This window comes from Pinus tabuliformis, chromosome 7, assembly GCF_031772625.1.
Source record: "Pinus tabuliformis cultivar Carrire ecotype Pingquan chromosome 7, CPIR1, whole genome shotgun sequence".
NCBI lineage: Eukaryota > Viridiplantae > Streptophyta > Pinopsida > Pinales > Pinaceae > Pinus > Pinus tabuliformis.
The window spans coordinates 1,132,674,374-1,132,746,462 of NC_142293.1; the positions used below are offsets into that span (position 1 = coordinate 1,132,674,374).

The 72,089-nt window shown below is 38.4% G+C and overlaps 1 protein-coding gene and 2 pseudogenes across 2 annotated transcripts; all 3 read right to left on the bottom strand.

Annotated features, from left to right (window-relative positions):
* Positions 1-23,045: 23,045 nt before the first annotated feature.
* LOC149251500 (protein REDUCED CHLOROPLAST COVERAGE 1-like) lies at positions 23,046-24,824 on the bottom strand. The gene is made up of 5 exons (XM_089453905.1): positions 24,776-24,824; positions 24,382-24,443; positions 24,099-24,191; positions 23,756-23,828; positions 23,046-23,471 (listed from the first exon to the last, which is right to left on the bottom strand). The coding sequence occupies exons 1-5, from the start codon at positions 24,822-24,824 to the stop codon at positions 23,059-23,061; spliced, it is 690 nt and encodes a 229-aa protein (XP_089310031.1). The 3' UTR covers positions 23,046-23,058.
* A 424-nt stretch (positions 24,825-25,248) lies between these two features.
* On the bottom strand, positions 25,249-28,090 carry LOC149251501 (putative pectin methyltransferase QUA3; annotated as a pseudogene).
* Positions 28,091-28,481: 391 nt separating this feature from the next.
* Positions 28,482-30,906, bottom strand: LOC149251502 (putative pectin methyltransferase QUA3; annotated as a pseudogene). The gene is made up of 5 exons (XR_016265444.1): positions 30,475-30,906; positions 29,801-30,004; positions 29,427-29,637; positions 28,974-29,235; positions 28,482-28,863 (listed from the first exon to the last, which is right to left on the bottom strand). The product of XR_016265444.1 is annotated as a putative pectin methyltransferase QUA3 (transcript).
* Between the last annotated feature and the right edge of the window lie 41,183 nt (positions 30,907-72,089).

Genomic DNA, 72,089 nt, shown 5'->3' on the forward strand with positions numbered 1-72,089 from the left:
GTTCAGCGTGATTTCTTCTCAAATGGGTTTTTTTTGCGACTTCTGAAACGTCACAGAAAAAAAGTTATAGCGAAAATTCCACGATGACCTGTTTGGAGCAGCAAAACCCTAGAATCCAAAGCTCTAATACCAAATGTTATGAAACCAGCTCAAGAAAAGATAGAAAAGATAGATCAACACCTTAGAATTCAGCCTCTTTGGGGGGGAAACCTCCTTTACATTACATAAATGAACAATTCTTCGATGATACAAATGACAAAACCTCCTTTCTATATATAGGAGTCTAAGGAGTCACAATATAATCCAGCCGACCTAACAATAATAATATAAAGCCACAAAAATAACAATAGAGGGATTCTATGGGGCACAGAAATAACAATATGGGGGTAATAGGGGCACAACAATATAAATAAGGGGTATAACTACAATAGTAATGGGGTAATCACTAGTATTATAGGGACCCAACAGAGATCCATCTTAGGTAACGGGTAGTGGTCTTTCATAGAAACCTTATTTACATTCCTTAAATCAACGCACAATCTGATTTCTCCAGGTTTCTTCCTAGTGGGCACTAAATTAGACACCCATTCTGAAGACCTGATAGGAGCAATTATCCCAGCCTCATACATTCTTTTGATTTCTTTTTCAATTAAAGGGAGTAGTATATGGTTGACCCTTCTGAGCTTTTGCTTGAATGGCTTTTGATTTTCCTTGAGGGGTATGGTATGTTGAATTACCGAGGTGTCATAAGATTTCAGATCTTCATAGCTCCAAGCAAAGACATCCTGGAATTCTTTGATGAGTTCAACATATTTAAGCTTTTGATCAGGGGGCAAAGTTTTGGATAATTTTATCATTTTAGGATTTTCTTCAGTTCCTATGTTACAGTCCTCAATGTTTGCGTTTAGAGGCTGCATCTTGGGTTTCTTTGGGATATCATTAGAATCAAAGAAATCTTCCAAAGGAGTTAATCCTGTGGGCAAATAATTGTGTTTTAAACTTATAACTTCAACTTCTCCTTCAATAATCTCATCGATGTCTACTTCTTTAAGCTCTTGCAACTATTCCTTGGTAAATTTCGTTGGGTGAAGTATTTGAGTTGCAGTTTCTGCTGAAATGTTTGTTTCAATTTTATCTATTTGCTCAACCTCTTTAACAGTGTCCATGTCTATATTAGTGCTAAAAAATTCTTCTTCTAGGGTCAAGAAATTGTTAATCTGAATATCATTGTCAAACACTTGCCAATTCTTTACATTGTCAGGTATGGCTGGCCTGTGTTTAATCTCAGCTGTAAACTGATGATTGGGCTCAAATGGCAATTTACAAGTGCTAGCAAATGTTGCCAAACTATGAGCATGCAAATTATGTTTTCTTGGAATTTTGGCAAGCTGTGTTTCCAGAAACGTATTGAGGATCTCAACCACTGCCGCTTTGTAAGATCTTAATCTGGGATCATTTGTGAGGAAGTTCCCTTTTATCTATTGAATGACCAAATCAGAGTCTCCCAAAACTGATACCCTGGTTGCCCCTAAACTTTTGATCAATTTAAGTCCTAGCAAGAGGGCTTCATATTTGGCCATATTATTGGTGCATTTAAAGTTTAATCTGTAAGCATGTACTTTAGCATGATCATTTTCTAGATTATGCACCCAAATCCATGCTCTTGTCCCTAATTTATTTACTGATCCGTCAAATTCTAAGTACCACAGGATGTCATGCTCATAGTTAGAATCAGAAGCCTCAGAAAATTGTTTACTAGGGAGATCTGTTTTTTTTATTTCTTCTTGCTTCTCTTGAGTGTCTGTTATATCAATTTTCTCATAAATTTCTTGAATTTGAACACTAGATTTTTGATTTTTGATTTCTTGTTCAAGTGCTAAGACCTTGACATCAGTTGGAGGTTTGCTTTCAGCATTGTATAGAATGAAGGAATCCATGTCAGAGTGTATGGAGTAGACGGGAAAATTCAGGGGTTTCTCCTGACTACTTACCACGTATTTCATTAAAGTTTCTCGGTACAATCTCTTTGGCTGACCAAATACTGAAACAGTAGCATAGGACATGTCCAATTGTAAAGATCCTTGGAGCTTTGCACCCCAAGATCTAGATAACAACATGCCGTATTTTGGTGGAATATCAGCTACCACTATGTCCATTAAAATTGTCTTGGCGGGATATTGAACTAATGATACACATAAGTCTTTGATCAGTCCTAGACATCTGACCTCACTTGAGTCAAAAGAGAACAAGTCTTTGTATGGCCTGGTAATATCTAGCTCCAACTTCTCCATTACCAATTTAGGCATTAAGTTATGAGAAGCACCGGAATCAAACATGGCATTATGAAGTATTTTATCATGAATGTTCAGACTCACGTAGAAAGGAGGGACCCCTCCATCTACTGATTTTCCGTTTACCTCGGGGCCAAAAATTAATTCAGGTTGGTCATCAAAGAGATTTATTGAATCTTTGTTTTCTAGAATTTGAAGTGATCTGTTAATTTGATCTCTGTAGACATCATGTTTAGCCAATTCTATCAATGGAATAGCTATCTTTAATTTGCCTATTTTAGTCTCAAGATTGAAAGGTTTTTCAGTTTGAATCTTTGTATTTTGGACTGTGAGATTGTCTTTTTCTGTTGTATTTTCAGTGCTTTTTCTTTTTTAGGCGTGGTGTTATGGGTTGAAGTTGCTTCTAAGTCTATTTATGGAGGTTCTTCCACCTTTCCTTTGGGAGGAGTGGAAGTTGAAGGCTGTTTGTTAGGTTGTTTATTGTCTGATGCATCTTCAACTGTTGGATTATTTGGGTTAGGACCTGTTCTAGGAAGGGTTTGTTCAGAGGGGTTCTTGATCTTAGGTTTGTTAGGTTGCTTGGTTTCTTTCTGTTTATTGGTTTCAGGGACATCTATCCTTCTGCTCCTCAGATTGTATTGCTTGTGAACTTCATAAATGGTTGTATCACATCCCTCCCTAAAATCAAATGATTCACCTGGTTGAGTTTGGAATTGTTTAAGAGTGTAAGCTTCTTGGTCTTATTGGGTCAGGAAAACTTGTTGTTCATTATTGAAGCCCATTAAATTAATTTGAGTGTCCTTTGTTGGTTGATCAGAAGTTGAGGCTTCAGAATAATTTTCTTGGAAAGGGGGCCTAATGTTTTGGTCCGGCCCAGTCTTTCCAGTATTAGGGTTTTGGTTTTTTCTAAAATTTGGATTTCTCCCAGTATTACTTGGTTGACCATCCCAAGGGGATTTTCTTTCAATTGTTTCTACTCTATCACCAAGTCTATCCATTCCTTTAATAATAGCATCTAATTTTTGTTCAAAGGCAGAAGGTTCTTCTTTGATAGGTATCCTCCTTTCAGGTCTTGCTCGAGCTCATTTAGAAATCAAGTTGCCCTCAACGCTGACAGCTATACTCTGCATCTCTTCTAAGTTTCGGGGAGCTCTTTCCCTAAACTGGTATGCCATATCAGAGTCAAATGATCAGGGAATTTGATTAAGGACAGATCTAGAGGAGGTCTGATATTTTGAGGAATAGCATTGTATACATTATTAAATTTGGTGCAGTAATCTTGAATAGTTTCTTGTGGGCCTCTTTTTAAGTTTTCATATTCTGATAAAATGTGGAGAGGATCTTTCTTCTTTTCTCATCTATTCAAGAAGGTCTGATAAAGAGCTTCTGGGTCATTGATAGTGTTTGCAGGGAGGGCTCTAAACCATGTTCTAACATCTCCAGTTAAGCTTTGAACAAATACTTTCATTCTGACATCATCATCATCAATCTCATAGTTTTCAAAATAATCAGTCATTTTCTTAGTATGTTGTTGAGCTGTGTAAGTGCCAGTACCGTCAAAATAGGTGATTTTGCTTTGATAATCTTGAGGCATAGACCCTGGATTTGCAGGTAATTGTAGGGGAACATATCGGTTTGCCATGTTTGAAGATATAAATGTGACAACTGTTGGTTGGTTGGTTATCCATGAAATAAAAAGGAAAGAAAGGTAATTAATCATGGCACGTTCACTGAAGAAAAAAAAATCCTTTTGTGGCTAATCATTCATTGAGGAAAATTAAAAATCTAAACATAAAAGAAGAAAATAAGGTAATAGTTACTTGGTCCCGGGCATCTATCATTGTACCCACAATGATCGGTCATACAATTTTATTCATAATGGGAGGGAACATTCACCTATTTATGTAACAGATGGTATGGTAGACCAAAAATTGGGGGAATTTTCAATTACTCTACTTTTTCAAGGACATGCAAGAGACGATAAGAAATCTTGTTGTTAATTGGGAGAGACTTGTCATTCATTGGGGAGGATGGATTCAATGGGAAATAATAATCTAGGTTCAAAGGTATGAGTTTTGGCGAGAAATATACATATGTCTTCTCATAAAGCGTGTAGAGTAAATAATCAAATTCGTGGTCGTTCATATGAACAAGCACTATGATATTGGAACTTGTGCCTTATGGGGCCTATTATCTGATATCACAATTAATTCATTCTGCAGTGGTGAATGCAAATCACAATATGGGTTTGAAAAAAGCCAATTTACTCATTGGTATAGTCGAAGTGAATAAGGGTGTTGTTTTTAAAAGGATTCTATATATATATATATATATATATATATATATATATATATATATATATATGAAGAGTTTTTTTCATGATTTTGTGTAAATTAGTGATGATTTTATAAACTATAATTTAAAAAAAAATGCAAATTTAGTGTCCCATTGAAAATCGGTCAAGTTGTCTTAGGCTAAGATGTAAAAAAGCTATGATTTTAACTTTTGAAAAAATAATTTGCTCTTCGTAGAATTATTATTTGATTTAAGTGTTAAATTTTAAGGTTTTTTTAGTCATGACATTTGGTTTATAATGTCATGGTTGAAAAATGTTGAAATTTTAAGGTTTTTGTACTCATGATATTTAGTTTCAATTTCAGGGTTGAAAAATGTCAAAAAATTAAGGTTTTTCGGAGTCATGCTATTTGATATTTAACTCCATTGTTGAAAAATTTTGGAATTTTAAGGTTTTCCATGATTATGATTTTGCTTTTTAATGCCATGGCTAAAAATGTTGTAATTTTAACCCTAAAAAAAGGGTGATGCAACATCACCGCTTTTAAATTTTCAAGGTGTTTTTTCGTCTTTTTTGCACAAAATAAGGTTTTTTGGGTCTAGAGATACCATTTTGAGGTTACAATTCTCATTAAGTTGGTAACATTATTTGCATGGGAGAGGGTGTTCTTTGCTAATTTACCTCACATAGCAACCATTACGTCCTCATCTGCCCACACATGTCGATGCCCCAACTTACAACGGGTGACCAATCTGGATTTTTATACTGAGTATCGATAGAATCAATGAGCCCGCAAATCTTGTTGGGCAGCCGAAGGCCTTGGATGCTTCATTGGTGTCTGTAACACCCTCCGGGGTAAATGGGCATATAAAAATAATAATAGGAACATAAATACAATAAACATATCAGACATCAAAATCTATTTATATACAACGATACATTTTAACATGAAAATCAAGGGAATGAATTTTTTTCATTAATAAAAGCAATGAACCAACCGATGTTGGGACTACCATGTTCCACCCGACCATAGATTGGCTGAGCCAAGTCTCTCTTCAACCAATCATCCCTGTGCTATATTCCAAGCATGAATGTGGGATCTGAGAGAACACATTAATCAAAACTAGTCCAGGGCTTCCAGAGGCCACCCACCTCAACCCATCAAACAATGATTCCACCTCACGGTTAGACATCATCAAAAAACTATCATCAGATTGGTCTCCATCCAAGCGTTCCAGGGCTTCCAAAGCGTTTGTCCAACCAAGGCTTCTAGAACTAGTAACTCAACTCATAACTTAAACATGGCTTCTAGATTGTTTGTCCAACCAAGCCTTTCAGGACTAATAACTCAACCCACCAAGGGCTTCAAGAGAATTTGTCCAACCAGGGCTTTCAGGACTAGTAACTTAACCCAAGCTGTTACAGGGCTTCCAGAGCATTTGTTCAACCAAGGTTCCAGGACTAATAACTCAACCCAAGCTAAAGAAACATGAGAAACAACCAAAATAACACAATGAAATTAAACCCACAATCACCATGGCTATCCAGGAAATGGAAAGGCTAGGAAATCCACTGTCAATCCTGGCCATCCTCCATGCCAATGATAGATCATAACCAATAAACCACATGCATGTGCTATGCATGCCAAAACTAGTGAAGAAATCATACATGCAACTCAGTACTTGCAAGAAATCCGATGTAGTTGCTAATGTCGATGCCTTCTTGTGCTTTCCTACTCTTCCTTTTCCTTCTTTCTCCAAGAATCCAAGTGTGCCACACCCTCCAAGAGTGCTCCAAGAAAACTCTAAGTATCCAAAAGTATGAGAGAGAGAGAGAGAATAATGAGAAAGCTCCCAAAATTGAACTGACAAAAGATTCACACTGAAAGGAAGAAGCTCCCCAACTGATCCTCAGAAGCATTTTTATTAATGAGGCCTCTATTTTCTTCATTTTCCATTATTTTTATTCATTTTCCTCCTCACATGCAACCTGTGACCTTTCACCTCCTTTTTCTCCCAATTTCCATTATTTTCATAAATAAATGTGCCAAAGTACCTTTTTGCCTCTTTAATGCCTTATCCATTGCGTTTGCCAATTTCCTTAGCCATAAACAACCAAATGAACACCCACTAGGATGTCCTGCCCACCATTCAGCTTGGAATACTTTTCTCATCATCCGTGGTATTTATATATTTTTACATGGAATTTTCACCAGGGTTGTGACAGAACCCTTCCCCTTGGGGTAACATCGTCCTTGGTGTTCAATGACACCTATAACCAACATGACTGCTGGAAAAAAAACATACTACCCATGGAGCTTTATAACACAGCTCGTTGCAGTGTTTACAATGAATGGCCTGCTCAAAAGCAAAACAACATGACAACATCACCAGATAAAAACCATACCGCATATTGCAGCTTTATAACACAACTCATTACGGTATTTACAATGATATACACATATACACATTTGCTTAACCAGCAAATAAAGGATGCGATGCCCGTATCAATCAACAAGGGAATCTAGAGGCTCACACCTCCACCCTCAAAGTAATACCAGGATTCAGCTCCTTTCCAGGAATGCCGGAATCCACTGCAAAGTCAAATATGCATCCAATGTCCAGCGCTATAATCCTGCGCCACTTGTCCTCTCAAGGAACAATTACCGACTCATTGTTCCAGGGTGCACTCCCAATGTCCATTTGATTCCATATGGCAATGTCAATGACCAAAACAAATCCATCTGTGACCTTCCCTTCTCTGCTACACAATCCCTTGGGAATTCGATCACTCCTTCTGTGCAGTCACTCACCTTCCAAGTTCCACTGGCACCCCCATCCTGGGTAGTCCATCCCATGGTAAGGCTTCCTCGCATCGGAATATACAACAACTAAGGCATATCCCTGCCTTAAAACCATCATACCATTCATAGCATGCTAATGGAAATCAATGGACACTATTGGGTACCAGTGTCGCACAATGGTCCTCCTCCTGAATACTTTACGAGCATGTTGTTGCATGTTCCAATTTCTTTTGTTGTTGTTTCCAATTACTACAGTTGATTTCAGTAACCCAACTAGGCATGTTCATGCTTCCTGTACCAAGAACATAACTTCCATTAGATTCAAAATAAATTGAAATAACTTCAAATCATACCTCATTGGTAGTTCGTTAATAAGGTACACTTGGAATCATGTTCGTTTCCTGTCACAAGAAGTCAAACTAGCATATTTTGACCAAATCAACATGTATAAAAATATCACATTAGGTTAGCTCAAAACACAACCATCATAGATCAAAATCATAAATCACATGTAACCATCATAAACCAGAATCATAGATCATAAACCAGAATCATAGATCATAAATCAGAATCATAGATCATAAACCGGAATCATAATTCACATGTAATCATCATATATAAAAATCATAAGTCACATGCATAATAAAATTTAATACAATATTGATACCTATCCTTCATCGATCCTTACTTTTGCCTTTATTCTTTTGTATAGACATTGGATCGGTTGCCACACACATAAAACACCCAGTGCCTTCTCCTCTACCAGGTGCACATACGCATAGTGTGAATCACACATACAACCACACCTGACACACAACACCATGAAATACATGCACCTACACCTGATGTACAATGCATACACCTACAGCTAGTGTACAACACAGTGCATCCATCTATACCCGATGTGCAATACCACCCAATACATGTACCTACACAGAGTACAACACAACGAGTACACACGCCGCAATACCACAACTACATGATGCACATACATAATACCACATGCCCTCAACACAACATGTATGACATGCACACAATACCACACGTGCACCAGTACCATATGTACAACATGTACACAGTACCATCGGTACACCGCACCACCTGCACAATGTGTGCACAACATCACATGTACACAGCGCCACCTGCACAACATGTACACAATGCCACATGTACACCACACCAATTGTACAATGTGTACACAATACCACATGTACACAGTACCACACACACGACATTTACACAACACCACATGCAAGACATGTACACAGCACCACCTGCACACATCGCCACTTGTACAAGATGTACACAACACCACATGCACACAACACCACTCGTACAATCATGCACACCACACCATATGTGCATAGCACCACATGTAAAACATGCACACAACACCACTTGTACATAGCATTGCATTCCAAACATGTACATAGCACTACATATCCAACACGCACCAACCACCATATGCGCACACGTTGCATATACATCATGAAGACAGTACAATATGTATACAACACCCCATAGGCAATATTCACACAACCATATTTGTACGATCATGTACATAACATTGCATAAATAACATGTACACATGCTATGTATACACAACACCACAAGTGCACACATCATAGATGCAACATGTACAACATATACAACATATGCATAACAGTAGTACCACACATCTAGAACCACACTGACTCTACCAAGCAACCCTGCTTCCGGTGTCTTATCCATGCTTGTCTTAGCATGTCGCGGACCACGCTGCTTTCATTTTGCTGGTGTATCCTTTGGTATAACATGTCCACAACATAGTCATAATATAATCACATAATATCAACTCATAACCACATGATACTGACCTCATATATTTGTCATGACTACTCTTCCCACTTGATTCCTCATGAACCAGGAACGTCTTCATGCCATTCAGTTGCATAAGCAATTATTCCTTCACAAGAATGATCCCTGACAATCCCTATCAGACAGTGACATAGATACATACATACATAGATATATAATTGTTAGCATAAAACAATCATCACCTTATCAGACAATGACATACATACATTCATGTATACATATATAAACATCAGCATAATCATGATCATAACATAATTACCAGATAACAAGGTCATGGTTAAGAGACCTTCCTTTATTCCTGCAACACATGCGCAACATTGAGAACAATAGTTCCCAACATCACCAAGGCATATGACACCTCAAATCCATTTACTTTACCTTTTTTTGTTACCTTTCTCATGACTATACTACTACTGTCCATTTACCACAATGGACCCAGCCAGTCCAACTGACTGTCATAGCCTTACCTTCCACTGTGCTTAATCATGCACCAAGCTTCATCTTAATCTTACATTACCTTTCGGGTACCACACAAATCTCCCCAAGCTCCATCAACTTTCCTCTTTCCCAACCAATTCCCAAGATTCAAAACAATAAAAGAGAAGACAAGAAAAAACCAAGAAGAAGACCACAAAAGCCTATATCGTTATGACACTACAACAAAGTGGCAAGGCCTTGCACCAGACATTGTAAAAATGCAAATCAAGCTCAAAATACCAAAAGCACAAGACTGACACCATGACTCAATTCCCATAGTTCCCAAGGAAATCTCAACCTGAGGCATCTTCAAGATTTCATGGAAATTTGTCTTGTCATGCAGCTCCCCACATCATGCTGCCATAAACACATAATTGTCAATGTATAATTAATCATAATAATACACCAATTACCTCATCTTATTTTTCCAAGCACGCTGCTTGCAACTGAACACATCCTCACCATCTCTCAAGGGACTCCAATCCTTTAACAGATGCACCTGTAGCTAAAGACTAACTATATACCTATCAAGTGCATGTTCATGAATATAGCACATATCCACATAATGTCAGACAAAATCAAAGTTAAGAAGACTTCCTGTGTGCAAAGCACTCATTCGTTCGAAATTAGGGCTTCCAAACATAGCTAAAGGAATTCTTTCCCAATTCCTTTCTTTTACCTTTTTACCTTGTTGGAATCGAGGCTTCGTATATGTTATCACACCACCCAACTATTAGTTATATAGGCACATCAACTATTACCTTGTCATGATAATACCAAGCATGTTACCCTGCAACTGCTCACACATGTCAACCACATGTTCCAAATATCAAGACAATCATATCTATTAATTTGAAATCAACCATTACCAAGACTAACAATCATGTCATAATCCATATTCAACTCATAGTCATCAGTCATAATACTACAACTATCACCTACTATACTCAAGTACATATCAACTGTCTCAACACATATATTTTAGTACAATCATTTGAACACATACTCATATTATGCAATTCATCAAACATTCATACCATGTTAAATAAATCAACTAGATGACATAATCAACAGTCAAGCACCAAATATATGACATAAGCAATTAATACCTTAATGTATCTCAGGGGAGGTGATATTGTCTACACAATCAATCTAGTTAGCACGATATAACTTTACAACACATCATCTCAAGCACTCATAAGATCATGATATCCATAACAATATCTAACTAACATGTTCACATCATAAACTCATACACATATGCAAAGTCAATCTAGATTAGTATGACACCATCTCACAAATATGTCGGTTCATACCTGAATATCGCAACCATAACCATCTGCATAGGTCAAACCAGGTTAACACAATACATATAACATCAAGATATTCAAGGCAATGAACATAACCATCACGCATATGACCAATCCAAATTATAACATCAATATCTCAATGAAATGACCCTAATCATCAAGTTAATAGCATATAACAACAATAAGCTATATATCATACTCATCAACAACATACAACATAATCATCAAGTTATCTAATATAAAACAATAATAGCAATGCATACAACTACAGGTTACTATCATTCTTGACTATCTGACACATGTGCATATAACCACACTAATCATCTAACATCTATCATGAATGTAACCATAACATCAAGTACATGTTCATAAACCTAATGTATATAACCCTAATGTATATAATAATCCTTAACTTACATACATGCATGCCAAACATACACTACCTGTATGACGATCTGCTCTTATCCCAAAGTCTAATGCTGCAACCTCATTATGATGATCTGCATCCCTTGCTCTATCTCAACTAGCTCATTAGCATCATAACAACCAATAGCATCATGATGACCTAAATTGCATACAATGACTTCACAAGGCATGTTTGACCTACTATACATGCATAACAACTGCATATACACACATAACAAATGAGTACAAAACCATATACACATCATTCTAGCTAGAGTCCAGTCATCAATGCATGACCATATCAAGTACACAAACCATGACCTCATGCATGACAACAACCATTACTCCATTGTACACATTGCCACATGCAACCAACAGTATGCATAAGCAATGCCAAATCAACTACACCTACGGATAAACGCATGTAGTCGAACATAAGCAATCAATTCTTGTAATCAACCTACAAGATTGATACATGTAATCAAAGTATTAAAAAATGTAACCCAAAATACAAGGATGTGGGTAGGTATCATGAAATCAAAATGTAAGCAACATATAATTCATAGACAGTCAGTCACATGTTCCAAAAATCAAGATATCATGTCTATTAATTTGAAATCAGCATTCACCAATACTAACAACCTATAAGCATACCGCCTTACTATCCATGGTCCACACTAAGGCATAAGGAGGAAGCTGCTATAATGGCCCGATCTCCAATGTCCAATTATGGAAATGGGATCTCCATAGCTCTACTAAATTTAACCACGCTTGAAAAGAAATGGTTAAATTTATTTTTATTTCTGATACATTTGTATGAGACTAAGTAAAAAACATTGCACTTATTCCACTTAACATAATAACTAAAAACATGCAACTTTTCCATTTCCTTACGTGCAACTTTTCAAATTCCTTGCATGCAACCTTTCAAATTCTCTACATGCAACTCTTCAAATTCTTTGCATGCAAATAGGCATAGATTAGCTACATCCATATTATCATACTAAAATATTTTCCCATCCAAAAAATAACATTTTCTTCAAACAATTACCATACTTTTACATTTTTCTTCAAACAACTACTATACTATTACATTTTCATGTAAGCATTTCTTCAAACATTTTTCATGTAAACTAATATAGCAAACTATTTGCATACAAGTAAGCATATATCAACTACAACAATACTATTACACATCACTACTATCTCCAACCACAAACAACATACTCATTGGGGCATTTTATCAAACAGTTTGTATGCAATTAATCATTGAACCATTTAAGCATTTCATCAAACACTTTGCATGCAAACTAATATAGCGAATGATTCAATGCATATATCCTAAACTGTAGTAGTACAAGTTATGGAAACTAAACCATATGATCAGTGTTATTTTCCCTCACTATGGTTCAAGTTTCAACTTCTGATATTTCATAGATGAAAAGTTATAACACAAATACCAACACAATCATATTTGGTGCACAATTCTAGGAGTATCTAGAAATCTAGACTTCCACTGGTCATATATCCTAAAATATAGTGAATAAATGTCTGAAATTTTTATCACAATATCAGTGGGATTTCTCCTCACTGTGGAAACAATTTCCACTCCTGAGAGTGCCCAAGAAAAAAGTTATAACAAAATTTCAGCGTGACCTGTTTGAGGCCTCATTTTAGGAGCATTCAGAAGGCTCGAATCCCTCTACTCATATCTCCTAAAATATTGCGACCCAATATCTGAAATTTCTACCACATAATCAGTGGTATGTCCCCTCAATGTGGACAATTTTTCAGCTTCTAAAAGCCTACATAAGATGAGTTATTGTAGAAATTCCAACATGACATGTTTAAAGGTGCATTCAGGAAGGTCATATTCCTTAGATCATAATTCCTAAAGTATTGTGAACCAATATCTGAAATTTTTACCACATTATCAGTGAGATTTACCTTCAATATGGAAACATTTTCAACTTCTAATATGCCACAGAAGAAAATTTATAACATATATGAAGTAAACGTCTAAAATTTAACCTTTGTTCTTCATTTCACCTATGATATAGCCCATCTAATCCAAGTGTTTGAACCATGCTCTACCACTCTATAACACCTTCCAGGGTAGATGGGCATATAAACAAAATAATAGGAATAGAAATACAATAAACATATCATACATCAAAATCTATTTATATACATCGGTACATTTTCACATGAAAATCAAGGGAATCAATTTTTTTCATTAATAAATGTAATGAACCAACCGGTGATGGGACTACCACGTTCCACCTGACCATAGATTGGCTAAGTCAAGTCTCTCTTCAGCCAATCACCCTCATGCCATATTCCAAGCATGAATGTGGGATCTCAGAGAACACATCAATCAAAATGCATACAGGGCTTCCAGAGGCCACCCACCTCAACCCCTTAAATAGTGATTCCACCTCACGGTCAGACATCACCAAAAAACCATCATCAGATTGGTCTCCATCCAATCCTTCCAAGCCTTCTAGAGCATTTGTCCAACCAAGGCTTCTAGAACTAGTAACTCAACCCACAGCTTATACAGGGTTTTCAGAGCATTTGTCCAACCAAGGCTTCCAAGACTAGTAACTCAACCCTCCAAGGGCTTCCAGGACTAGTAACTCAACCCAAGTTGTTACAGGGCTTCTAGAGTGTTTGTTCAACCAGGGCTTCTAGGACTAATAACTCAACCCAAGCTAAGGAAACATGAGAACCAACCAAAATAACACAATGAAAGTAAACTCAAAATCACCATGGCTATCCAAGAAATGGAAAGGCTAGGAACTCCATTGTCAATCTCGGCCATCCTCCATGCCAGTGATGGATCATAACCAAGAAACCACATGCATGTGTCATGCATGCTAGAACTAGTGAAGAAATCATACATGCAACTCGGTATCTGCAAGAAATATGATGTAGTTGTTGTTATCGATGCCCTCTTGTGCTTTCCTTCTCTTCCTTTGCCTTCTTGCTCCAAGAATCCAAGTATGCCACACCCTCCAAGAGTGCTCCAAGAAAACTCTAAGTATCCAAGAGTATGAGAGAGAGAGAGAGAATAATGAGAGAGCTCCCAAAACTAAACTAACAAAAGATTCACACTGAAAGGAAGAAGCTCCCCAACTGATCCTCAAAAGCCTTTTTATTAATGAGGCCTCTGTTTTCTTCATTTTCCATTATTTTCCTTCATTTTCCTCCTCACATGCAACTCGTGACCTTTCACCTCTTTTTTCTCCTAATTTCCATTATTTTCATAAATAAATGTGCCAAAATACCTTTTTGCCTCTTTAATGCCTTATCCATTGCCTTTGCCAATTTCCTTAGCCATAAACAACCAAATGAACACCCACTAGGATGTCCTACCCACCATTCAGCTTGGAATACGTGTCCCATCATCCGTGGTATTTATATACTTTTACATGGAATTTTCACCAGGGCTGTTATAGTCTCAACACAAACAAAAACCAATTAAAAAATATGGTTGATCTATTGTGCCAAATTCTACATATGATAATTCAAATGTAGATCGCTTCCACGAATAATGCAACACTCTACGAAATTACTACCCACATACAATGTGCTATTTTTGTATCCCCATGGAAGCATTTCTAGAGTTAAACACACTCTAGTGTATCGACAACAATGAGAGGATGTTAGTGTATGCTTTTAAAGCAGAGGGGGCGTTGAACCTACATCTGTTTGAATGATTGGAGGTTAAGCTAAATCCACTGGAATGTAAACAAAGAATTTATCAGTTCAATCCTGGTTATGAAACCCTTAAAAAAGATAAAGAAAATAATCACTTCTCACCCACAACTAGATATGTGACTTGCAAGCTATCAAATTTCTACTCCAAAGCTCATTTTACAAGCACCATATTCAAAATGGAGGAATCTCTGCTCGACATGAGATTATTATGATGATATGTGAACCAGAAAAGGCTTTGCCGTACCGGTTGTGCAACTTCGTCAATGATAGGTTACCGTCTTTTCTTCCTTAGCCTCTATGAACCAACAAATCCCTAAAAAAAAGATATATAAAATGAATATCCTCTAACCCAGATCATATTAGAATTGATCATCAATAGATCTCTAGAAAAGACAAGAAGGAGCTCGCAGTCAAGCTCTGATACCATGTAGTATTATAAAAATACCTATGGATCAAGCTACAAATCCTAACAATCCTTCTATAAAGAGATCACACCAAATGAAGGATGAAGAGAAATCACTTCATTTCTTCAGAAAGTATGTTGTACTTTAACCTAATTTATAGGAGTAATGGAAGATTTTAGCGATAATTAGAAGATAAGACTGACAACACAACAAACAAGTGTACTATGCAACGTTGTTTCTTAGTACCTGCCTCTTATACAAAAAGTAATTGATAGTAAAACTTATTATATCTAGGATAAAAATAATACTACTACCATGTAAAAAATTGTCTATATTTATAGCAATTTTTTAACATATTTTTCTAGATAGATTACTATGTTGAGTAGCAAAGTTACTTTTATACTTGCTATGGTAAATAGAATGAGAAGAAAATCAACTTTTATATTGATTCGATGCATAAAACTATTGTTATAGAGGCAGATGAAGTTGTTTATAAATAAAATGTTAAAATATCTAAGTATAATAAATTAAATTGTAGTAAAACATTTTAACATTAATTTTGTAACTATGAATATTATTTAAAATATCATAATTAATATTTTTTCAAGATTTCAAATATAATTTTTATACTTAAAAATACATAAAAATGAAAGTTGACTATTCAAACTTATGAATATTTTATTATGAAATTAAAATTTAGTTTTTAAATACATATTTACTAGATCTTAAAATAGTCCTCTTAACCAAGCATCTCTGAGAAAACAATAATGTTTTGTGTCATTGTGTATTACATTAATAATTTTAGTTGGATAAGATAACCAAACAACTCATATAAACAATAAGAAATGAGAAGCAACTTCCATAACCAAAACCCTTCCCCCAATGAAAATTCTATTTAAAATTCTCACAACAATAATCCAATAGGAATATATACTAGCATTTGCACCATGTTGCAAAGAAAACGCCGTAAGGCATAAAGTGCGGAAATCCATTATCCATGTAGTGTGTGCATTATTCAACAAGGTAGATCTCTCTAAATTTGTTGCAAACATTTATGTTGTTGCATTGCTAATTTATTTAGAATCTACTACTACCTCCTCTTCTTGGAATATTAAATTTCTTATCACCCCATGATGACAATCCCTCTAATTATTGGCATCACAATTTTTTCCACTTTAGTGGCTTTACCTTCAACCTAAAGAAACATGAATTTGAGTCACTCGATTAAAAAGAAATTGCTAAATTGTTATTTATCAGGTTTTGAGTAAAAACAATTAATAACTCATATTTACAATACTTTAAATATTTACAACCTTTTAAGTCTTGTATTTATAACTCATATTTATAACCCTTTAAAATGAAACAAACTATCTATATTTTTATTAATAATAAAAAGAATCTTCTTTATAAAACTGACACTCACATGCTACTCCTATATACTTATCTTATATTTAATATTCAATGTCCATCAATTGAATGACAAGATGAAAGCTCAACTTAATTGCACATTTCTGAACTCCTTTGTGGGAATTCATGTCCCATTAATTTAATGGAAAATTGAAGTTTCAAATACAGTACACGTTTTATATCAAATTCGGAGAGTTCATGAACAAAATTTCAAGGTTTTAATGGATCTAGGTCATTTGTATTTTCTCTCATGTTCTGGGTCGTTTGTATTTTCTCTGATGTTGACTATACTAGCAATTGTCCCAAAAGGTACAAACCTTAATGTCCTTTTAATGATCAAGCCTTATGTGAAAACTAGTGTACATTGATTTGTTACATTTGTCTTGGTCTATAATAGAGGTGTAACAAATATGCATTGAAATCCTAGAATTTTAAGCATATAACTCATTAAAACGTGACTTAAAAGTTTAATTGGTAATTATTTATTTAGTAATTTGTACATTGTTAATTGCAATTTCTCTTGAAAACCAATGTTTATATCAAAATTTTAAAAATTAACACTCACTTCTCCCGTAGTCTGGTGTTTCTTTATTTGATCGTGGTACTCAAGATTGCCTTTCTCCAAAGTATCAAATGTGAAGATGATATCTTATGTGTTTCCGCTTTCTCAGTAGGTTCATGTGATTATTATTATTTTTGGTGTTAGTGTTTATGTTTTTTTTATGCCCATCCATTATTTATTATCTAAACATTGATGTTTGAAAATCCGTAAGTGGCTAGTGTGGAAATTGCAAGGCATGTTGAGAATTTGGTTATCTAGTAAGCTTAGAGTCATTCTTGAGTCATTATCTTTACCATCTCAGGAAGAAGAAGAAGAAGAAAAGCCTATTGAATTGAAAAAGAACCCTAAAAATTATTAGGATCCATGGGTCATTTTTTTGCATCATGTAGCAAGATAAAATGGTTAATTGATTATGCCACATGAAGAATTAGCCTTTGCCAATATTTAGGCTTATAACTAGGTGATTTTTTCTACTAATATTCTTATACCAATTTACCATGATAATTCTCTTTTAAATTAAAACGTTGTTTGCAGGCTATCGCGGGAGCCGAGCGTTTTCTCCCTGAAAATATACCTTCAAGGTTCCTTCGGTGGATAGCAGAGCTACTATACTTGACATTGGCAGTATCCAGTAGTTTTTCTAGCCCAAAATCTGCTATGTATGGCTCCATGTCAAAGCCCAGAAGGATGTTGCTTGGCTTAATATTTGCATGAACAAACTTCCTTTCATGTAAATAAGCCAGGCCTCTGGCTACTCCCTTTGCAATTTTAATCCTGGCCAACCATGGCAGATAAAAGGGAGAGTTTGATGACCATCCTGCAAGATTAGAGAGATATAGTGTTAGTCAAAGGATCTGAAAAGGATAGGCCACTAAGAACCTTAGAAGCTGAACAAGATGATCAAGATTAGCATGCAACAAGAGGAGAATAACAATTCAAACCCTACATGATAATGGACTCCCTTTTGCAATGATTACAGAGAACTGGATTTGGTTATCCAGAATGTTGAAATTGAAAAGGAATCAATACTCTTTGATAAGCAAGGAAAGCATTATACTCGAACTCAAGGAACTCAGTGGGCAAAATTATCAATAACTAGTTATAACAAAATACAGAGAACCCAGTGAAAAAAATGACAAATATCCAATTTAAATGAACCACAGAGAACGTGGTGATAAAAAGGATAAATATCCATCTTAAAGATAAAAGAGAAATGAAATAAACTACAACATATCCTTGAAAGAAAACAAAAGGGTTGATATATATTCTAAAGAAGAGAAAACAAGGATAGACTCTGCAGAATCCAGTAATATGGTATAATGGACCTGTTCAATATATAACAACAGAAACATTCCATAGAAACTGATATAAATACTGCAGCCAATTGTTCTCCAGCTAAGTAAGAAGATGTTATGTAGAATAAGATACAAATACAAGCACAGGGTCACTTGTCTTATTTCATGGTCTTCCTAAGAAGGCGTATGAAGGAAGTTGTGTAGCATTCTCACAGTTTTGATAAATTATCATTTGTTGTTGAGATGAACATGTATATATAAATATTCTAACCTGAAAAAGGAGCAATTTCTTCTTTGTATATGCAAACTATAGCTGAACCAATAAATCTAATTTTCAATATTGATTTGCATCAATTTCTTTTGGTCCAACCAGCAATTAAAATCCATCCCCTGCCACTGCAACAATAATACACCATATATCACCTTCCCATTAAAACTGAGAATGAGCTGCAAGTAAACTGTGAGAATGCGGATGCCTCATAAGCATGGAGTTAAGTTTGATCCCTGAGTTTTGCTACAATCCTCAACTGTAGAAATATTGAAATTTTTAAGAAGACTCTGGAGATTTCATAAGCAGCTGAGTTGACAGCAGAGTTTTTCTGAGTCCCAATCATAGAGGTGTCTATATCAGTTATGTCAATGTCTAAGTAGAGCTGTTGAATACGGAATGTGGGTGTAAGTCCTCATCTCTGTCCAACTTATGTCAAAGCAAGGATGCTACATAGGAAGAAATAATTGGTTAATCGGTTGTGGATGATGGCATTTTTTCTAGAAAATGCAATACCTCCTTCATTGATGGTCTCTTTTGAGGGGAAGCAGAAGCACAATTCGAGGCAATGCGAATCTACATTTTTGACAAAGAAAAATCAATAGAAGTCAAAAACAATTATGGATCCAGAATTGAATCTCAACACAGAGGTGTGCCTTACTGTCTAGCATGTATGAGTGGATATCACAATGAGACTTTTCAGAACATTAGATACCTCAGTGTCAGACAAGGGATGAACAAAGAGGAATCCCAGATAAAATGGAGACTTCCGACTTATTTTAAGTTTGATACATTATAGGTGCTAAATGCTTTTTCTAACCCTAGCGTCACTTCTGATCCTAAAAGAATTCCACAATGTTCTGATTTTTATTGAGAGCTGAGAAAGTGTTAAAACATTAGTACAAACTCATAACGTTAAAGAGGAGTATACTCTGAATATAAGATTTATCCCACGTGTCTATCTAGTCCTGTCAGCGAATCTAAAATAACTGATCTTACCATTAGTTTAGGAGCCTATAATACAATTGGATGGATATGAACTCAATTACATCTCAGAAAACATGGGAAGACAATCATATGGGTGGAAATGATAAACTTACATAAAGTTGAAAAAAGCGAATGCCTGGTCCAGTTGAAGCAACCTCTTCAACACTTGATGTAGCCCATGAAGAAAGAGTCTACAACAAATATGTCCAAGCCTCAATTTTTATCAACACAACAAACTATCTCAACATCCAAAATCATTATAATTTCTTAAATCCTTAATAGCTATAAGGAAATTAAAACATTCAGAAGATCGATCCCACAAAGAGAAGACCGATGCCCAAACCATTATAGTTCCAGCAGCTCTTGCAGTAGCATACTCTCCTGTAAAAGATGATGGATTCACTTTCAGAAAATATATGCATCAAAATAGGATGTTAACTGTAATACAATAATCTAATGCATACCTTCGGGATGAGCCATCTTTTGCATGGCAGTTGGAGCAATCATAATAGGCATTGATATCTTGAATCCCAACATAGTGGTACTCAGATCCACCTTTGTTACATCAACCAATATACAGGGACGGAACCTGATACATACAACATCAACCAAAATCTTTGTAATAATGTCAATTCCCCTGATGCTTGTAATGAAAGAGGTGCCATAATGTTCAAAAGTTTGGCCCAAGATAGGGTGACTAAAATTGAAAATTATAGTTATTCAATGTTTATCTAATCTGATTGTAGTCATAAAGTTGGTGAAAAAATAGATACGGGAGCTGAAGGTACATCTTTTTCAAATGACTATGTATTAGCTGAAGATACAGTAGCTAAACAGGGGAGATTGTGGAATCCATAAGAAACTCATAATATGCAAGCAATTGAAGGGCTATCTTTGTAAAAAAAATAAAAAAACAACCATGCAGAAACAAATTGAACCATTTCACATCCTGCTCACAAACTCAAACTAAACAATTTTTAGACCCGTGCCTTCTGTTAGTGGATATCACAATGAGACTTTTCAGAACATTAGATACCTCAGTGTCAGACAAGGGGTGAACAAAGAGGAATCCCAGATAAAATGGAGACTTATGACTTATTTTAAGTTTGATACAGTATAGGTGCTAAATGCTTTTTCTAACCCTAGCGTCGCTTCTGATCCTAAAATAATTCCACAATGTTCTGATTTTTATTGAGAGCTGAGAAAGTGTTAAAACATGGGTACAAAATCATAACGTTAAAGAGGAGTATACTCTGAATATAAGATTTATCCCACGTGTCTACCTAGTCCTGTCAGCAAATCTAAAATAGAATGAATTTTCACTACCTATTTCTAATGTCAGACTCCCTCTGCCCAAGTCGAGGTGTGTCCACAGTCAGTGCAATTGCCTTAAAACCAGCCCTCTTCGCTCTTCTAACAAGTTGTGCAACAACATTCCTATTCTTGTAAACCTGCCAGCAATGACATCTAAATTTTAACACCACTCATACATCCACATTTAGTAAACCCAATGCAATATAACTGATCTTACCATTGGTTTAGGAGCCTATAATACAGTTGGATGGATATGAACTCAATTACATCTCAGAAAACATGGGAAGACAATCATATGGTTACAAATGATAAACTTACATAAAGTTGAAAAAAAGCGAATGCCTGGTCCAGTTGAAGCAACCTCTTCAACACTTGATGTAGCCCATGAAGAAAGCATCTACAACAAATATGTCCAAGCCTCAATTTTTATCAACACAACAAACTATTTCAAAATCCAAAATCATTATAATTTCTTAAATCCTTAATAGCTAGAAGGAAATTAAAACATTCAGAAGATCGATCCCACAAAGAGAAGACCGATGCCCAAACATTAAACACTGATGTCAATTTCTTAAACACGAGAGAAAGCATCTTGTAAGCAATTAAATAATATAAGGTGCAATAGAAGTATAGTTTGGACCTTAAAGATACTCACATTTGCAAAAGCCCTGCTCAACTTCTGTAGCAAGTTAACAAGTGCATGACTTTGAACAAGCTGCTTTCCAACACTATAAAAACCTTTGGTGGATGTTGTTACAATCACCAACTTTCCATTGCAAAGCTTCACCTCAGGGGAAATGGCATGAGAAATATAAGAAATCTACAGAAGAAACAATTCAGTTCCTAGCCATTTTGGAGGTGAAGCTCAAAATTAGTGCAGGATTGGATAAGAATTACTCACGTCTATAGAAATTTGCAAAATCCCTACTCAACTGCTGTAGCAAGTTGACAAGTGCATGACTTTGAACAAGCTGCTTTCCAACGCTATAAAAACCTTTGGTGGATGTTGTTACAGTCACCAACTTTCCATTGCAAAGCTTCACCTGTATATTAGGGGAAATGGCATGACAAATATAAGAAATCTACAGAAGAAACAATTCAGTTCCTATCCATTATGGAGGTGAAGCTCAAAATTAGTGCAGGATTGGATAAGAAGTGCTCATGTCTATAGAAAAAAATATCCAGGACGTTTGTCTTCAACAGATTGCCTTGTGGACTTCCTTATGACTGTACATCCCAATGTCATTAGTCACTAAAATACTATTCGTAATTCACTTTTTTTCCCTTCAAAGTTCTAACTCATAAGCTCCAAAGAAAATCAACAAATTAAATTTGGCAATGTGCACATTGTTTGCCATGCTTCACAGTTCAAAATTTTCTGGAATCTTTGCATTACAATCAAATAAAGAACCATAGTTTGATGGCTTGAAGAGTACATGGAAAATCTTTCAACATCATATCCATATTTGTATGGGATATATGCATTCTCGTAATATTTCTATTATACACAAGATTGAAAACTACTACTTTCAAATTATAAAAAATTGCAGGGAACGGTATACTAACATTGGATAGGAGGCAAGAGATGTGAGAACGAGAAGAATTCATAGAACTGGCCAAGTTTAGAGGGAGGACACATTCCTATCATATCCCCTTTATCTATGGCCTCTTTGGCAGCAGCCATAGCTGCAATGGCCTCAGATTTCCCCTCTTTCGAGGATTTCTTTCTTCCTTCACCCTTAGAAGAATGTTGGTTTGAGTTCTCCTCTCCATCATTTTCTTTTTCACTAGCCTCAACCTTACCTTCAACTTTTTGAAAGGTCTCTGGTTTATTGTCTTTTCCATCCTTGTTTGCTTCTTTTCTTTCTTTATTGCTAGGTAAGATTTCTTTAGAGCAACATCATTGTTTTGTTCAGCCACATTCTCTGTCATTGAGTGAGCTGATTCTTTTCCACCTCCCTGCCCAGACCGAGGTTCCCCTTGCTTTCCTGAAGAACCAAAGCATGTTGTACAGGCAACAATGTCCAGTAATCTTCTAATGTGTGCAACTGCATGCTCTTCAGTGTAGTCCTCTGCAAAGGAAAAATAAATGAAAATCATATATAGAGTATTATGCAAACTTTGAGTATAAACAATGCATATTCTTCTTTGCATATATATTTGAAGCACGTATGCAAGTAGAAATTCAATTTAGATCACTTCAAGAAACAAGAGAACAATTTTCTAATATTATGATTTAACATTATTTTTGACCCCTTTTCAAGATAAAAACATTTATATTTTAAAGAAAGGCAAGAAAAAATTTCTAGCTATCTCCCCTGACTTGTTCAGATGGGGGAGCAGAGTTATTGGTTACCTTCTACAATAGTAACGGCACAGGGCTTCAAGGTTGAAACATCTGATGAATCCCTCAACCTGTTGCCACGAACCTGGTATAATTCAAGTTTTTACCAAGTCATGGATACTTCAAGAAAACTAAGATGGCCAATGTTGCCATGGTCACACTTAAGCTTTACAAACTAATAATAGAACCAGTTTCACTGTACATGGCTATTTCTATCTTGACACGAACACCTGTATTGTTAATGCAAGTAGGGTCATAGCACATGATATCTTAAACAGAACCAGTCAATTGCAATCCACCATCCTGTCAAACAATCCCATTATTTAATGAGCTTCTGAACTATTGATTTTCTTACCTCATGGGATAAAGAATAGTTGGTCACATGGCATGTTTCCACATTCACAGCTAATAATCGGCATAAATCAAGAATACGGTCTGTGGAAATTCCCTGTTTCCATAAAACAAACATATATTAAAATCTACTGTCGAACCAAACATAACTATCCATAGGTCTGGATGCTGCAAGATTGGATTATATTCATCATAATTCTTAAAGTTGGATCGAACATCTATGACAAGACTTATGTTACCACCTACCGTCATAAGCACTGGATAATATTTTTTATGAGATAGCGTACCTTTAAAATAACCTGAGAATCATCTAGAGTGTTCACTGTTACGTCTAGCACAGTAGGAAGGACTGCAAGCAACAAACGATACCATATACTCATTGGTTGCCACCATAACAATTTCTTATTTTTAAAAGCAAACGGAGACCTCATATTTGTATTGATATAAAAGTACTAAGATCAGATGAACTTGTGAATAGCCAAGAAGCTGCCCACAGCTGGTCTTTGCCTTTTCAACCAATTAATCACATCGAGATCAGAGAGAACAACCACCGAAACGCAGTGACAGGGCATCGGAGAGTAACCACAACACGGCCCATGCGATGCCACAGCCAAAATAATTGGAAAATAGGAAATCAAAGCAAACATATACTCTGAGACAAACTAAAATGGAAATACATACCCTGATGTCGAGCAACCATTCTGTAATAGATCGCAATTCCTGTAGCCATCCCGCGACAGACCAAAGTCCAGAAGTGGACCTGTGACAGTCCAAGGCATCTAGTGGTGATAATCCAAGCCCTTTTAAGGCTGAGCGAGACCTCCTGGAATCATCTCATGGGTCCTGTAGCAGACTGGGTATGTTCTGAGGGTCAGAATATCATTTGCTACCTTATGATTGATATGAAGGGTTTCCTAAAGTCGATTTCCACAGATCCAGGGTCCTGGAATATAGTATCGCCGAGTGAGGGCAAGTGCAAGGTCTCCACACGGAGAAGCACCTGGAAGTAGCGTAGCGTCGATCCGTTGGGTCGCATAGTATACCGGTCTAATCAATTGGATGGGTAAGATTATTTTCATCGTCTAACACTTAAATCAAAGGCTCAGAAATGTACACGTAACCCAAGAGGAAAGTTGATTTCAAAGGGAAATGCCTTACGACGTAATTAGCAATTTCTCTTTGCGATTGGACTCTGGCTCAGTGTCATAAACTTCTGTACTCCAGCGTATTACACTTGCAATCTTTGCAACCCTATCAATGACCTTAGAAGTATCCCGAACAACAATAGTTCCTTCAGGCCGGAGAATTATATCCATTTCAATCATCAAATCAATAAGACTACATCTGTAAGCATAAAATCCAAAACTAATGAGTAAGTAACACATGAACTTTAACATGGAACTAAAAATGATGATTTAAGAATGCCTATCACAAAGGAGGAGATATATCATTCTTTAGACCAAGGTTCATGAATATAAACAATATAAAGTGATAGGTTCAGGAATCTCAAGAAAACCCAAAAGACAAATGGAGGATCAGAAAGGCACCTGTTTCCACCTCTACTCAGATCTCGTATTAGAGATTCAATGCCAATTGCATGAATAAAATCATATGTTTGAGGGTAAGAAGAGAAGGCCTCACACCTGCCAAATCACATTTCTAGTCATAGAATATTCAATGATATTTCCATAATCACCATCCTATTAAACTTGTGCCCAGAGTCCACTGATCTCTCTAGAAAATAGTTAAATATCATGTAAATCTGAAGATTCCCTAGTTCCCGGAGCACCTTGATAACCAGAGAGAGTTCACCATAATGCAAGTACATACTATTCAAATTGTATAGACGTGTTCTTGCTTGCACTCTCCCATCAAAAGATGAAACAAACCAAGGAAATCCATGGGCAGCAAATATTCCCATCTTATGGTACTTGAGATGTTGTTCCAAGAGCCAACCAAACTTAACTAGAACCTTGATTTGAAATTGAACTCAACGTCCAAGGAAGGCAATTGGAAAATCAGAAATCAAAGATGCAGTGTTGTAGGAATTTTAAGTACGTGAATTCTGCAGATCATAGCAATATAGTTCAAACACTTAACAAAACTCTCAAGGAATATAAACTTACCAGTCATGATAAACTCCAATAAGGCCTCTGTCATAAATCACAGCAAGAGTATTTGTTGTATAAGTAGGAACAACGTTCATGATCCAGACAGGATCTGCAATAAGTGTTGCTGCAAAGCCACCAAAACCTGCATTCATATCCATAACATCGCGTACACTTGAAGATCCTAACTTCAGATTTAACACATTCTTATAGTATGTCACTCTCCTTTGCCATCTTCATGTATCAGCTTTAAATATATCCAGAAAATTCTTTATGTCTACAACATGCTGAGGAGGTTCGTTAAACCGGCTTGGCCACTTTGGAAGCTCGATTAAACTGTTCTATTTCTCTTTCAATGGTGGAAACTGGCTAATACACTCTTTAAATGGTACATACTTGTAAGCGGATTGAAAGAGAATGTTAGCCAGGAGATCAAAGCTCCAAGTTGGTGATATACATTTTTACATCAAAAAACACAATTTCAACCGCTAGATGGAATAAATTACCATGCCAAGTTGGGATCATCATGTTCGTCACATAAATTAGGTCCAGTTACACTCTTCAACGCGAAGCACAAGTTGTTGGAAGGTTTCTTCCAAATTGCAGTGTTGCCATCAATAATAACCAACTCGTAACATAATGTGTGCGCTAAATTCTGCAGGTCAGCCCATTCTTTCTCTTGTTTAGGCCACTGCACGGGAGGTCCAGAGATGACAAAGTAGCCTCCTGATCGCAACAAACGGTCCATCTCGATCATGTAAGATCCATCTGTTTGACAGAGTATTCCTTCAGTAAATACGCCTTTTGTAATTTTTGCACCATAGTGTGCAAGTACAGTGCTTTTAACTTTCTATTTTCTTTGAGGTGAAAAATTAGATATCATCAATGGTGTAAATGCAAAATGAAATATCACTCAACAACAATATCTTCTCACTAGGTTAGAGATGGAGAAAGATTACTGTAAGCAGTGAAGGGTACCAAACATTGGGAACAATGAATCAGGTCAAATACATGAGCAGGGAAGGGCAGTCTGTGGGTTCCAAGCATTGCTAGAAACGCAGGTATGCCCCTTTCCATTGCAAACTGTATCTGTGACTTGTGTGAATCCCGGGGAGCAAAAGACATGGTTAATATATCTTCCTTAAGCAGGTATCCTCCAAAGTTGGTAACCTGCATTTAGGGAGTCAATATTCAATATTAATCAATCAATCAATCAATTGCGATATTCCCTTTGGTAACGGGTCGTGGCTCTACTAGTACATTTACAGATTAGATTGCAAATGTTCTTCAAAAACAATACATTAAGGAGAAGAGAAAGGGAGAAAGTTCAAACCCCACAGCCAACATCCAAAGCTGTCCTGATGGTTACACCACTTATAGGTAAATATTGTTTCAGCTTCTGAATGTATTGTATTGCTCCATTGGGAAACATGGTACCACCACCTGGAAATATGAAGTAAGGTCCTTCTGCCTTCATCCAGCCCTGATGCCCTTTCCGATCTGCAATCTTGTTATGGGGCATATTGCTATGCCATATCTACCATGCAGGTTTAATCAAACATCGAGATTTAATAACATATTTTAAATTAATCTATTCTGCAGTACCCAAGATTGAGTCAAGTCTTTGATGCATGATTTTTGGCAGACAGCAAAATGACATCGGGAGATTCCTCGAGCCAATTCGAAACTAATAGTAATATTACAGAAAGAAAATTGGTTGTCTTCCGTTCAATAAGCACATAGAGATTTATCAATAGATTAACAGTCTTTCCCCTGCCTACCCAAGAAAGTAGTTATATCTAATTATGGAACCCAAATGCCACTGAATGTCTATAGAATCTAGAACCAAGAACAAGCTATTTCAAATTACCAATCTGGCATCCAGCATTTTGCAATTTCTAAAATGTAATTCCTAAAATCATAATGCTCTTTCTCACAACTTTAAAATTCAACTGGAAACCAACATTACCATAATGCAAGTACATACTATTCAAATTGTATAGATGTGTTCTTGCTTGCACTCTCCCATCAAAAGATGAAAAAAACCAAGGAAATCCATGGGCAGCAAATATTCCCATCTTATGGTACTTGAGATGTTGTTCCAAGAGCCAACCGAACTTATCTAGAACCTTGATTTGAAATTCAACTCAACATCCAAGGAAGGCAATTGGAAAATCAGAAATCAAAGATGCAGTGTTGTAGGAATTTTAAGTACGTGAATTCTGCAGATCATAGCAATATAGTTCAAACACTTAACAAAACTCTCAAGGAATATAAACTTACCAGTCATGATAAACACCAATAAGGCCTCTGTCATAAATCACAGCAAGAGTATTTGTTGTATAAGTAGGAACAACGTTCATGATCCAGACAGGATCTGCAATAAGTGCTGCTGCAAAGCCACCAAAACCTGCATTCATATCCATAACATTGCGTACACTTGAAGATCCTAACTTCAGATTCAGCACATTCTTATAGTATGTCACTCTCCTTTGCCATCTCCGTGTATCAGCTTTAAATATATCCAGAAAATTCTTTATGTCTACAACATGCTGAGGAGGTTCGTTCAACTGGCTTGGCCACTTTGGAAGCTCGATTAAACTATTCTCTTTCTCTTTCAATGGTGGAAACTGGCTAATACACTCTTTCAACGGTACATACCTGTAAGCGGATTGAAAGAGAATGTTAGCTAGGAGATCAAAGCTCCAAGTTGGTGATATACATTTTTACATCAAAAAACACAATTTCAACTGCTAGATGGAATAAATTACCATGCCAAGTTGGGATCATCATGTTCGTCACATAAATTAGGTCCAGTTACACTCTTCAACGCAAAGCATGAGTTGTTGGAAGGTTTCTTCCAAATTGCAGCGTTGCCATCAATAATAACCAACTCATAACATAATGTGTGCGCTAAATTTTGTAGGTCAACCCATTCTTTCTCTTGTTTAGGCCACTGCACGAGAGGTCCAGAGATGACAAAGTAGCCTCCTAATCGCAACAAATGGTCCATATCGATCATGTAAGATCCATCTGTTTGACAGAGTATTCCTTCAGTAAATACGCCTTTTGTAATTTTTGCACCATAGTGTGCAAGTACAGTGCTTTTAACTTTTTGTTTTCTTTGAGGTGAAAAATTAGATATCATCAATGGTGTAAATTCAAAACGAAATATCACTCAACAGCAATATCTTCTCACTAGGTTAGAGATGGAGAAAGATTACTGTAAGCAGTGAAGGGTACCAAACATCGGGAACAATGAATCAGGTCAAATACATGAGCAGGGAAGGGCAGTCTGTGGGTTCCAAGCATTGCTAGAAACGCAGGTATGCCCCTTTCCAATGCAAACTATATCTGTGACTTGTGTGAATCCCGGGGAGCAAAAGACATGGTTAATATATCTTCCTTAAGCAGGTATCCTCCAAAGCTAGCAACCTGCATTTAGGGAGTCAAGATTCAATATTAATCAATCAATCAATCAATTGTGATATTCCCTTTGGTAATGGGTCGTGGCTCTACTAGTACATTTACAAATTAGATTGCAAAGGTGCTTCAAAAACAATACATTAAGGAGAAGAGAAAGGGAGAAAGTTCAAACCCCACAGCCAACATCCAAAGCTGTCCTGATGGTTACACCACTTATAGGTAAATATTGTTTCAGCTTCTGAATGTATTGTATTGCTCCATCGGGAAACATGGTGCCACCACCTAGAAATATGAAGTAAGGTCCTTCTGCCTTCATCCAGCCCTGATGCCCTTTTCGATCTGCAATCTTGTTATGGGGCATATTGCTATGCCATATCTACCATGCAGGTTTAATCAAACAGCGAGATTTAATAACAGATTTTAAATTAAGCTATTCTGCAGTACCCAAGATTGAGTCAAGTCTTTGATGCATGATTTTTGGCAGATAGCAAAATGACATCGGGAGATTCCTCGAGCCAATTTGAAACTAATAGTAATATTACAGAAAGAAAATTGGTTGTCTTCCGTTCAATAAGCACATAGAGATTTATCAATAGATTAACAGTCTTTCCCCTGCCTACCCAAGAAAGTAGTTATATCTAATTATGGAACCCAAATGCCACTGAATGTCTATAGAATCTAGAACCAAGAACAAGTTATTTCAAATTACCAATCTGGCATCCAGCATTTTGCAATTTCTAAAATGTAATTCCTAAAATCATAATGCTCTTTCTCACAACTTTAAAATTCAACTGGAAACCAACATTAAAGAAAACAGATGTTTGCCATTAGAAAAGTGAGAAAGACCTTGTGGAGACTTTCAGGCCATGGCAGAGGAATTTTGTAGTCGAGAGGTGGTGGAATGAGGCAGAGGAGATTTTGATCTTGAGGAGGGCAGTGCCTCTCTCTGTAAACATTTCTTTCTCTGGTGAAATGGCTACTCCGTCGTGGATCTTCGCAAGGACAGTAATCGACGGATTCCAAGGGGCAGGCCTCCACTGCTGCCTCCCCTGATTCAACCACTCTGAGAAAGCGTTCTCTGTGCTGGGGATCTCCATCTTTGTCCCTTCCCCTGCTCAGCACCAATGCTTGTCTCCCCGATGCAGCTAACGAATCTCCCAGTGGAGTAAATACGCAGAGGAAAAATACGAAGACCGCCAAGAACAGCAAGCCTGAAACCAAATGTAGAGCGAGGGCAAGTGCAAGGTCTCCACACAGAGAAGCACTTGGAAGTAGCATAGCGTCGAGCGAGGGCAAGCGTCGATCCGCTGGGTCGCATCGTATACCGGTCTAATCAATTGGATGGGTAAGATTATTTTCATCATCTAACACTTAAATCAAAGGCTCATAAATGTACACGTAACCCAAGAGGAAAGTTGATTTCAAAGGGAAACGCCTTACAGCGTAATAAAGAAAAAGAGGAAATATAGGTGGCAAGTTTGTTTGGGAGAGAAGTCTTGTTATAAATGAAAAGAATAATCTAGCCACATGAAAATTGCGATTAGAAATTCTAAACCAACATAGAGTGGATTAGGATTGTTTAATAAAAATAACAATTACTATTTAACAAAAAAAATTATAATAAACTATAAAAATAAATTAAATAACTAGATAGATACTAATAGTCCAATTTACACAAGAACTTTAAAAGAATTTACCCCTCCCCGACACTAATAAAGTAATGAACTCCTAGTCTTTCCTCACAAGGTTAGCCCAAGCAATGTGTAACCATTATAAAGAACAAACAAGCTAAATATAATTTTAATATTCTTATAAATATTTTAAATTTAAAGAATTTGGTAATATTATTAATTTTAACTATTATCATTTTTTTTAAATTAACATATTAAATTTATTTTAAATATAAAATAAATCATATTTTTATTTTAGATTTAATAATATAATGATATTATTAATCTTTATCCCCACTGAGGGTGGTATGAAGGGCAGCGAGGGGCTTAGATTTCCATGCCCACCACTTTCAGTGTATTAACAAGGTATTAATGGAGGGCGTATGGACTTTGCGCCTTGCATGCAACACTCTAGTCGACATGGTGTTTATGAGGTGATGGAGATGGACATTGAAGGCATTTGTGAAGTTAGGGATGGTGGAGTTGGAACTTGGGGTTATTCAATATTTTTGGTTCAGTATTGAAGTAGTAGTCATCAGTGGTAATTCTTTGGAGAGGGGGGTAAATCCCCGGTTTCTGAGGCTGAGGGATGGGGGTGGTATGAAGGGAAATGAGGGGATTAGGTATTCATTCCCACCACCCTCAGTGTATTAACAAGGCATTAATGGAGGGCATATGCACTTGGTGCTTTACATGCAAGAGCATGCAACCCTCCAATCGACGTGGTGTTTATGAGGTGATGGAAATGGAAATTGAAGGCATTTGTGAAGTTAGGGATGGTGGAGTTGGAACTTGGGGTTATTCAGTATTTTTGGTTCAGTAGTGGAGTAATAGTCGTCGATGGTGATTCTTTGGAGAGGGGGGTAAATCCCCGACTTTTGAGGCTGAGGGATTCCATAGACCTTGTTGTGAGCAAGTTCTTATTCCAGGAGGAAGTCCTAGTGTCACGTGCTTCCAAATCATGGTCACCAAGTAGGATATTCTTGGCTCAATTGCGTCCAGGTGGAGAGTCAGTGACTTTCTATGGAGTTTTATTGTTAGCATTTGGAAATGGTATGCCCTATGTAATTCTTTTGGTCCTCTTGTTTTTAGAACAATATGGTTTATGTGGTTCTTTTGAGGATATATGAATTTGGGATCTAGTGCCTCAGCTAGTGAATGTGTCTTCTATTCTGAGGGTTGGGGTCTCTATAAGTTTTGTAGCCATGTTTGGGGTGTGTTTTTCGAGTTTGTGTCCTTTTGGAAAAGTTGGAACAAGTATTTTGAGTCCAGGAGGGGTTTGTGAACCTTGGGAAAGAAGGTTTGTCATGTGTTGGGGGTGGGCTATGGTTATTGCACTCAGGGATATTGAGTATAGTAGGGATCGGGTCCTAGGGTTACATTTTGTTATGCTCTTGACCTACGAAAAGATGCCAGAATACCAAATATGCGAAGAAATACAACCCGTAACATAGAACAAAATGAGAAATAACAGCATGTATTTTATTATTCAGAGATGAAAGCAATGTTCACTTGCCTCTTCAAGGGAGCAACCTCTAATAGAGCAGGGCTCGATTACAAAATAAGACACGATGCTCCTCAATGGGGAGTCTCTATCCTTTATATAGGATTCATACATGCAATACCATGGGTCAGTACCATGGTTCTATTAATACCATCTATCTAATACCATGGCCCATTTGCAACTAATTGTGGTCCCTTTATTTAAATGTGGGTCAACCACTTACAATTATTAATATGGGCTTTATTGACTCTTTAACTAACTATAACTATGACTCGACCCTATTACATAAATAATGGGGTTGGGGTTGGACCCTAACATGCCCTCCCCCATAAAAACAGCCTTGTCCTCAAGGCTGACGCTGCGGAAACTGCTGAAGAATAGTGGTTGGTTCCCAGGTTGCATCTTCTAGAGAGGTGTCTTTCCACTTGATAAGGACTTCCTTGATCATGCAGCCACACAAGTGTCATTCTCACGCATCAAGAGCCTGTTCAGGTTGGAGCCAGATTGAACCTTCTTCATCCAATTCTGGTAGACTGGTTTGAATTCTACAATTGTTCCCTACCACTTTCTTGAGGCATGAGGCATGGAAGACGGGATGGATTTTTGCCGTGGGTGGCAAGGCTAGCTTGTAGGCTACTTCTCCAATGCGCTGAAGTATTTGATACGGTCCGTAGAATTTTGGAGATAGTTTCTAACGACCCTTGTCTTTGAGTGATGATTTCTTGTATGGTTGTAGCCTCGAGAATACCTGATCCCCTTCTTGAAATGTATGTTCTGAACAATGTTGGTCTACCTGTTGCTTCAAGTGATTCTGAGCTTGATGGAGATTATCTTTGAGGTGGGCGAGCATGGTTGCACGATTCTGTAGGATTTGATGCACTGCTTGTACCTTAGAGCATCCAGGGATATAAGAAGTAGGTGAAGGGGGGAGTTGACCATAAACTGCTTCATATGGAGTCATCTTGGTGACAGCATGATAGGTAGTATTATACCACCATTCGACTAGAGGTAGCCACTATACCCATAGATGTTGCTTTTCTGAAGTGAAACACCTAAGGTAGGTCTCGAGACATTTGTTGACTACTTCAGTTTTTCCATCAATTTGGGGATGATAAGAAGTACTAAATTGGAGTTGGGTGCCTTGTAGCTTGAAAATTTCCTGGCAAAAGTTACTGGTGAAGATCGGGTCACGATTAGACACAATGGAAGTGGGCATGCCATGCAATTTGAAGATCTGGTCCATGAAAGATTGAGCCACCAAAGTGGGTGTAAAAGGGTGGGGTAGAGAACAAAAATGAGCATACTTAGAAAGTATGTCCACAACCACCATGATGACTGACTTGTTGCCTGACTTCGGAAGACCAGTAATGAAATCCATAGAAACATCCGTCCAGATTGAGGCAGGTATGGGCAATGGTTGTAAAGTGCTTGGGGACTTGACTGTTTCTCCTTTGTGGCACTGACACACATCACATTCAGCTACAAAAGTAAGAATGTCCTTTTTCATGCCTGTCCAAAAGAAGGAACAATGAGTGAAAGCATAAGTCTTTTGAAATCCTAAATGGCTGCAGTCGGAGATGAGTACAACTCTGCCAAAATGCGCCTTTTGAGGGTGGATGTCAGTGATATCACTAGTTTGTCCTTGTAGCGAAGAATCTCATCCTTCCAAGAGTAGCCCGCTGTGGAATTTGGATCTGCTTGCAATTTATGAATGAGTTAGGAGAGCGAAGGATGTGAAAACCATTCCTTGCGAGCTTCTTCAATCCACTCTGGAATGGGAAGAGAGATTGCTAGCAGGGTGTTGTCCTCCTCAAATTGGTGTGATAAAGCATCCACTACAACATTTTTGTGCCCTTTCTTGTAAATTATCTCATAATCATATCCCAACATTTTGGCGATCCATTTATTTTGTTGTGACGAGGATAGGTGTTGCTCCAAAAAATATTTAAGGCTTTGATGGTCTGTGCGGATTTGGAAACACCACCCTAATAAGTATGGTCGCCAGGTATCCATTGCATGTAAGATGGCCATCATCTCCTTCTCATAGGTTTATTGTCCCATATGTTTCCCACTTAGTTGTTAGCTAGTGAAGGCCAAGGGTCAACCTTCCTGCATTAAGATAGCCCCAATACTCGTACCTGAAGCATCACATTCAATCACAAAAGATTTGGTGAAGTCGGGTAGTGCCAATACGGGGGTGAAACACATGGCATGTTTGAGAGCTATAAACCCCTATTGTGCTTCATCATTCCAGAGGAATGAATTTTTCTTAAGAAGGTGAGTGAGGGGTCTAGCAATGTGACCATAATTGCAAACAAGTTTGCGATAGTAGCCGGTGAGACCCAAGAATCCTCTCAAACTCTTCAAGGTCTTTGGTTGGGGCCAATCTTGCATTACCTGGATCCTTTTTGGATCCACCCTAACACCTTCATGCCCCACAATGTGGCCCAAATACTCGACTTCTTTCATGCCAAAAGAGCACTTGGAAAATTTGAAAAATAATTTATGCTTCCCGAGCAGTTGCAAGAGCAGGTCTACATGCTGAAGATGTTTTTCCCAGGTGAGGTTGTAGATGAGAATGTCATCAAAGAAAAAAAGGACAAATTTTCTAATATATGGTTTAAGCAGGTGATTCATGAGGCTCTGAAAAGTGGATGGGGCATTATAGAGACCAAATGGCATGACTAGGAATTCATAATGGCCTTCATGAGTTCGGAAAGCAGTCTTCAGAATGTATACTTCTTTGATGTGAATTTGGTGATAGCCCGAGCGAAGGTCTAGCTTAGTAAAGAATTGAGCCCCATTTAGTTCATCTAGCAAATCATCAACAACCAGGATGGGGAATTTATCTTTGACTGTCAGCTTGTTGAGGGCCCTGAAGTCTGGACACATACGCCATTCCCCATCTTTCTTGAGCACCATGACCACAAGCGATGAATAAGGACTAATGCTAGGACGAATGACACCAGCTTCCATGAGTTCCTTGATGATTTTTTCAATTTCATTCTTTTGGGCCAAAGGGTATCTATATGGGCGCACATTTGGTGGTTGTGCCCCTAGGACCAAAGTAATGCTATGATCATGTTCCCCTCTCGATGGTGGAAGCTCATGAGGTTTGTCAAAGACCTGCAGATGGTTGTTTAAGACCTATTGCATCTCAGGATGAATATGAAGAGTAGGGGGCTCAAAGGCCTGAATGGCATTAAATTGGGTGATAACTCCATGGTGGCCCTTTTTTAACAACTTTTCCATCTGATGCGAGCTGATGATAGAAGGAGTACCTGCTTGGAGTCCGCGAAGGGTATGTGTGTGGTCATTCTGCTTAAAGCTCATATATAACTCCTGGAAATCCATTGTGATTGGGCTGAGTGTGTGGAGCCATTCAGCACCCAAGATAATGTCACACCCACCCATGTTGATGGAAAACATGTGGGTCTTTAGGTGGTAATCTCCCATCTGAAGTTTGATATTTTCACAGTGGCCGTCACATTTCATTGTCCCCCCATCAACAATTTGTACCTGGAAATTAGAGACTGCTCTGACAAAACAATGCACAGCTTCTGCGACTCTCTAATGGATAAAGTTATGCGTGCTGCCACTATCAATCAAGACTACTACAGGGTGATGTTTAATAAAACCTCTGATTTTGAGAGTTTGGGGAGAAGAAATGCATGCCAAAGCATGGAGAGAGATAATTGGTTCTTCTGGTGTAGTTGGGAGCTCATTGTCCTGCTAGTTGTCCTCATCTTCCTCCTCTGGTCCCTCAAAGGATGGGGCTTCCTCAGATGAACTGTGATCAGTAGCATCAATTTGAAAGAATTTGGGTTCCTTGCATTTATGCCTCGGGGAGTATTTGTCATCATAGTAGTAACACAATCCTTGCTTTCTTTTTTCTGCCATTTCTACTGGTGACACCTTTTGAACCTTAAGTGTTTGGGTAGTGCCCGGAGCCTGGGTGGGGCATCCCTTGGCTATGAAATTTGGACGAGGAAATTGGGCCGCTAAAGTGCGTTCCACTTCGCGAGCCTTTGTGCAAGCTTCTAGTCATGTGGGTGGGTGGTGCATCCAAACGTGAGCTTGGATGGCATCTTTGATACCACTAATAAAACATTCCAAGTAGAATTCATCTGCCAGACCTCTTGTGCGGAAGGCTACTGCCTCAAAGGTTGTAATATAGTCGTGTATTGTGCCTGTCTGTCTAAGCTTAGTAAGACGACCCAAAAAATTGGATTCACATTCAAAGCGGTCACAAAGGGATTTTCAGAATGCCTGCCAAGTAATTTGCCTTGTATAGCATTTTTGATGCCACTGCCACCATTGCCATCTTTCTTGGTCCAAGTAAAGGCGTCCCACACGTAGATTAGTCTCATCATCTCTAATGTGATTCAACGTGAAATATTGGTCCATTTGTGATAGCCATATTGCCGGATTAGAGCCATCAAATTTGTACATGTCCAGCTTGGGTGGTCGAGGGTGGGAATGTTGGTGGTTTCCATGGAAGTGAAGAGAATGGCTAGATTCTCCTTCATGGTCTTCATTAAAAACATATGCCTCCGATTGTAACGCTAACTTTTTTTTTGCGAATGTGTCGTGCAATGTTTGGATCTACCTTGATAATTCCTTCAACCTTTTTTCAAGGGATTCCATCTTCTCATTGGCCATAGCTTGAGCTCTGGTTTCTACCATACACAGATCCAGTTCACTTGTCGTCACTGTGAAAAATTTTGGGACCACCCAAAAATTGAAGTTGGCGAGTGAATGGCACCACCTCGCTCAGCCGTCATCCTGATTCTTATGGGCTAATTCTCTTATAAGCATCCTAGGAGGGCCTCAGATTTATTTATTTTTTTTATTTTTATTTATTTATATATTTATATATTTATTTTTTTTACTCCAAAAGGAGTTTTACTCCCCGCTTATCAATACTGCAGTAGCCAATTCCTAGAAAAGTTAATCCTGCCCAATGTCCTACGAGAATCACCCCAAGGTATAGGAGCCAAAAGTCTCCCTGCACAAATGGTCAGATTTGTTTGTGAAACCCTCAACTGCAGAGTGTGAGTAGTAATGCGGCAATGACCAAACCCCCGCTGCTAAAACCCAACCTACTAGATCTGATCTAGCAAAGAAGATGATGGGCGATCTTCAGAGAGACAAGGGAACTATGGTCTCAAGGAGTGTCAGGTGCTATAGATCGTAATATACATAAGGGTCCAACAGTGGTGCTCGGACTAATCTTTCAGGGCACTAACTAAGGAGGATCAACTGTACCCTTAGCCGTACTACCCGACTACCTTATCATATGCACGAGTAATCTCCCCGAGTGTTGTTCTCGGTGTACTGTAGTAGCAAGATGGCCGACAGTTTATTTACGGCGAGGTTTCAGGTGAGCCTAGGGGGCTTCTGATATACCCAGAGGGTACGTGGAAGACAGTCTATGCACGGTTTTGTTTAATGCGCTACTACTCAAAGCGGTACCCACAGGGGTTACAAGCGAGTCCAATAAGCGTGACCACATCTTGTATTTCCTGCGTGCATGCCTCCCCAAATCTACAGGCTTATGCTCTCAACGACAGATCCTGTGGTTTAAATACATTGGAACACGTCTGTAGCCAAAAAAAAATTCTGCTACAAATGGAGATACCATTAGCCCTGGAAAGCGCTTTGATACCACTTGTTATGCTCTTGACCTGCGAGAAGATGCCAGAATACCAAATATGCGAAGAAATACAACCCAGAACACAGAACAAAATGAGAAATAACAACATGTATTTTATTATTCAGAGATGAAAGCAATGTTCACTTGCCTCTTCGAGGGGGCAACCTCCAATAGAGAAGGGCTCGATTACAGAATAAGACACGATGCTCCTCAATGGGGAGTCTCTATCCTTTATATAGGATTCATACATGCAATACCATGGGTCAATACCATGGTTCTATTAATACCATCTATCTAATACCATGGCCCATTTGCAACTAGCTGTGGTCCGTTTCTTTAAATGTGGGTCAACCACTTACAATTATTAATAAGGACTTTATTGACTCTTTAACTAACTATAACTATGACTTGACCCTATTACATAAATAAGGGGGTTAGGGTTGGACCCTAACACATTTGGTGTGCTCAATGTTTAAGGGGTTTGAGTCTTTGATTGACATGGAGTTTCCAATCTCCTTGGTTGGTGGTAATGTGTCGAAGGTCAATTCATGTGGTTGGTGTTTTTGCGACAACGTTCTTTAGTGGTTCTCAGGTCTTGTTAAGATCAATTTGGGTCAGTGGATTTTTCCCTTCGTAGGTAGAGGCAATCCTTCTAAAGAAGCGAAAGAACCCTCCTATGGTCCTACAATGCAGGAAGGGAGGAGGAGTCAGAGCTCAACCAAGGCAATGAGGTGCCAAGTTGTTTTCTCATGACTAGAGGTGACCTATTTTAACGTCATTCCTTTGGAGACATGCTAAGAGATTCGTGAGCTGGAAATGAAAGATGGGGAGGACAAACACTCTCTCAGACTCGAAATTATTGGAGGACATGTCAAAATGGATTCCAAGCCCTGGTAATATGAGGGGAAGGCACAAACAATACATGAATTCAGTAGCACTACATTGGTATATGAAAACTCTTCTGGGATTGGTGTTAAGAGACAAACAAGTTAAAAAATATAATATTTTCGTCTCCATTGAAGACGTGAAAAGCATGTTGAAGAACCTAAAGTTTTGTGTGGACAATATAGCTACCCGCTTGATGCATGTGGAACGACACATTCCTTGTGATTCTGAGGAAGGGGAGCAATTGGATCCCCTTGGCTCTAGTGCACAGGATCCGACCAACATATTTTCCTTAGAGAATGATTAACATGGGCAAAAGATGGCGGGATTTTTCTGGGTCTTCCTAGTTGGCTATGTCAAGTTTTGTGGCATTTCCTACATTCATGGATAACGATGACTTATAAACTTCATAGTCGTGGGTTTGAGAGTTTTAGTCATGGACAAAGAGAAGTGCATGGTGAGAATTGTGGACAAGGAAGGGTGTCTCTTGGTGCATAGCTTCATTTCTTGTTTTGTGTGGACCGTCGACACTCCTGGATTAGCATATGAACATATTTCCCTTGTTCTTTTTGTGACGATGAAGTTAAGTTTAAATTTGTGGCTATTGGCCTTTCCTTGAGCCTTTTATATGTTCAGTCAATGTAAAAACGTCTTCTTTGTTTATGTTGGGAGCGAGAAGTGCAAGTATGGTTGTCTATTTTTAATGTTTTTTTTGTGGCAAAGGTCGAGATTTTTTTCCTCCCTCTAGCTGCCTGGATGTATATGATGTAATATGATTTTTTAAATTAATATAAGCATTTTATTTTACAAAAGGAAAGATATTATTAATCTTTAACTATTAACATTTTTGGTTATTTGAAAAAAACAAATGATGCATTAAATATAGTTATGTAAGACCAAGTTTGGCTATTGATCTAGTTGCTCTAGCTCTGACATTAACAACGTTGATAACTTTGACCTCACTGTTGCGGTGGGTTGCACAGAGAGGGGCTCTTCTAAATTTAGCAACAATCGTAGATATCACAAAAAAAGAGAGTAAACACCTCCAAAATCTAGACGACGAATGTTTCTTTTTGTACTGGGCATTGCGCATAAAAATAAGATGTACATGACATATATATGATATATGGATGATGGTTTGCATCAATGTTTATGCAATGTCATGTTAATATTAATGCATTTTCAGATGATAAATGAATGATGGCTTACCTCGATTTTTATGTAGTGTTGTATCAATATGAATGTCTTTTCAGGTAGAGCATTTCGAAAATGAAAATAAATCACTGGATCAAGTGAAGGTGCTTTCAGTAAATAATGTGTGCATGTGTCAAATCAAGACACTTAAAAAAATACATATAAAGAAGTTTTTTTGTCAAGTTGTCTGTGATCCAGGCTTGACGTGTGGCTTGAGGAGCCATGAGCCAGGGGCATCTAAGCCACCAAAGTCACCCGGGGATTGCACCCGGCCCGAGCCACCCTAACCCTTAGCTCACTGAATTTTTTAGAATGTATCCTTCCCCTAGCACATGGCACAACCACCCCCCGTGAGGTTTGATCCTCGGTCGCCTTGCTGGTGAGGTCCATCCTCAACTGGTTGTGCTAGTAAGACTTGACACATATAAAGCATTAAATAATTGTTGGATAATTATTTTTTTTGGACACTTGGTGGTGTGAGGATTTTTTTTTTTTTTTTAATTCTTAAATAATTTTTATTTTTCCAATTTGATTTAAAACCACATAAAATTAGTCTGTTCATGTACATCCACCAATAAAAAAAATAGGAATTCAAATTTTAAAAATTTGAAAATCAATTTTTAATTTTCAAAATAATAAATTCAATATTTAATTTTACAAAACTTTAGTGGAATTTGTAAATTGTTTTTAAAAATTTACAAATTAATTAAGAGTCAAAGCTTTTTGACCGTAAATGAAAACAATATAACCTGCCTTTTTTTTACCGTAAATGAAAACAATATAACATGCTTTCGGCAAATATAATAAGGATATCATGTAAGCTTACGAGTTCCAAGGCTCTCTTATTAGAACTCTAATAAAACGTATATCCAAACTATATATATATATATATATATATAACACTTACACTTAAGAATTTTTGCACTCACACTTAAGCCTTTGTGTAACTAAATTTTTTATTTTAATATACTAGACATTGTAAATTTTTATATTAGATATTTTATTACATATGAATTCTTTGCCATGTGATTAAGACGACATGGGATACTTCATATTAATTTGATTTTTTTTCGACATAGAAATTCTACCATAGATTATTTATTTGTTATTGAATTAGGATGAGTATAAATTTAAAGTTAAATAAATAGTTTGTTACAATAATTAACTTTTAAAAAAAAAGATATTTATTTTATTTATATTGTATATATACATTATTTAATATAAAGATACTAAACATTGTAGTTTCTCCTCTATATTTGGTCCCATAAGCTAAAGATGGAAATGTGCACAAACAAATTTTAATAAACTCTTAACTTTTGTAACAAACGATGATGTTGGGGCCAATGTTTCATCCAAAATTATGTATGCACCTATCTCTATTTTGTTCCAAGGTTATCTAGTCCATTAATTACTTTCATTACTTCCCTTCGTCATATTCAAATGTGTTTTATTATTAGATTTATGAATTTGTTCAAGCATCCAATAATTACTATCAATTACTTTTTGCATAAGAGGCATGTACTAAGAAACAATGCTGCATATTACACTTTATGATTTTTTCTTAGCATTCAATTTTGAATAAAATAATATTTATTTTCTATATGTTATAATTATTCGTTGTATCTTTTATTTGCATCTCTAAATTATTTATTTCCTTGCTTAGATCAGCTCATCCATCTAAGTCCTAATGATGAACCACACTAAGTAGTTCAAAACACTTCAACCTGAAGAATTTCAATGTGATTTTCCTAAAGATTCTCTTTATAAACACTATGGATCACAAAAGCTTGAACTTAGAGATTTTATCCCTATATGGGAGGGAAATTGTTGACAAAGTTCATCAATTTGAATGCACGCAACTAAAGGTTTCAAAGAAAAAGTTTGATCTAACATTTTTAAAACTTTGTAGAGATGCATTGAGTATTCATATTTTTGCTCAAATTAATCATTGTCTTAATAATTTTATTTTGGCTCTATTATGTTATGAGATTTGCATGTTGAGAAGGTAGTAGATCTGTTGTCAGACAAGTTTTTGGCTCTGCATCTTGATCTTTAAAATTCCATTTCCTCCTCTCTGTAGTTGAGAATTGACGTGTGCACTTCATTGAAGGCATATCGGATGGAGGAGACCGCTAGAGAAAAAAAATCTATAAAATTTATCAGTCTTTTAGAATGGTGTTCTCCTCGTTCTAGAGGGTTAATTCCTCTCGGGATTCTTCTAGGAGCCATATCAACAAAGAACAGATCTCGAACCTCAACACATGGGTTGGTAACTAGTTTATCGCTATGGTTGTTCTGAATGGCATTAACACTCCTTCAGATTCCTCAATTTGTCATTCAAACTTTGTTTATGACAGTGCTTCTCCTTCATTGTATGTCAATGGCGTCTCTCACATAGATTCTACTTTGATTCATTTGAGAGTTGAATTGATTAGTGATTTCCCCATCACCTATTCTTCTTTTACCTCTGGTGATTATGTAGCTTCTCCCTGTCACGATTCTGCCCCTTTTGTTGATTCTCTTACAACCACTAATAGCCATTCAGGTGTAGATTCTGGTAGTCATTTGAGTCCCGCCATGGAGGTTACCATGGTCTATGGTGTGTTCAACCTAGATATCAATGTTGACCATGCAGTGCATTGCTCGTCGATTTCAAGGATCTTGCTACCATATGTTGTTAATACAACCTCTTTTTTTATTTCTAATTCCCCCTACATTGATCAGAACCTCACCCTTTCCTCCTCTTCGCTAGCTTCAACCTCACCACCTAAGCTCCCTTCTAATTCTAGTTCCTCCCTTGATGTTGTCTGATCCTTGTTTCCTTTGATTTCCTCCTATTCCACTGACCCTTCCTCTGGAATTAAATGTTCCCTCATAGCTATTAGATCCCCATATTACCATCTTGCTCATGTCCTCGTCCCTCTAGATTCCCCTTTTAATGTCAATAATGATAATAATAATAATAATAACAACAACAATGTCTCTTTACCTTCCCCTATTAATTTTATTGATAAGAAGAAGAACTTCCCCCCTCTTCAAATCTTCTAATAAGAGGATAATTAATCTTTCTAAATTCTCCTTTGATCATTTTGTCTATCATCTTTTAGATAACAAACTTTTCCCTTGCCCTGAGAAAGATCCCAGCTGAAGATATTACTTGTAACATAGAATATGACATTACGGATCTAGAGGATGACTTAAACAATATCATTAGGTAGGATTGTGAATTGGTTCGTAGGAAAGATAAACCACCTAAGAGTAACGTCAGTAAGTTGGAGTTTGAAGCCCTTAAGGTCTTGAACATCAATCCCAACATTGTTGTTCTCAAGGCTGACAAAGGTGGAGCAGTTGTTATCTTAGATAGGGATGAATATCAGAGAAAAATGAGGGACCACCTTTGTAACAACAATAGCTACAAAAAGCTACAAAAGAACTCGATAAAAAAAGTCTCAAAGGTTTTAGTTTTAGCTATAAAATTGAGTAGCACCATGAGCTCCATAAGCCATAGCTTATTGAGAGAAACCCTCTCACTCCTAGGATCTACGGGCTTCCCAAGATCCATAAAGAGGGGGCTCCCCCTAGACCCATTGTCAATATTATTGGTGGGCCAACTTATCTCCTAGCTAAATATTTAGCTCGGAAGCTCAAGCCGCTTGTTGGCCTTACAAAATCCTTTATTAAGGATTCATCCTCTTTTTTCAATGAGTTAAAGTTGGAACCTAATGATATTCTAGTTAGTTTTGATGTTGTTTCGCGTTACACTAATATATCGATAATGGAGGCTATTTAAGTGATCAATCATATTAATTATCCTAATATTTCTAAGTCGGTAGAGATATGTCTTACCTCTACCTTTTTTAGCTTTGAAGGAGAGTTCTACGAACAGACCTGTGGTGTTTCCATGGGTTCTTCGCTCTCACCTATCATACCTTTTCATGGAAGATTTTGAATCTATGGAATTGGCTTCAACTCAATTCCAACATAAGCTTTGGAAGAGGTTCATGGATGATACCTTCATCAACTAACCCCATGGTCGTGATAAGTTAGATCTATTTCTTTAGCATCTTAACAATCAATCAAGCTCCATCAAATTTACGATGGAGATGGAAATTGATCGTGGTCTTCCCTTCCTTGATGTTCTTATATATATGAAAGATGATGAATCCTTCTCTCGCGAAGTATTTTGGAAGAAAACCCACATAGAGAAATATCTTCATGCCAATTCCCATCATTATCTTGCACAAAATATGGGAGTTCTCAACACATTGGCTACTCATGCTTTTGGGGTTTTTGATGAATATCACAGACATAATGAGAAATCCCATCTCCTGAATTTTTTTTAGAATAATGGTTATAGCAAACACCAATGTCTCAAGGCTTTCTTAAATGCAAGAAAAGGTATGGAGATTAGGAATGCGCATAGGGAATTGGTTCTCAATGTTCAACTACCCTTTATCCAAGGGACCACTGATAATATTTCTCATAATCTTAAGAAGCACATGATCTCTTCCACCTTTAGACCCCTGAACACCATCTGTAGCTCCCTAAGATCCGTAAAAGACTTGATGGACCCAAAAAACATGAAAGGTGTTTATATAATCCCATGTTCATGTGGGACTCCCTACATCAGAGCAATTGGTCGCTCCATAAATCAAAGGATTCAAGAGCATGTTGTTGATATCATACATGGTAGGAATCGCTCCTCAACTTTGGCTAAGCATGTTGGAAAGACTAAACACCACATTTGTTTAGAGGAGTCTTAGGTCATTGCTGGGACTGATAATTTTCATCACCGAAAGTTTAGGGAGGCCATCAAGATTGAGAGAAGGTCTAATACACTAAATAGGGAGGATGGGTGGAAGATTAACAGTTGTTGGATCCAACCCCATTTTTCCTAGGTGTCGTCTTTTTTCCCCTCCTTCGTTCTTTCCTTTGTTTGTTTCCCTTTTTTGTGTTTGTTTTCTTTTCCCTTCCTTTTCCTTATTCTTCCTTTCTAGTTACTTGTTTTCTTAAGTATATTTTTTAGGTATATTTTATTATTTGTATTAAAATTTTCAATTTTTTCTTTTCTTTCTCTTTCTTCATTTTTATGATTATTCTTGTAGCCTTATTTCTTCCCCTTTTTCTTTTGATTTTGTTCATTTTGTATTTTAGATTTTTTTCCCTCTTTAATTTATTTAACGTATATTTATATATTTTATAACATTAATAAATTATTATTTATAGATATTTGTACATCTCCATTCTTTAATATTTATTTTAAAGGTTATTCCTTTCTTTTTAAACTTTATTGATTTTCATAGAATGAGATTTCCTTAAAAGAAATATTTTATATTAGTTAATTATTTATTCTTTTTCATTTGTACTTTTCTCGTATATATAAAATTGAATATTTATATTGATTCCTATTTATATTTCATAAGTTTATTTTCTCTCATAAAATATGATTTTAGAATTTCCCTTTTATTATATTTTTTATTCACAAATATAATCATAATATATATTAATTGTAGGAGATTTTTTTTGATCCGTGCATTTAGGTTTTGATTCTATTCCACATATTCCCCCTATTCTCTATATAGTTCTTGGAGTCGATTGGTGGCAGTGGTCTTAGGTGGTTTTTGTAGTGGTTTTGGGTTTTCATATTGTTTCTCAAGTCCTGTGATTGAAATATTTATTTTTGGTGCTTGGTGATCGTGGTTGATGGGGTTCACACCTTGAGTGGAAAATATTGTCAGGGGTCTTACCTATTCTGTGGTACTATCTTGGGTGTTGTTCTGGATGTAGACTGAATGGAATTTACTGAGGGTTTATGGATAATCAGAATATGGATAGCAACGAAGGCCACCTGGCCTTCATGCAGGATTACACATCACCAACTTTATATGAATTGATCTAGACTACTATTCGGGTTGAACGAGAGGCGATTGTGACTGTGGTATCTAGGTCGTCGGCACAAAGGCTCTCCTATCTGGTTATTGATTCATGTGTGATTATGAAACCTGATAATCTTCCCCCTCTACATTCCTTGGTGCGTCATAACACCGCAAATCATAAGGGTAAACTGTTGAAGGCTTTCTCTAGTTAGCCATCCTTGGATTTGCGCGCAAATGCATTTTAGACAAGTATTGAAAGATTAAGAAATAAAGCCTTGTTGGGGCGGTGGTATCACTTGAAGATGACAGGTGAGCAAGCGAAGAAATGGGCTAAGGATAGGTGGCTACCGATTTTGAAGTACGGGCCGAAGTGTTGACCATGCTGGACTCACCAACATTCAAGGGGATCTCCCTGGTAAGAAGTCCCAACTAGACCTCAGACCATTTGGAGTAGGATTCCCAACAGTGGGTGGTAATGTAGTGCCTTGACCGTGGAAGTGCTAGGAGATAAGTATGATGACTTTGGTAGGAAGCAAGTGTAAGACCTTGCAGCGAGTCAAGTCAGATGCATGGGGTGTTCTAACACACAGAGGGGAAAATGAAGTGTGTCATTTTGAAGCCTCCAATAGTACGCAACCTGAAACGAACACACGAGTGGAATGACATCACAAGTTGGAAAGCGGAATAGTCCACAAACCAAAGTGATGGGTTAATCCAACAACACGCCTTCAACAAGATTCATACAATTGCATAAAAAATAGTTCATAAGAAAATGCATAAGTTAAACAACATACATTTCTAAAGGAACCAGAATAGTTCAGCTACAATAACAACATATGCATGAAAACGTGTTGGCTCAGTTATATTATTATTAAGTGAAAGTTCCATCCATACATACACCATTGACAACCACTAGCCCCAATAGTGGAACATTAACGTCAGCATCACCTGCTCCTACAAAGAAATATACTCACTCTATGCTATGGAGAAGTCAAGGCTGGTCACAATACTCCCAAGCCTTCTCTAATCCTAAGCCTATACAAAAGCTTGGCTCCCAAAAGCCCCATCTATGATTTATGAGGTTCTATTTATAACAAAGGGTGGGGTGACACTTGACATTCCCCTTGACTCTTTGACTACCCTCATGAATTTTCAACTACTTTACAAATAATTCATTACATTACATAGTGATTGTTCACATTCCACTAATGACACTTGGAATTTCACTTAAAATATATTTACAAATAATATACAATTTACACCTACCCATGTGAAACAAAATAGGCTAGATACAATCACCAAGACACAACACTATGACTCAAAAGTCTGGGGGAAGGCCAACTCGGCAACATCCACTTGATGACTCTCGATGACGTACTGATACCAATATTGGTATTGTGCTATTGTGTCCCCATACTGCTTGATGGTGTCTTTCTGGAAGCGAACTCTTGCCTCCATAGCTTGTGGGTATATGATTTGGGAACCTTTGTCCAACTCATCCTAAAGCATGTGCAACATTGTCTTGACTATGGCAGGACCACTAAGATACTTCTACATGTTTTTTGTGCTCATCTCCAAATCATCGATTGTGACCTCTCGCCTGAGCTGCTCCATGTACCTATAGATCTCCAGTCGGACTTGGTTCTTGTCCCTGGCTACTATGAGGGAACTTATTGACGACATCATGTTTGTCCTCACCATCACATCCAAGCTCTTGAACAACCGTGCATATGAAGTTTGTATGTTATTGATGAATGGGGCGAGTTGCTCATAATTTTGTATCTGCATCAATATATTTGCTTTGTCTAGCTTTGGTTGTGGCTTCATCATCTTGGGCACGTGAAGCAAGGCTCCTTTGTATCTCATTGTCCATTCCTACACATGGGCGATAATAATGTGTATGTCTCTGAGAGTTTGGACAATCTTTCTGCTCCGCCACTGAAAACCAAATGTATGGACAACCACCTTATGCACGGTGATGAATCCGTCATAGAGTTACATGGTGGCCTCAAGAGCTAATACTTTAGCAAGTATTGCCTTCCTCATTTCTTCCATTGCGGATCTTGCAAATGGTTCTACTTTCTTCCTCGCCACTTGCAAATTCTTAGCCATTTGTTCATTCTCTACTAACAAGAACTTGACATTTGAGCTTGTGGCTCCTACATAAGCCAAAGTGGCATTGGCCATGTCGACTGGATGTTTCTTGACATCTAACACTATCACTCTTTCCTTCATAGATGTAGGTGAAGCGTGATCATCTGGGAAATTATTTCTTCATGCCTGTACAATCGTCTGTTGGAACTCATCAAATGACAGATTGTACACATCCACCACTGGATCATCATCATGGAGAATAACCTCTCCTTACTCACTCGGGACTAGTTCTGATACTAGAGGTGTTGGAGAGTGCGGGGTGACCTCGGATGCTTTTGGCATGAGATCAGTATCTTGGTCCTGTGGTTCCTTTCCCAACTCCATGTCCATTGCTTCAACCATTTGCTCAATTTGCTGAGCAGGCTCCCGAACTTACATTTTCTCACCCTTTTCTTTATCTGCTGGTTGTTCTGACTCCTCAACCTATATGGGTGCAGTTTTCTCTATGATCGCGCCTTGCCCTTATTCCTATTCCTGTTCCTGCTTCTCTTCCCTCTCTCTTCTTCTTAGCTCCTGCTCTTCTTTCAACTTCTTCTTTGTTTCCTGCAAATTCCTTTCTACTTCCTCCAACCTTTTCTTCTGTCTCTTCCCTCGCTCTGCTTTCTTTATGCGTTGTTGCCTCCTTTCCTCCACTGTCAAAGCTACTTTCTCAAAGAGAGGATCTTCTTTGAACTTGTAGTTTTGCTCAGTCTCCGGGTTCTCGGGAATCTTCCTCTTACCCTTATAATGGGCCAGTTTGTTGCTTATTGTTGTTGTTTTTGTTGCTTCCTTTGGTGTTGCTGCCTGTAGAGAAACTTTCCATTTTGTGGCTATGTTGACTGGTTCATTAAGCTTGGAGTGGTTGTAACAATACCTCCAAGGGTCCTCCTCTGCCTAATGACATGCCCAATGGATCCATGGATAATACACTCTTGCATAGTGGTTCTTGCAAATATCATGGGGATCATATGGATTGTAATATCTGGTGTCAAACTCATACTTTGTTATCTCCTTGGCTTCGGCATCCACATATTTCAAGCTCTTAATCTCATACAATCCAACCCGTAAAGGAAGAGCAAGCCATGGTTTCTTGTTCCTCCTATGCAACCCTATTGATAACCCCGTGGAGATGTGATATGTGAACTCTTACATAACCAACTTGTTCATGGCAAACCTTGGTAGAACATGCAAAGGCTTCTCTCTGCAAAACATCTGGATGAAGGTGCCACTGGGTGAGGCATACAAATCTACAATGTTAAGTAATGCCTCCATCTCTTCCTGGCACATGCAAGGTGGATCCTGCTCAAAGATCAACTTGTACACTGGGGTGATGAAATGGTCAGCTAGCCTTGCCATAACTCCTCAGTAGATGCACTCAGAAAGAATATTGAAATAAATATGGACGACATGCTCCTATGGTGTCCACATCTAACCCATGTCAGGGAATTTATGTTGGGCATAGATTGCATCAAGTAAATATACAAACATGTAGAATCTCACTTGCTCATCCTTGGGCAGATTTCGAGTGTTAGTCACATGGACTTTCAACTAATGAGCCAACATATCTGACTAGTTGAATTGTTTTCCATCATTCACCAATTAGTCCAACACAATCACCCAATTCTACAGAAAGGTCTCCGTGCTCTCTTGACCATACAATCTGCATGTGAAGATGATCAAGAATTGGTAGGCATTTCTGAGTGACTTCGTCTTGTAAACATGATTGGGTGTGGATATGAACTTTGACGACTCCTTCACCCAATGCTTTATAATATCCCTGGTGTTTACATAGTTGTGGGTGGCATAGAAAATTTCATCCATGTGGTTCACCAGCTGAGGTAAGTGATACATCTGATGATAATTCTCCATCCTGAAGGTAGCAAGATGTGTTCCACTAGCACTGCTCAATGTCATAGTCTTGGGATCTGTGTGTGAGACAATCCAGTGGATGATGTCCGCACAAGGGAAGGTTGGTTACCTACATGCAACCTTGTGTAATCCTGATCGGTGGATATTGACATATACATGTCGATCTTCTAAATCTTCCTTGAAGTCCCCTGCAAAGATATCCTTGATTTCCTGCCATGTTAGCTTCATGTCCTTCTCAATGAACTGCTGAGTGTTTGCATAAACAATTAAACTCACTGACACCTTCTCAATTGCATCCCTAGTGCTACATTCAACAGTATCCTTCGATGCAGCTCTCTTAGAAGCCATGTTACGTGTAATTGTGGAGAGGTTCTCAACAAATTTTGTACGTGGAGACAGAGAGGACACTCATGGTATGCAAATATTAGTGTGAAACCAAAAGCACTTCAAGAATAGACCAAACAACAAACTGGGCAACTGTTGCGAAGAATTGTGCAATACTGGCTCTCAAAGGTGATTGACTTTCAGCTGGTTCTGTGCATTGTGCAATCCCAACTACCAGTGGGGAGGTGATGATGACTAGAACTGTGCAATGTGTAGTTTAGTTAGGCTCAGGCCAGCTGGGACTGCGCATTGTGCAATCCCAATGACCAAGGCTCAAGATTGGCTCCTAGAACTACGCAATGCATAGTTGGAGCTAGGCCTTGGCCACCTCTACGCAATCCCTGGAGCCAAGGCAGAGCTTTGAGATCCAGAAATGCATAATGCATGTCGGGAAAAGCTAAATTCGGACCAAGAAAGCCCATATCTGCCCAAGGGCAACATGAAAACAAGCAGATCTGAAAGTAGAAGTGAAGGTGGGTGCAGATCTGAGTGAATGATGATGCATGCAAACAAAACAAGTGTAGGAATCAATCAAACTGAAGAAAAATGAAGCATGTGGAGAGAGTCACCGCAACGATGACCGTTAGTGCAAAAACTGGGTTACGCATGCAACACTTGGGAAAGGAAATGCAAAACTTAAAAAAAAAAACTTCTACAAGCTAAAAAAATTAAAACGCCATCGATCATTCAATAAAATAGGTAAAACAACAGCCAAGCAAACAAAAGCGATAGAAAAGGAGCAAAAGACTATAAAAGCAGGACTTACCTGGAAAAGTTGCGACGACTATGCCCAAGGTTCCTAGATCTCCTCAGGAATTCCATAGCTCCAAGATCGAATGTGAAAATGAGCTATGGCAGTGTCCATTAAATAGATTTGGTCGATTTAGGGTTTATGACACAAAGGCCAAAAATCTAAGAAAAAGCGACACTTGGCGGAAGTTTCAAAAAATAACTCAAGTGTAACTCTAAATGCTAAAAATAGATCCCTATATTTAGGGATGATTTTTCACTTTTTTGCTTTTTTGCTTTTTCCTTTTTTGGGAAAAGTTGTCATGCATGCACGAAGAGATTGTGCAGTTCCCGGGGAAACTTGACAACTCACTAGCTCATGCATCGGGCAGTTGCTGAGGGACATCATATGCGCAATTCCTAGGATGAGCGGCTCAGGTTGCCTCTCATGCTTTGCGTAGTTTCCCAACTAAAGGCAAGCTGGCAGTTGGATCTACACAGTTTTGGAGCCAAAGGCTCACTGCGGGCTTGGACTGCATAATTCCTAGACTGAAGGTTGGTTTCCCTCAAGGATTGCCCAGTTCACTAAGGCAAGCCTAGAACCAGGTTGAAACCAAGTGAAGAAATTGACTTGCGTGTTAGACATAAATGAAAGTTGGAAAACACAAGCTGTAAGCTGAAGATAAAACTCAGTTAAAGCACAAGTACCTGGGTCAGCGTAAGATGAGCTGTTGTGATTTGAGGAGGGAGGCTCCAAAATGAAGCAGAAGCAAAATTTTGGAGGGTGGTTGTAGATGCTACAACATTAGTGACATACTGGTAGAACTCTAACTCTCTGTATGGACCTTGTCTCGTGTAAAGAGAGTTTCTCTTCTAGAAGTATTGTTCGATTCTTTGATCATCATGGTTTTCTTCACTAGCTTGAGTTAAAGATAGCAGACATACCAAGAGGTCAACTGAGTTATTTCAATTGGGGATGATGGGTACATTGATGCATAAGTAATATAGATTGTCAGAGTTTTAGTTTCATCTTTGGTGTTTCTCTGCTGCCAACAGGCTTGGACAATACCCAGGCGGAGTCACTTCAGGAACACAAGCATTGCTCTGCTGCTAATGAGCCTGAACAATACCTAGACAGATTTACTTGCTTCACCTCCCTACACAAGAAGCCTTTCTCTTCTTTCGCCTGTATTATTTTTCATTTCATTTTTTATTTTTCAAATAACTGTGCATAAGCACTTATTTATTTCATGAGGCGAAAGAGGGATCTTGACTTATTGAGAGCGGAAGAGGTTTTCCCTTCAAAGAAGGATGTTTATGTATACCTATGACATACTTGTTAAGGTTTTCCCACTCACCTTACTCTACTTGACTGAGTTGACAAGGGTTAACCGAATATAGAAGACCGATTAGAGTAGGCGATACTAGTTAAAAGTGCAAGCGTTATGATTTCACCACTAACTCACTCTGAAAGGAACATATTTTCCATCAAGGTATCATTGACTAAAATAAACACAAGATATTCATAAGGAGAGGGAATAGACAAATAACCAAATGTTGATAGTTGTACAAGTCCTCTTGTATTTCACCCTGCTTATCTCCAGAAGCCAAACACGGTTTCATGGGAAAGTTAATCCTATGGGTGCATAAACAAATAAACAAGCAAATGAAAGAAGTAAAACAAAGCAAAACAAGTAAGAAGATGCAAACAGGAAAGAAAACACTACTCCTACTCCTAAGATAAGAAGAACATGGGCCAACTCACGTGAAGTGATATTTCCAATGCAACCACCGGTGCATTGGTTGACCCATGTGAGTGATGGCGTGACTCACAAGAAAGATATTCAAGCCAACCAATAAACAAGAAATATAAAGCAATGCAAACCAGAACATTCGAAGTTTGAATGCGTCTACAGAAAAGAAAATATTGAAAGCACATGAAAGGCACCCTGTAGACATATCATGGTGTTGTGTCACATTGTGCATGGATGACAAAGATGTACACTCTTTTGAACAAGACAAACGAACAAACATGAAAAAGAAAGAAACATTTTCATTTCACCACAGTGCTTGCTACATATGACTACTCCAATGCATGAGTGATAGGATCATGTGATTTTGGTGGAGGATGCGAGAACTGTAGATCAGATTGATTTTCAATGTGAACAAGAGAGTGATGAGGAGCCTGGGATGATTCAACAGATTTTTGATATGAAGTGGAACTAACCTCAAGGCTATGAGAACCTAACATAACCATAAACTCAGGCTAAAGTTCCTCGACAACTTGAGAGGTTTCCACTTCATCAAAAGATGGATCATCAAAGATCGATGGCTTAGAAAGACCAATAATAAGTGAATCAGAATCGTGATCAAATGAATGAGTGAAGAGATCACGACAACCACAATAAAAAAATTCAAGATGGACATCAACATCCTCATGATCTGGAAAATCATATAGAGGGGGTGATGTAAAACAAAAATTCACCCTCTAAATTTCCATAAATGAAAGATGAGAGGTCAAGTAGATTTGAGAAGAAAGATTTGTCCTCTTTGCAATCAAATGATCGACTGACATCCTATGTGTTCTGTGAATGATCGAAAGAGGAAACATTTGGGGATAATTTCTCACAAGAAAAATTAGAATCGAGAAAATCGCAAAAGATGTTAGGATAAAGCGAATGAGGCACAGACATAAGGAGGTAATTCTTCACCGCAACTTATTCTTCAGATTCCCACACATACTCATAAAAAATGATAGCGCAGGTTGGCTGCTCAACACCAACTTTGTCCATAACTTGATCCTCGTGGACATCACATGTGGAATTTGAAATGGATGAACACAAGACACCAAATCCAAAGGATCGAAGGAACCAAAGGGTAGAGGTTGGGAAAATGAGATCACACGACAACCATCAAGGTTGCAGTCCAGATCTATGCAGAAATCCAGAGCAGGCGGGGTGGGAGGAGGTGACAGTTAAACGGGTGGATTCACAACTTCTCCCACCTCGTCCTGTAGAGCTAGAGCTATCTGATGAAAAGAGCACAGAGGGTCACTTGTGACAGCAACCATATCTGTCTCAGATTTAGAAGCTCTAACCCCGAGGTATGCTGGGAGGGGCTCGAAAGATTCTAACTCATGTGGATTGTTCAATATGTGAAGAAGATACTTAAACATTTCTGTGAGAAAATCCCAATCAACTTCATCTTTCGGAAATCCAAAAGTGAGATGATGGAAGTGTTGATAAAATTGCGTAACAGATTCTTCAGGCGCTTTTTCGTAATTTAAGATTTTTTTGATTAAGTGCTTTATGATCATAACAAAAGAAAGCATGACCTAAATATTTGATCATGTGATTGAAAGAGTGAATAGAGGTTTTGGGAAACATGAGATACCATTGTTTAATGCGCCTTTCAAACGTGTAAGCGAACAACTCATAGGAAATGTCGTCAGAAAGGACTTCATTCCTGTCACAGAAACCCAAAAAGGAAACTTCATGTCTTAACAAGTCTATTTTGCCTTCACCATCATATTTTAGTTGTGACAATTCATCAATGACATCCTTCGACACTTCAAAATCATGAGCATGATAAAACATGTCGGAGTTGAGATTATGATGTAAGTCATGAATGATGTTGTTACCGGGAAAAGTGTCTATTTAGAACTGTTCTATCGCACTAAGGTGTGACAGCTTCCTTAGAAACAAACAGAGAAAACTACTTTTGTATTTCCTTTATGAATTAAAGATAGAAGGGGATAGAAAGAACCGACCTGTGTCTTGCGCTAGTCCTTTGATCCAATCCCTCTCTTCTTTGACAGCTTCCAGCTACCTGCTCCCTTACTTGCCCATCTTCACCAAGTTCCTATAAGATCACAGAAGAAGGAAACTACACAAAGACATGGATCTATATTCATAAAAAGCTTAGGATCAGATTTAAGCTAAACATACAAATGTAACAAGCATCAATGATACACAAGCATGTAGGAGAAACTCAACTAGTTTTATTGATATAACAAGAAGATCCAGGAGGAGTTACAACCGATGATTCCTGATCCAGCATCAACCTCCCAGCAAAGAAGCCCCTTCTTCACCTCCAACAAAGCATAAATCACCCAATACTCTGATATCTATCTCAAAACCAACAACAATTCTTTGCAATGTACAAAATTCCAGCCTCTGGATCTCTGGGATGAGGGATCCATATATAGATGTATGCAAGGAGGATGAGTCAGCTTATGATTTGACTAGTTTCTTCTCTCTGTCAGTTCTTGCTTCCACTTGGAGACTGAGAGCCTCTTACTCATCCTTGGTCGAATTCAGTAAGGCAAGTGTCATTGGAGAAGATTCTGGAAGCTTCCATTGTCTTTCCACCTCGCGGAATGGCACTGCCATTTGTTATTTCCCGCTCAACGCACCTTGATAGTGCATTTAGGTGCGTTGCAACGCACCTAGCTAGTGTATTTAGGTGCTATGCAACGCAGCTAGCCAGTGGAGCAGCTGAAATGATCCTGATTTGACTGATTCTGAGCAGTTTCTGGTGGAGAACTTCTGGGAGAAGCTGTAATTTGTTGACCTTGTTCCTTTAGGGGTTGGAACAACACTTTTAGGGACTTAGGAGCCCTTGGTTTATGGACATTTCATGCTTGGTGCTGCAAGGCACAAAAATGTCTATAACAGATGTGTAGAGGTTCAGAACAAACTCTGAGGGCTCAACTTGTCATCTGGACCTCCTTCTAGTGCCAGAAATGTTAACGGTCTTGGACCCGCCAACATTCAAGGGGATCTCATCGGTAAGAAGTCCCAACTAGACCTCAGACTGTTTGAAGTAGGAGTCTCAGCAGTGGGTGGTAATGTAGTGCCTTGACTGCGGTAGCGCGCTGATATAAGTATGATGACTTTGGTCAGAAGCAAGTGTGTGACCTTGCAGTGAGTCAAGTGAGATGCATGGGAGGTTCTATAACACAAAGGGGAAAAGGAAGTGTGTCCCTTTGAAGCTTGTGATAGTACGCAACCTGAAAGGAACACACAAATAGAATGACATCACAAGATGGAAAGCGAAATAGTCCACAAACCAAAATTACAGGTTAATCCAAGAACACGGCTTCAAAAAGATTCATACAATTGCATACAAAATAGTTCATAAGCAAATGCATAAGTTAAACAACATATATTGCTAAAGCAACCAGAATAGTCCAACTATAATAACAACATATGCATGAAAACGTGTTGGATTAGTTATATTATTATTAAGTGAAAGTTTCATCCATACATACAACATTGACAACCACTAGCCCCAATAGTGGAACATTATAGTCAACACTGCCTACTCCTCCAAAGAATTATACTGACTCTAAGTTGTGGAGAAGCCAAGGCCCGTCATAATACTCCCAAGCCTTCTCTAAGCCTAAGCCTAGCCAAAAGCTTGGCTCTCAAAAGCCCGACCTATGAGTTATGAGGTTCTATTTATAACAAAGGGTGGGGTGACCCTTGACATTCCCCTTTGACTCTTTGACTACCCTCATGACTCTTCAACTTCTTTACAAATAACTCATTACATTATATAGTGGCTCTTCACATTCCACCAATGACACTTGGAATTTCACTTACAATATATTTACAAGTAATATACAATTTCCACATGTACCCATGTGAGACAAAATAGCCTAGAGATAGCTAGATAAGACACAACACTATGACTCAGAAGTCTGCAGGAAGATGAACTCTAAAATATCCACCTGATGACTCTCAGTGACGTACTGATACCAAGCTTGGTACTATGCTATTGTGTCCCCATATTGCTTGATGGTGTCTTTTTGGAAGTGAACTCTAGCCTCCATAGCTTTTGGGTATATGATTTTGGAAACTTTGTCTAACTCATCCTAAAGCATGCACAAAATGGTCTTAACTACGGCATGACCACCGATGTGCTTCTACATGTTTTCTTCGCTCATCTCCAAGTCATCACTGGTGACCTCTTGCCTGAGCTTCTCCATGTACCTATTGATCTCTAGTCGAACTTGGTTCTTCTCCTTGGCTACGGTGAGGGTACCGATTGACAAGATCTTATGCGTCCTTACCATCACATCCAAACTCTTTAACAACCATGCATATGAAGCTTGTATGTTACCGGCGAACGACGCGATCGCTCATATTTTTGGATCTACATTCGAATATTTGCTTTGTCTAGCTCTGCTTGCGGCTTCATCATCTTGGGAAAGTGAAGTAGGGATCCTTTGTATCTCATTGTCCATTTTGACACATGGGCGATAGCAGTGTGTATATCTTTGAGAGTTTGGACAATATTTCTGCTTCGCTGTTGAAAACAAAATAGATGGACAGCTGCCTTATGCACGATGATGAATCCATCGTAGAGTTTCCGCATGGTAGCCTCAAGAGCTAATACTTCAGCAAGTATTACCTTCCTCATTTTTTCCATTACGGATCCTGCGGGTGGTTCTGCTTTCTACCTAGCTACTTGCAAGTTCTTAGCTATCTCTTCATTCTCTGCTAATAAGAACTTGACATTTGAGCTTGTGGCTCCTGCATAAGCCATAGTGGCATCGACCATGGCGACTGGATGTTTCCTAACATCTAGCATTATCACCCTTTCCTTTATAAATTTAGGTGACGCGTGATCATTCGGGAAATGCTTTCTATGTGCCTGTACAATCCTCTATTGTAACTCATCAAATGACAAATTCTATACATCCATCACTAGATCATCACAAAGGAGAATAACCTCTCCTTGCTTGCTCAGGACTGGTTCTGATACTAGAGGTGGTGGATACTACAGGGAGACCTCGAATGATTTCGGCATGAGGTCAGTATCTTGGTCTTGTGGCTCTATTCCCAACTCCATGTCTGTTTCTTCAACCATTTTCTCAATCTACAGAGAAAGCTCCTGAACCCACATCAGCTCGCCCTCTTATTCATCTGTTGGTTGTTCTGAACCCTCAACCTGTATGGGCGTAGTTTTCTCTATGATCACGCCTTTCCCTTCTTCATGTCCTTATTTATGCTTCTCTTCCCTCTCTCTTCTTCTTAGCTCCCGTTCTTCTTTAAACTTCTTCTCTGTTTCCTGCAACTTCCTTTCTGCTTCCTCCAACTTTTGCTTCTCTCTCTTCCTTCGCTATGCTCTCTTTATGCGTTGTTGCCTCTTTGCCTCTGCTACCAAAGTTGCTTTCCCAAAGAGAGGATCTTCTCTAAAGTTGTAGATTTGCTAAGTCTCTAGGTTCTTAGAAATATTCCTCTTACCCTTATCATGCGCTAATTTGTTGCTTATTGTTGTTGTTGTTGTTGCTTCCTGCGGTGCTGCTACCTGCAGAGCAACTTTCTGCTTTTTGGCTATGGTGACTGGTTCATTGAACTTGGAGTGGTTGTAACAATACCTCCAAGGGTCCTCCTCTGCCCAATGACATGCCCCGTGGATCCATGGATAATACACTCTTGCATAGTGGTTCTTGCAAATATCATGGGGATCATACAGATTGTAATCTCTGGTGTCGAACTCATACTTCACTATCTCCTTGGCTTCGGCATTTGCATATTTCAAGCTCTTAATCTCATACAATCCAACCCGCAAAGGAAGAGCATGCCATGGCACCTTCTTCCTCCTATGCAGCCCTGCTGATAACCCTGTGGAGATGTGATATGCGACCTCTTGCATGACCAATTTGTTTGTGGCAAACCTTAGTAGAACATGCAGAGGTTTCTCTCCGCCAAACATCCTGATTAAGGTGCCACCAGGTGAGCATACCAGTCTGCAATGTTAGGTAATGCCTCCATTGCTTCTTGGCACATGCAAGGTGGATCCTGCTCAAAGATCAACTTGTACACTAGGGTGATGAAATGGTCAACTAGCCTCACCATAACTCCTCGGCAGTTGCGCTTAGAAAGCAACTTCTAATAAATATGGATGGCATGATCCTGTGGTGTCCACATCCGACCCATACCAGGGAACTGATGTTGGGCACAAATTGCATCAAGTAAATACATGGACATGTAGAATCTTGCTTGCTCATCCTTGGGCAGATTCTGAGCGTTAGTCACATGGACTTTCAACTAATGAGCCAACATATCTGACCAGTTGAATGGTTTTCCATCATTCACCAACTGGTCCAACACAACCACCCAATTCTGTAGAAAGGTCTTCATGCTCTCTTGACCGTACAATCTGCATGCGAAGATGATCAAGAACTGGTAGGCCTTTCTGAGTGACTTTGTCTTGTAAACATGATTGGCCATGGATAGGAACTTTGACAACTCCTTCACCCAACAATTTATAATATCCCTTGTGTTTACATAACTCTGGGTGGCATTGAAAAGTTCATCCATGCAGTTCACCGACTGAGGTAAGTGATACATATGATGATAATTCTTCGTCTTGAAGGTAGCAAGTTGTGTTCCACTGGCACTGCTCAATGTCATAGTCTCGGGATTTGTGTCTGAGATAATCCAGTGGATGATCTCCACATAAGGGAAGGCTAGGTACCTACATGCAACCTTGTGTAAGCCTGATCGATGGATATTGACATACACCTGCCGATCTTCTAGATCTTCCTTGAAGTCCCCTGCAAAGATATCCTTGATTTCCTGCCATGTTAACTTCATGCCCTTCTCAATGAACAATTGAGTGTCTACATAAATGGGTAAAATCACTAACACCTGCTCAACTGCATCCCCAGTGTTACTTTCAACAATATCCTTCGATGAATCTCTCTTGGAAGCCATGTTACTTGTAACTGTGGAGAGTTTCTCAACAACTGTTGTACCTGGAGACAGAGAGGACACTCATGGCATGAAAATATTAGTGTGAAACCAAAATCACTTCAAGAACAAACCAAAAAACAAATTGGGAAACTGTTGGGAAGAATTGTGCAATACTAGCTCTCAAAGGTAACTGACTGCCAATTGGTTCTATGCATTTCGTAGTCCTAACTACCGGTGGGGAGGTGCTGTTGACTGGAACTACGCAATGCACAATTCAGTCAGACTCAGGGCAGCTGGGATTGCACATTGCACAATCCTAGTGACCAAGGCTTAGGGTTGGCTCCTGGAACTGCGCAATGCGTAGTTGGAGCCAGGCCTTGGCAACCTCTGCGCAATTCCTGGAGCCAAGGCAGAGCCTTGAGATCCAGAAATGCATAGTTCATGCTAGGAAAAGTTAAATCCGGGCCAAGGAAGCCCAGATTTTCCCAAGGGCAACGAAATGGGAAAATCTAAAATAAAAGTGAAGGTGGGTGCAGATCTGAATGAATGATGATACATGCAAACAAAACAAGTGCAGGAATCAATCAAACTAAAGAGCAATGAAGCATGTGGAGGGAGTTGTCACAACAACGGTTGTTAGTGTAAAAACTGGGTTATGCATGTGACACTTGGGAAAGGTAATGAAAAACTTAAAACAACACTTCTACAAGCTAAAACAAATCAAAATGCCAGTGATCATTCAATAAAACTGGTAAAACATCACTCTCATAAGCCAAGCAAACAAAAGCGACAGAAAAGCAGCAAAAGGCTATAAAAGAAGGACTTACCTCGAAAAGTTGCGATGACTATGCCCAAGGTTCCTATATCTCCTTGGGAATGCTAGAGCTCCAAGATCAAATGTGAAAATGAGCTCTGGTGATGTCCATTAAATAGATTTGGTTGATTTAGGGTTTATGATGCGAAGGCCAAAAATCTAGGAAAAAGTGACACTTGGCAGCCCAAAGTGTGACTCCGACTGCTAAAAATAGTTCCCTATTTTTTAGGGATGTTTCTTCAATTTTTTTCTTTTTTCTTTTTTCAGGAAAAGATTCATGCATGCACTTAGAGATTGCGCAGTTCCCGAGGAAACTGGACAACTCACTAGCTCATGCATCAGGCAACTGTTGAGGGAAAGCTTCTACACAATTCCTAGGTTCAGTGGCTCGGGTTGCCTCTCATGCTCTGCACAGTTTCCTGGCTGAAGGAAAGCTGTCAGCGGGCTCTACGCAATTTTAGATTCGAAGGCTCGCTGCGGGCTTGGACTGCGCAATTCTTGTACTGAAGGTTGGTTGCCCTCAAGGATTTCGTAGTTCACTATGGCATACTTGGAACCAGGTTGAAACTAAGTGAAGAGATAGGCTTGCGGGTTAGGAAGAAAAGCAAGTTGGAAAACACAAGCCATAAGCAAAAGATAAAACTCAATTAAAGCACAAGTACTTGGGTTAGCATAAGATGAGCTGTTGTGATTTGAGGAGGGAGGCTCCAAAATTAAGCATAGACAAAATTTTGGAGGGTGGTTGTAGCCGCTACAACACGAAGGTAAGCTTGTTGTTCAACATGTGGTTTTGTTTTCATTTTCTCAATTCTGAGGATGCAGAGAGAATTTTAAAGGATCCATGGGTGAAGGGGAGGGGATATCTGTTATTGCAACGATGGAAAGTAGGTTTTGATTCCTTTGCTAAAATTCCACGGTGCAATTTGATTTGGGTCAAGTTGCCCAACTTACCTTTGGAACTTTGGAATCTGGTGGCGGTGGCAGAGATAACTAACCAATTAGGCAAGTTCTATTATTGGGACGATAGTTGTTTTGGATAGTTTGACAAATAGATGTTGTGCGTGATGGTGGAAGTGGACCTAGAGGGGTTTGTTAGCTGTTATTGAAGTCTGTTGGAGTAATTTCTTGGTGATGCTGAATATTGACTACTGGGGTTTGCCTTACTGGTGTGTGAATTGTCATAAGACCATACATTGTTCTCTACATGTTCAAAAATCGGGGTTCAGCCTTCGGGGCATAGAAACTTTAGACATCGATAATTTCCATTAGTCAACCCTTTAGAGCGAGTGGTCCATGGTAGAAACTCCATCAAAGGCGATCGATCAGGTATTCTAAAACCCTCTTCTGTGATAGTTTGTGAGGTGTTTTCTGAATATTTGAATGTCACATTGTCATTTCCCATTGTTGAGAATTGTACCCGTTCGAAGGGGCTTGGATCCTCGACTCATGAAGACCATGCATTCCCTCCTTTCTCTCTTAGGTCTGTTGAAGATATTAATGACCCAAATGTGGGATTTCGGATGATGGAATCCCCTATTATGACATGTTCTTCTCCCCTATTACCTTTTGGTCATCCTCGTATGAGTGGCGTTGATTGTGAACAGTCTAACATCCTTGCATCTTCGCAGGTCTCGAACAATCCTGTATCGCCTATAATTGATAGGGTTGTCGAATCTTCTCTATCGCCCTCTCCTGACTATGAATTGGTTGCATTAATGGGATTTGTTGATGATATGGAGCCTCTTTTCATCAAGAGGTATTTCTTTGAGCCTTCAAAGAATCCTGGGGGTTTGTCTGCTTTTCAGAATGTTACCCATAGGAAGAAACGTCATCCGAGATTTAAAAAAGTCTTTGATTGCAATCGCCTCGAGCTTTCTCCAGCCATGGATCTGGATCCTCTTGATCCCTAGTTTTCCACAGACGTGACCTATACTGTTGGGTCAGTTTCGATTTCATATTTAGATGGCACTTGGGTCCTTAGAGGGGATATGCTCATATTCGTCATGCCCCCATGATCATTATTTCATTAAATATCCAGGGTTTGGGAGCTGAATCCAAAATAATCTCACTTCGGGGTATTTTCCAAATGTATCAGTCGTCTATGACCCTTCTACAAGAAACCATGGTGGATTGTGATAAAGCCTGGGGAGACATGTTAAGGGTTTGTCATGGGTGGCATGTTTGTGCTACAAATGCAATTGGTTTATCAAGTAGACTGGGGGTGATGTGGAATCCCAGACACTTTGAGCTGAAGGAATTCCGTATATGTGCATGTATTATTCTAATAGGCTACATGTCAGGGTCATGCAGTAGAATTAGAATTATAAATTCTTATGCTCCATATTCTGGTCGTAGGAGTTATTGGAATGGTGTGGTTAATTATGGTATCTTAAATCTTAGTTCCTTGATTATGGCGAGGGACCTTAATTTTGCTTTGGGAGTAGCGGAAATTTGGGGTGTCAAGGCCAGGGAAGACACCCTTTTTGACTTTATCAAAGGGTTCATGGAAGCCAATGCATTGGTTGATGTTGTGCCGGGAACTTTGGATCCTACATGGAAGAATGGGTGGACCGGAGGGGACGGAATTTCTAAACATTTATACAGATTTTGAATAGGCCATATGTTATTCAACAATTTCATGGAGGTAGAATTCTAGATTATTCCTTTCTATATATCAGACCATATGCCGATCATGCTTTCTTGGAAAGGTGTGGAGGATAAGAGGGCATATCCTTTTAAATTCAATCCTCGGTGGTTGTTGATGGTCGATTTCATGTTGTTGGTCCACAAAGTGTGGAATAATCCTATTCTTTTTCAACCTCAATCTCCAATGGCTATTATGAATAAGAGATTAAAAAATCTAAAATTAGAGACCCACATATGGATTAAATTTAAAAAAGGGAGGAATTGAAATTTTTTTTGGAGATTGAAAATAGTATGAAGACCTTGAGTGACATCTCAGACCCTCTCTATTTCTCGGTGTCATGTGGAGATAAGATCGTTGCTCTGGAGCGCCAAAGGAGTATTATTTCGAAAGCATTGGAAGAAGATACTAGGAAGAAAAGTAGGGCCATATGGCTAAAGGCGGGCGACAGAAACTAGAAATATTTTCATAGAAAATTCAACCTGAGGAAACAACAAAATTTTATTCAGCAGATAAGGGATTCAGAAGGGAATCTCTTCAAAACACAAGATACTTTGGAACAGGCTACAATTACACATTTTAAAGGGAAATTTTCGACAAAGATCTATGGATATGAGGATCAAGCAATATTTATTGATCTGGTTCCTAATACGATAACCTAGGAGGACAACGATAAGATGGGTCAACCTATCAACAGTGATGAACTCTTGGTGACCTTGAAAGAATGTGCGAAGGAGAAGAGCCCAAGCCCAAATGGATGGGGGGTCGAACTGTTCATTTTCTTTAAGGATTTTATGCTCCCAAATCTATTGGAGGTGGTGGAGGAAATCAGACACATGGGATATATCACAGGGGCCATTAATTCCACGTTTCTTGTGTTGATTCCCAAGAAGAAGAATCTGAAGACTTTCGCAGATTTTAGGCCTATATCCCTTTGTAATTCAGTTTATAAAGTGATATCTAAGTTGATTGCCAGAAGATTTAAACCGATTCTGTCTAAATTTATTACTCAAGAACAATTTGGATTTATGGAAGTAAGGCAGATACAAGATGCCATTGGAATCACATATGAGATGATCCTTTCCATTAAATCCAATGGTCAGAAATCATGCCTCCTTAAGGTGGATTTGGTTAAAGCTTATGATTGTATCGATTGAGAATTTTTGTTATTGATCTTGATTAAAATGGGTATGAGTCCACATAATTCTAGATGGATCATGGGGTGTATTAAATCTACACATTTTGTTGTGATTATCAATGGTTTACCTTCTAAGTTCTTTAAGGCCTATAGGGGCTTGAGACAGGCATGTGCGACGTCTCCCTTACTTTTCCTTCTGGTGATTGATACATTGAGCTAAAAATTGAAGGGTTCCCATGACAAAGGCCTCGTTAGGGGGTTCAGAGTATCCAATCATCAACAAGTAAGCCATCTAATGTTTGTTGATGATCTTTCATTTGGAGGGCAGACTTCTATTGCTGAGTGGTCTATTTTTCATAAATCCATTAAGACCTTTGGGGATGCCTCGGGACTGTTAATGAATGAAACTGAGTCAAAATAATTACATAATGGTAGTGAGGAAGCAATGTTGAAGGAGATAAGGGAGATTTTTGGGATATCTTCCAGATTTTTAGTCGATGGTTTCATATACTTGGGTTTCAATTTGAAACCATGTGGTTACAGAATTAAGGATTAGGAATGGTTAATTGATAAGTTTAAATATAAATTGGACTATTAGAAACATAAATGGATGTAACTGGGGGGAGATTTATTATGTTGAAATCTGTATTACAAAATATTTTCATATATTGGATGCATCTTTTTCTTTTCCAAGGGAAATAATCAAAAGCATTCAATCTGTTATGGGGCATTTCTTATGGACAGGGGCCCATAATGGAGAGAAAGAAGGTAAGATGCATTTGGCACGATGGTCACTTATTGCAAGACTTGTAGAAGGAGGATGGGGGATCATAGATCCAGGTACTTTCAATAAGTCTCTCATCATTAAAAACATGTCGAGGGTTGTAGCGGGAGAAGGCATGGTCAAGCCTCATCAAGGACAAATATATGTATGGTCAAACTTTTTCGACATGGATTATCAACAAGGCCATGAAAAAATCTCAGATATCTTATATTTGGAGAAGCATGTTTCAAGTTCTATAATTTCTATTGGGAAATGTGCGCTGGTTAGTGGCTGACAGATCTAGGATCAAACTTGGTTTAGATGCCATTATAGTTTTGAGTGGGAACCACACTTTGTCGATTCAGATTCTCAACCATAACCATAGCAAAGAGATTATTCATCTCAATTAGATTATTCATCACATGGCTCATCATCTAAATTTACAGGAGTGATACAAGGCATAGGATTTGGAGTTTCCAGTAGAATGTTATGGGGAATGGGAGGATTATATCACTATTCTTAGAAATGTTGGGATCACATTAAATATCAACGAGGATCAAATGACCTAGCTAGGTTCCCTTAAAAAAGGATTTCTATTGGTAAAAGATATATATATGAGTTTGTCGAAAGAGGAAAGGGGCCATAATATGACACTATATTTTCAGGTATTTGGAAGTGGAACATACCAAATATAATCAAGTGTTTTTTCTAGTTAGCCATACATGATCGTATTCTAACATGGAAGAATATTCAAAGGAGAGGTATTCATGGACTGGGCATCTGCATTATTTGTAGGAAGGGAGAGGAAGATATAAATAATCTCTTTATTCAGTGTCCTTATGTGAATGCAATTTGGGATGGGGTGTTGGATGATTTTAAAACAACACCTATGGGACCTTTTCAGATGTTGTCTTCATGTATCATATCATGGATCAAAGACCATCGGTTCAGGGCACTTACTTTGTATATCTTATGGACTATAAGGAGGAGGCGTAATGTTATCATATTTGATCAGAAAGGATCGGAGGCACGTGATGATATTATTAAGATGATCGCCTATTTCAACGAAATTGGGCCGATGCAGGAAGTAAAGGTTACAAAAAATTTAAACTTAGAGAGTTATGGCAATCACTTCATGTGGGGTTTTTTGACGGTGCTTGTTCTAGAGAGCATGTGGATGTGGATAAGTTATTTATATTGAGACTGATAAATTCTATCACTTCTGATGGCAAGGTAGGAAAGGATCTAATAGTAGAGCTAAAATTATTGCTTTATGGGGGGTATTGATTACGACTAAATGACTTGGAATTATTTACATATAGATTTATGGTGACGCCAAGGGCATAATAGAATGGGACGAGGGACATAATGATTTCAACCCTCCAATATTAATCAATTGGATGAATCACATCAAAAATCTAGTAAGGACCTTTCAGCAGGTAAACTTTGATCATATTTATAGAGAACAAAATTGGACAATGAATTTTCTATAAAAAAGAAGCATAGCAAGGGACAAAGGTAAATTTTATTTTTCCTCTTCTGATCAGGGCATCATGACTAATGCAGGCACTATCAATTATTCATAAAGGTAGACAAGAAACAAATGGTTTTTGTGCTTCAGAATGTGACATGAAAGACATGTTTTTTATGCTTCATAATGTGGAATATCAAAGGTTTTTTGTAATAGTTACTAGTACAGTTTTGAACAAATCAAATTTGTGCAGCAAAAGAAACAATCTCAAAGAGAAATTTTTGATGTAGATTTTAATAGTTTCGAAAGACTTCTCTGAATTATGTAATCCAATATGGAAAGATAGAAAATGATCCAAGATATATGTACTACCATTTTATTTAATTTTAAATTTATTTTATTATTTTATTTTATTTCTTAGTTTCAATTTATCAATTAATAATTATATATTTTTTCTTTAACATCGTATTTTGAATAAAATTTATTGATTTTTTCTTTTATGTTTAATTTTGAATAAAATAATGTTTATTTTCTATCTGATATATCATCCATTGTATCTTTTCTTTGCATCTCTGCAATATTTATTTCCTTTCTTATATCAATTCATCCATCTAAGTCGTGATGATGAACCACACTAAGTGGTTCGAAACACGTCGACCTGAAGAATTTCAATATGATTTTCCTGAAGATTCTCTTTATAAACACTATGGATCACATAAGCTTGCACTCAGAGAAGATCTAGCATGATTATTCATTTATGGTAAGATGAGAAGGTCATTGTGCACTTGATAGATTCTATTTTTTTTTTGTGGCTAATCATTCATTGAGGAAAATTAAAAATGGAAACATAAAAGAAGAAAAGAAGATAATAGTGACATGGTCCCGACATCTATTATTGTAGCCACAATGATCGATCATACAATTGTTGTTCATAATGGGAGAGAACATTTACCCATTTATGTAACAAATCATATGGTAGATCACAAATTGGGGGAATTTACAGCTACTTTACTTGATCATGGACATGTAAGAAACCATAAGAAATCTTAATTGAGAGATACTTGGCATTCATTGAGGAGGATGGATTCAATGGGAAATAATAGTCTAGTTCCAGAGATACAAGCTTTGTGTAGAGTTTTCTTCCGGAATCATCGCATCCATAATTGTTCAAATCGACGTTTCGAGCCATCCACCATGGCTCATCATCAGGATAGATCAATAAGTGTGTAGGACAAATATCGTTGGAATGAATAAATAGAGGTATGAGATAGATGGAACGAGAATGATGGTAGCCGACCATGTCTTAATTAATAATTAATGATAATTATTAATAATACTTAATAATTATTACAATTAATAATTTTAATTTAATTGGAATTAATTTAATTTTAGATTAAGATTGAACTAAGAAAATATTAATTAATTTTAATTATAATTAATTATATTTGATTTTAATTTAGAATTCTGTTTAAATTAAAAAAAAATGATTAGTAATGTTAATATTAATATTAATCCAAGTTATTAAAACGAGCGCTCGCTGACCTAGCCGCTCTGCACCCCTGAGCTGCCTCCTGCGGCCTCCCCGCCTGGCAGCCCCTACTGCTGGGCCTCCTCGCTCCCGGCCTTCTCCGATCAGGGCCGCCTCCAACCCTCCTTCTCGACACCCCCCTTTCTTTTCTGAGTGAACGGCTCCTGCTAAGCGTCTGGGACTGTTTTGTTGCGATCAGTCATGCCGCCCTCAGGGGGTCTGGAGCCATTGGACCCTCCCCTGCCCCCACCCTCGGAAGTGATTGCTTTCAAAGCAATGATCGACTCGAACAATAAGCATCAGCCCTCAGCCAAACAGCAGAAGTTTGTCAAGAAGATGGATTCCATACCATCGGTAGCCCTCCCTGAAGAAGAAACCTACAAAGCAGCTCTAAATCTTGCTGAGAGAGGACTCATAGGCCAGTTCACGGGCCTCTGGCCCTCGCCTAAGTCGGTAGAGGAATGGACTCAAAGGAACTGGACACCGTTAATCAAAGAAGGAATCAAGAGCTACTTCATAGGCAAAGGTTACTTTGTCTTCGTCTTTGAAAGTGCAGAGGGCAGAAGCCTAATCTTCATAAATGGACCTTATTTTATGGCCCCCCAAGGACTATATCTCAACAAATGGTTGCCAGACTTCGACCCAGCTCAGGATGTCCCATCTGCTGTTCCGGTGTGGGTGTGGCTTCCCCATCTTCCCCTCCACTGCTGGAACCAGAAGTCTCTTCAGATCATCGGCAACAGATTAGGAAAATGCATAGATCAAGCTGCAAGAAAAGATCAATATTCATGTGCACGCATCTGTGTCGAAGTCGACCTGGAGGAGGGTCTACCGGAAGCCATTAAACTAACAGTCGCAGGATGGACGCATGTACAAGAGTTGGACTATGAAAAACTTCCATTCAAATGTAGGCACTGCCATGGTTACGGGCACTTCACCAAACATTGCAAGAAAAAGGCGGAAGAACAGTCAGACAAACAGAACGGTGAGAAATGGACCCTAATACAAAAAACCACCAATCACAAAAAAGGCAATGGAAAAGGCATTTCGAAAGAGGCACCAAGCAGCTCCAACCCCGTCCAAGAAAAGAACTCAAATGATAAAGAAATCAGACAGAGTAAGCCAGCCACAACAGCCCCGGAAAACTTGGATCAAAGCGTTCCTCCTATCTCTAACAAAGAAGATGAGGAAATGGCTCACCTGGAAGTCCCCCAAGGAAGCCCTTCCAATCCCTCATACGCAGATGTCACAAGGAAAAAACCAGCTGAAAGCTCCGACTCCTCGGAGGAGGAAAACTACGAGCAGCCCACAAGAAAAGTCGGCAGGAAATCCCGCAGAGAAGCAAGGGAAGAGGAGGCAGAAAGGCTCAAAACCCAAGGAAGCCAGCCCACAATTGAGATGTCTATCGGGAGAAACTCCAGGAACAGGCCCCCAAAGGGAGGCTCCCACCCCACCCCTGGTAAATAATGTGCCTCGTCTCTTGGAACTGTAGAGGTCTGGGCAACCCCATGAAAGCAGAAGCGGTCAAGGATCTGCTCAAAATAGAACCCTCAAACATTCTCATGCTCCAAGAGACTAAGATAGAGGGGGAAGCCCTTCTAGACATCAGCAAGAAGAAATGGAAGAAAAGCGCAGGAAGAGCAGTCAGCTCAAGAGGCTCATCCGGAGGGCTTGCAACTCTCTGGACAAAAGATCTCTTCCAGCTGATCAAATCCCATGAGACCCAACACTGGATCTTTACGGAACTAACACATTGTTCAAGTAAGTTGACCATATTCCTCTTCAATCTTTATGTACCTGTCCTGTATTCTGAAAAGAGAGATTGTTGGAATTCACTTAATGAATTTTTAGAGCAACATTCCCCCAGTAATATCATTCTTGCTGGGGATTTAAACATTGTTTTAAAATCCAAAGAAAAAAGGGGAGGAATCAACAGCAGAGACACCATGCTCCCCATGGTTGAAGACCTCATACAGCGATGGGATCTTCTTGATTTTAATCCGGTTAAAGGGCTCTATACATGGACCAACAACAGAGTGGGAGAGGAACATATATCAGCCTGTCTGGACCGATTTCTTGTCCAAGATACTCTGATGATGAACAAGAAGATAATCATCACCAAAATCCTACCGAAACTAACCTCAAATCATAAACTAGATCAACTCATTCTAGAAGATGAAGAAGATCTTGGCCTAATCCTCTTCCGATTCAGCCCTCTTTGGATTGAAAGGGACGGAATTACTGACACAGTGAAAGCAGCATGGGCCAAATCCTTCACAGGGTCCTCCAGCTATGTGTGGGAACAAAAGCTCAAAGCCACAAAGCAAGCCTTGAAGAATTGGATAAAGAAACCAGCTCCAAACCCAACCAGTCTAAGAAAAGAAATTGTTTAGTCTTTAGAGGCGTTGCAAGTCGAAATGGAAACCAGAGATATTACCCCAACGTTGCTCAACAAAGAAGTAAAAACACAATGCTCATCATTTTGATCTTTCCGAATGGAGGAAGAGTACTGGAGAATCAAGTCTCGAAGTCTGTGGTTGAAGGCAGGCGACCGGAACACCTCCTTCTTCCATAGCCAATATCGAGCAAGACTCTCCAGAAACCACATCTCTGATATTACAATAGCAGAGGGGAAGATCTGCAAAGGGTTCAGCCAGATAAAAGAGGCAGCTGAAAGAAATTTCAAACATCTCTACACCGTAGACACCCAAACCAACGAGGAAGAAACTGCTGATCTCCTCTCTAACATTCCTCTCCTGGTCAGCCCTGAAGACAATGCCATTCTCACTAAGCCCATAACTGAAGAAGAAATCATAAAAGTCATCTGGTCCATGGAATCGGACAAGGTCCCTGGGCCTGATGGATTCACGATTCATTTTTACAAAACTTGTTGGGACATCATCAAAGATGACCTTTTAAAGATGATAAAAGGATTTATGAAAAAAGCCAAAGTAGGAGAAGGAACTAATTCCACCTATCTCGCCCTTATCCCTAAAGAAACCAATCCCGAAACCTTCGCCAGAATCAGGCCTATATCACTTTGCAATGCCTCCTATAAAATTCTGGTAAAGCTCCTAGCAAACAGGATCAAGCCATTGCTCAACAGGTTGATTTCAAGCAATCAAGGTGGCTTCGTAGAAGGTAGGAACATACTGGATAATGTCATCCAAGTTCAGGAGATAATTCACTCAAGCAAACAGCGAAAAGAAAAAGGCATGCTGATAAAACTCGACATGGCCAATGCTTTTGACCGAGTCAATCGAGCCTTCCTCTACAAAGTCCTCCATTCCTATGGCTTCTCCTCCCATTTCATCAATCTCATCTCTGCTTGCACTGACAACCCCTGGATTTCCCCTCTCGTAAACAGTCACCCTACTCCCTTTTTCCAAGCCCAGAGAGGCCTCAGGCAAGGATGCCCGCTCTCTCCCTTCCTGTACATCTTGATGGCGGATTCTCTCAGCAGAAAGCTAACAGCTGAAAAAGTCTCAGGTTCCC

Bases quoted from the DNA above. Each gene is read 5' to 3' on its own strand.
- LOC149251500 (XM_089453905.1), bottom strand. From the start codon at position 24,824: ATGGCTACAGGAATTGCGATCTATTACAGAATGGTTGCTCGACATCAG. The intron at 24,192-24,381 runs GTACGCTATCTC...TTATGGAAACAG, and splicing joins ATTCTCAGGTTATTTTAAAG to GGAATTTCCACAGACCGTAT. The intron at 23,829-24,098 runs GTAAGAAAATCA...GAATTATACCAG, and splicing joins ACTATTCTTTATCCCATGAG to GTTCGTGGCAACAGGTTGAG.